At 44.4% G+C, this 72,089-nt stretch overlaps 1 pseudogene; it reads right to left on the reverse strand.

The window, feature by feature from the left end:
- Positions 1–20,233: 20,233 nt before the first annotated feature.
- LOC123426976 lies at positions 20,234–55,562 on the reverse strand (annotated as a pseudogene).
- Positions 55,563–72,089: the final 16,527 nt, after the last annotated feature.

Consider the following 72,089-nt stretch of genomic DNA (forward strand, 5'->3'; position numbering starts at 1 on the left):
TAGTTTTTTTCTTATATTATTTTCTTCTAAGTTTTTTCTTTTCTATCTATTTTTTCGGTCTACTTTATTCTACCTAATAAACTAACTATCTAATTTAACAGAAAAAAAGAAAAAAAACTAACTATCTAATTTAAAAAAACAGAAAATATGGGTACCGGAGGCACTCACCGGAGTTGGGGACGGCCGGTGAGGGGAGGGGCGTCGCTGGAAGCCGGTGAGGGGAGGGGGCGCCGCAAGGGGAGGCGCCCGGGCGGGTGAGGGGAGAGGCGACGAAGCGGGAGGCGCCGGGGGCGGGTGAGGGGCGGGGGTTGCGCCGGGGGCGGGTGAGGGGAGGGGTGGCACAGGGGGCGGGGCAGGGAGCGGGGCAGGGGAGGACACCGGGGGCGGTGGAGGGTTGACCGGCCGCCGGTGGGGCTGGAGTGAGGCGGGACGTGCTGAGGACGGTGCAGGGGTGGGTGAGGTGAGGGGAGAAAGAGAATGTGGGAGTGGGGGTTAGTGGAGCGAGGGGAGGGGGTGACGACCGTTATAGGCTCGTCCCCTTTGTCCGTCCGCCCCTGGACGGCAAAGGGCCCCATGGAGGACGTCAAAGGCCCCGGATGGCAAAGAGCCCCTTCCGTCGGACACGGCAGGCATGGGACCCATCTGTCCTCTTTTCCGTCTGCCCTAGGTCTCTTTGTCGTCCGCTGGCAGACGGCACAGGGCTGACACATGGCAAATAGTCTGTTTGCCATCAGTCAGCCCTTTACCGTCTGCTTGATGTCAGCTGACGGCAAAGAGGTTCTTTGCGATCAGCCAATAGATGGCAAAGAACTGGCTGATGGCAAAGAACTAGATTCTAGTAGTGCATGATGATGTGTGTGTAGTTCAGCCCAAACCTAGAGGGCCATAGCTAGTACCTAGACGGAAATCTCTCTCTCTTGATCTTCAATACAACGATCATCACATCTTCACTTTGATCCACATGATGTAATTCCTTTTGTGTGGTGCGTTTGTTGGGATCCGATGAATTTTGGGCATATTTTCAGATTATTCATGATAAATATTTGAGTCTTCTCTGAATACGAATATTATTCTATGTGCATGATTATGATAGCTTCTTTAATTCTCTCCGATCTATTGAACTAGTTTGGCGAACTAGATTGGTATTTCTTTAGTGAGAGAGGTGTGTGGCAGTTGGTTCAACCTGGCGAATTTTTATATCCCATTGACAGAAGGGAACAAGATGCGTCTTTGTTTTGCTGTTACTAAGGATAACACCATGGGGTTTATTCATATTGCTTGAGAACACTTTTTTTACATCATGTCATCATTCTCCATGCATTACTTTGTTTTATTTAATACTCTAGATGCATGCTGGATAGCGGTCGATGAGTGGAGTAATAGTAATAGGTGCAGACTGGATTCGGCCTATTTGTTGATGGACGTAATGACTATATACACATGAACATTGCCCAACAATAATTTGTTTACCCATTGTATGTTGTTTTCATGAGAGATGTCATTAGGGAAAACTATGGCCCCCGGGTCTATTCACCATATATTTACAAAACCTTCAATACCTTGCTGCCATTTACTTTTTCATTTTATTTTGCAATTTACAATTATCTACACACCTCACTTCCTTGCAAATAACAAGCCCAAGGGGATTGACAACCCTCTTGCCCGCGTTGGGTGCAAGTTGTTCGTTCTTCTGTGTGCAGCCTATGAAGACGGTTGTGGTTGATATTCCTATTGGTTCGATAAACCTTGGTTTCATAAGTGAGGGGAATACTTACAAACATTGTGTTGCAATCATGTTCCTGTTCATCGAAAACCCAACGAAGATCACACGTATCATGCTTCAAAAGATAGTCTCCTCAACACTCAATCACTCTCTAACAGATTTGGCTTCGGTAGAAGAGATTGATTGGGTGGAAAGCAACTTCGGGAGGCTAGAAATCAAGATTCAAATGGTAGGATTAGAATATCTTGATCTCAACACATGAGTAGTTGGCTCTCTCTCAGAAAAATGAATATGAGAAGTGTTGGGTCGTTCTCAGTGTTTCCTCTGCGAATGAGAGGTGGTTGAGGGGTATATATAGGCGTCTCCAAAAATCCAACCGTTACAATATTATTGCCCAACTTGGTGAAACCTAAGTGAAACTCACTGGCACTGACTAGTGCAAAATGTGGAAACTTTTGTCTTTCGAGTGAGACCGATAGCTGAATCTGAGTGGTACACATTTTGGCTGCCCTAGTCAGTTTCCACAACTCGGTGAGACTAATTCTCAAAACTAAAAAATTCTAATTTTAAGAAGAACAAGTGGGGTTGCCACTTTTACATAAACCTTTTGATGTGTTCACACCTTGTGAGATGCTTTGGCTCAAGTCTTAGAGTAAATCTCCCCCTTGATGTGACATCCCCCCTAAGAGGGATAAACTAACCTTGGGTTTCTCGTTAAAGAATTCATGTAGGTGTTGTAGTGGTGGATGCTCATAGTTAATGAAGATCATCTTGAGTTGGGAGCTATCCATGTTGTTTGTACTCTTCTCACCTACATGGCTTAACCCAAAACAAGGAACAAATACAAGGATATCTATGGACATGGACTGAAGTACATATGATATGATGACCATTTATGCATTAATTACCTTGTCCCTTGCTTACCTTTGAGGTAATATGTGACTCCTTTAACTAATGTATAGAGTTGTTGTTGATTGAAAATAGTTCTTGCCAAAATGAAGAAGAGTGAATTTCATTGGCGGAGTCACCCCTCAATAACTTCTCTAGTTCTTCTTCTTAGGGACCCACGTCAACTTGATGGGGATCCTTGGAGTTGAGGTAGCGCTTGATGAATTAGATCTAGGGTGGCCTTGGGAATCCACTTGACCATGGCTTGTGATTCATCTTCAAATGAGTCAATCACCTCTTGAAGCTTGTCCTTGCCCTTGAGCTTGTGGTATTGTGGTGGAAGGTCATCTTGAGCATTTGTTCCCTTAAGGATAGTAGGATCATACTTCTCCTTTTCGGGAACAAACTTCGGGTTGGGTTATTGACCTTCTTCCCACTCAAGTCCATGGGCATTGAAGTAGACAACACCTTGCTTCTTATGATGTCCTCCTTGCTTGCACAAAATTTCCTCGAATTGCTTACTTCCGCAAGACTCTTGAAGACACCTGCCGCTATAATTCCTTTCAATAAATATATTTCTTCCTCAGGTATAACTTGGCTAAGAGAATCGTTAGTGGAACCACGAGAGCTACTAGCAACAACATCATTAGATTTAGCATTAGTGTTGTTGTTACTAGATGAAGAAACTTTCTTGCCTTTGTTACTAGTTTTCTTAGACTTAACTTGTGGAACAGAAGTAGACAAGAGTAATCGTTTGCCTATATAAGAACTCCTGGTTCGAAGATCTTTATCGATTGCATTTCGAAACTCATGCTCTTGCTCTAAATTTAGCTTCTCGAAGTATAGCTTCTCATGAGTTCTTGCAAGCTCTCAATGATCTTCTAGAGTAGATTCATGGGTTAATTTAAAAGTGTTTAATTCTTTAGTTAGACGCTCAATCTCCTTCTTATCATCATCATAGGACTTATCTTGACTAGCATGATTATCATCAAGTTCATTTTGGTTGATATCACTAGTTTTATCAAAGGACATGTCATCATCTCCAAGTAAGTCGTCCTCATCACTATTGAAGTGAAAGTACTCGGGGTGTGATACCTTGGGACCATTATCCATGAAGCAGTTTCCAATCCTTTCATTTGGTGAATCAAATATGGCATATGAGTTAGAAGATACGAGTGGAAGACCGGCAACACCTTCATCTTGACTATAATCCGAGTTGGAGTGGTAGCTTCTCTTGGATTGGTTGTCGGATACCCATTCACCAAAATGAGCTTGATATCTTCTTCTTGAGTGGCTCTTGGTGTACTTGTCGTTCTTATCTGATTCCTTGATTCTCCAGGAGGGTCTTCGTTCATAATGATCTTCTGTACTCCTTCTCTCTCTTCAAGGTGACTCATCTCTGGAGCTTCGTCTTCTAGGTGACTCTTCTCTTCTTTTGTGGGGGGCGAGCACTCATTTGAGTAGTTTTTGGGCCTTCCACAATTGTAGCAGTTTCGGTCGTGAATAGATGAATTCTTCTCTTCATATCTTGAGTTGGAGCTTGTATTTTTTCCTCTACTCTTGTAGAACTTGTTGAATTTCTTGGCCCTTAGACTTATCTCTTCATTGGTGACAAGGTTGTCATCTGAAGTAGCTGGAGTATCACTTGAAGCTTTGTAAGCACCGGTCGACATGTTATGAAGCTCTTCTTTGTCCTTGAGTGACATTTCATGAGCAACAATCTTTCCAATGACTTCCATTGGCTTGAGATCTTTGTAATTTGGCATCGTTTGGATCAATGTGCACATAGTTTCATACTTTCCATTCAAGGCTGTCATGATCTTCTTGATGATGAATTTGTCGGTCATTTATGCGCTTCCTAAGCCGACAATCTCATTTGTGATGAGAGAAAGCCTATAGTACATCTGAGCGACTCTTCACCATCCTTCATCTTGAACTTGTCAAGCTGACTTTGTAGCACATCCAACTTGGATTCCCTAGCGGATTTGGTACCTGCGTGCATATCAACCAAAGTATCCCAAATTTCCTTTGCATTCTCAAGATGGCTAATCTTGTTGAACTCTTCGGGGCATAAGTAGTTGAATAGAATGTCGCATGCTTGAGCGTTGTATTACAACATCTTCAATTCTTCCATGGTCGCTTTACGATCGAGTTCCCTTCCGCAGCAACGCATTAACCTTGCAAACCAACATTAATAATAGCTCAAACTGCAGGGTTATGACCAAGAATATGCATTTTCATCTTATGCTTCCAACTAGCAAAAGTTTGTACCATAAAGTATGGACCTCTATGGTGGTAATTTCCTTTACTAGACACCATACTCTCCTAGGTTGTGAAACCAATGCAGTGGAGACCAAAGCTCTGATACCACTTGTAGGATCTGAAGTATGTCTAGTGGGGTGATTAGACTACTTGACCAAATAAAAACTTAACATTTTCCTGTTATAGTTGTGGGCAAGTTTTAGCAATTATAGCAAGTCAAGCACACCCTACACATGCAAGTCTAAGAGTATAGCAGTGGAGAGTAAATACATGCATATGTAAATAGAGGGTAGGTATAGGAAGATCAAACACAAAGATTGACACAACGATTTTTGGCGTGCTTCCAATAGGGGTTGCTATCGTACGTCCACGTTGATGGAGACTTCAACCCATGGAGGGTAATGGCCGCGCGAGTCAGGGAGGGCTCTACCCACAAACAGTCTACAGAGAAGAAACCTTGTCTTTTCCATCACGGCTTACGTCCACAATGGACTAGCCTCACTCGGGTTAGATCTTCACGAAGTAGGCGATCTCCTTGCCCTTCCAAACTTCCTTGTTCAACTACACAAGAGGAAGTAGGAGGCTCCCAAGACACACCTAACCTATCAAGGAGACACCACTCTCCAAAAGGTAATAGATGCGGTAGTACGATGAACTCCTTGCGCTTGTGCTTCAAAATATAGTCCCATCAACACTCAATTACTCTCGCACACATTTGGCTTAGTAGAAGATATTTATTGCATGGAAAGAAATTTGGGGAGGCTAGAAATCAAGATTCAAATGCTAGGGTTGGAATATCCTGATCTCAACACATGAGTAGGTGGCTCTCTCTCAGAAAAAAAATAGATATGAAAAGTGTTGGGTCGTTCGGAGTGCTTCCTCTAGGAATGAGAGGTGGTGGAGGCGTATATATAGGTGATACGTCTCCATCGTATCTACTTTTACAAACTCTTTTGCCCATGTTTTGGACTCTAATTTGCATGATTTGAATGGAACTAACCCAGACTAACGTTGTTTTCAGCAGAATTGCCATGGTGTTGTTTTTGTGCACAAATGAAAGTTCTCGGAACGTCTTGAAAATTTATGGAGAATTTTTCTGGAAAATATGAAAAATACCTGCGCAAAGATCCACCGTAGGGGATGGGCCAGTGGGCCACAAGCCCTGTTGTCGCGGCCACCCCCTGGTCACGACAACCAAGCTTGTCGGGCCCACGTGGCTCTGCCGCCCCCAAACTCAGCTCTATAAATTCACTTTCGCCCAGAAAAAAAATCAAAAGAGAAGATTTCGTCGCGTTTGCCATACGGAGGCGCCGCCACATCCTGTTCTTCATCTGGAGGACAGATCTAGAGTCCGTTTTGGGCTCCGGAGAGGGGAAATCGTCACCATCGTCATCATCAACCTTCTTCCCTCTCCAATTCCAGGAAGCTCTTCATCGTTCGTGAGTAATCTATTCCTAGGCTCGGTGGGCGCTGATGAGTAGGATGAGATCTATCATGTAATCCAGTTAGTTTTGACGGGGATTGATCCCTAGTATCCACTATGTTCTGAGATTGATGTTGCTACTACTTGCCATGCTTAATGCTTGTCACTAGGGCCCGAGTGCCATTAAGTTGTAGTTACCTACTATGTGTTACGACCCGGCAACCCCGGAGTGACAATAACCGGAACCACTCCCGGTGATGACCATAGTTTGAGGAGTTCAGGTGTACACCAAGTGCTAATGCGTTGTTCCGGTTCTTTATTAAAAGGAGAACCTTATTATCCTGTAGTATCCTTTTGGACCCTGCTGCCACGGGAGGGATGGACAATAGATGTCATGCAAGTTCTTTGCCCTAAGCACGTATGACTACACACGGAATGCATGCCTACATCACATTGACGAACGGGAGCTAGCCACATATCTCTCCGTGTTATAACTGTTGCATGATGAATATCATCGAAACGAATCACCGACCCATTGCTTACGAGTTTGTCCCACTGCTACTGTTACTTGTTTTGCTCTACTGTTGTTACCATTGTTACTTGCTACTGCTGCTACTTGCTACTGTTGCTACTTGCTACCGCTGTCACTACTGATGTTCCTTGCTACTGTTGTTACTCGTTACACTGCTGCTACCTACTACAATTCTGGTTCGCTTGACGTTGATGGGAAAAGACAATTTCCGTCAACGGGCAAATTCTGGCGCCATTGATACGACAGTTAGGAATAGTCTGCCGTCAATAGATCGTTTCTGACATCGTTGTTATCATCATACTTTGCTGCTGATACTTTGCTTGCAGATACTAATCTTTCAGGTGTGGTTGAATCTAACACATTCAGCTGCTAATACTCGAGAGTATTCTCTCACTTCCTTACTGGCGTACCAACAAATTTGGGTCGAATACTCTGCCCTCGAAAACTGCCGCGAACCCACGCACTGGTGGGCCATTGCAAGACAATTGCTAATTGTTGAGAAACTGGGAGCAGTTCTGTCTCTGTTGTCGTGAAGGCATCAAGTCACGGACTCGTCAACAACATTCTTCTAGTGTCGTTGTCGGGGACTGTCGTTAGCAGCATTTTTCTGGCGCCGTTGCCGGGGAGGTATTGCTATATTCTCTGAGTCACTCGGGATTTATATCTGCTGATCACTATGATGAATCTGAAAGATCCAAAAACCAAAGTCTTGCCCTCAACTACGAGGGGAGGTAAGGAACTGCCATCTAGCTCTGCACTCGATTCACCTTCAGTTATGAGTAAGTTTGCGACACCACCTCCTGCTAGAAATCTTGATATGTCGCATGTGTTAGATTATGCTAGAGATGCTACTGCTATTGATGATGCTTATGATGCTACTATGCCTGATACTGCTAGAGATGTTATGCCTGATACTGCTATCCATGATGTTATGATTGATACTGCTTTGCCTGATGATGCTAGAGATGCTATTTTGCCTGATGATGCTATGCTTGATACTGCTAGAGATACTACTTTTCCTGATGTGCCACTAGGGGCATTCCTTGATGCTCATATTGCTAGAGTTACTGCCAATGCTCGTGATGCTTCTGAAACTGCCGATATTATTGAGATAGAACCTGCTTTAGCTCCTGCTAGATCTAGCTCTCCTAGATATGAATTGCGTGATATACCTGAGGGTTACGTTATGGAGGGAGAGATAGCTGAGGATTTTCTTGCGTGTAAGGATGGCTATGACACTGATAAATTACTTCTCAAGTGGAAGGAAAAAATCTTTGAAAGCTAGGATGAAATAAGACTCGAAGTTTGCCACTTCACCTATCTTTATCACCGATAAGGATTATGAATTCTCTATCGATCCTGAGATAATCTCTCTAGTCGAATCTGATCCTTTCCGCGGTTATGAGTCTGAGACGGTCGTAGCCCATCTTACCAAACTACATGATATAGCCACCCTTTTCACGAGTGAGGAGAAGATACGCCACTACTACATCCTTAAGTCCTTTCCTTTCTCTCTAAAGGATGACGCTAAAGCCTGGTTCACTTCTCTTGCTCCTGGATGTGTGAGTAGTCCCCAGGATATGGTCTATTACTTATGTGCGAAATATTTCCCTGCCCATAAGAAGCAAGCTGCCTTGCAGGAAATATACAACTTTGCTCGACTCCTAGAAGAGAGTCTCCCACAAGCTTGGGGGAGGCTTGTCCAGCTATAGAATGCTTTGCCTGATCACCCTCTTAAGAAGAACGAGATACTTGATATCTTCTATAACAGACTTACCGATGCCTCTAGAGACCACCTAGATAGTTGTGCCGGTTGTGTTTTTAGGGAACGAACTGTAGAACAAGCTGAGACTCTACTGAATAACATCTTGATAAACGATAATGCTTGGACTATTCCTGAACCACCTCCTAAGCCAACTCCGAAGAAAACAGGTATTCTATTCTGCAGTCCCGAAGATATGCAAGAAGCCAAGAAATATATGCAAGAGAAAGGCATTAGATCTGAAGGTGTCAAAAATCTACCACCTATCGAAGAGATCCATGGTGTCAATAACCCAATACAGGTAGTGGAAGTAAATTCTCTGCATAGGTTTGATGAGAGTGATATTCCTTTTGATAAACCTGCTAGCCTATGAGTTGATGAATTTGACAACTTTGTTGCCAAACAACAGAGTTTCAATGATTATGTTAGCAGACATTTGGAACAAAGTACTCGTATGCTTAGTCATTTAAGTGCTTGTGTAGACAGAAATGTCAATGATCTGAAGCTTCTGAGTAAACATGCCTCTATGATTACTACTCAGGTAGAACAGGTACTTAAAGCTCGGAATGACCTGCTCAATGAACTAAATGACAACTCTGTCAGAGTCATTACTAGAGGAGGCAAAATGACTCAGGAACCTTTGTATCCTGAAGGTCATCCTAAGAGAATCGATCAAGATTCTCAAGGAATTAATGCAGATGCACCCAGTCATCCTAAGGAGAAGAAGAAGGAAGATAGGAACCTGCATGTTGGTTCACCAAATCCTGTCACACCTGAAGAACCAAATGATATTTCTGCGTCTGATACAGAAACACAATCTGGTGATGAACATGAACCTGGTGACAATGTGGACAGCGATGTTCATAATACTGCTCAACCTAGCAATGATAAGGATGTGGATATTGAACCTACGGTTAATCCTGATAATCCACAACCTAAGAGATACGATAAGAATGACTTCACTGCTAGGAAGCATGGTAAAGAAAGGGAGCCATGGGTTCAGAGACCTATGCCCTTTCCTCCTAAGCCATCCAAGAAAAAGGATGATGAGGATTTTGAGCGCTTTATTGAAATGATAACACCCGTCTTTCTGCAGATGCGGTTAGTTGATATGCTCAAAATGTCTCCGTATGCCAAGTACATGAAAGATATCTTGACCAATAAACGGAAGATACCAGATCTTGAGATCTCCACCATGCTTGCCAATTACACTTTCAAAGGTGGAACTCCAATGAAACTTGGTGATCTGGGAGTGCCCACTATACCTTGCTCCATTAAAGGAAACTACGTAAGAACTGCCTTATGTGACCTCGGAGCCGGAGTTACTGTTATGCCTCTCTCTCTTTATCGTAGACTTGAACTGATAAGTTGAAACCCACTGAAATTGCTCTGCAAATGGCCGACAAATCAACTGCTTTCCCTGTCGGCATTTGCGAGGATGTGCCTGTTGTCGTTGCTAACACCACTATCTTAACAGACTTTGTTATCTTGGATATTCCCGAGGACGATGCCATGGCTGTCATCCTCAGAAGACCCTTTTTAAACACTTCAGGGCCTGTTATAGATTGCAACAAAGGCAATGTCACTTTCCATGTCAATGGTAATGAGCATACCGTGCACTTTCCGAAGAAACGATATCAAGTACATTGCATCAATGCTATCGAAAAAACTTCATCAATTCTTATTGGGAGCTTTGAATGCCCTATTCCTCGTGTCAAGATGAAGTATGATTTGCTTGTTGGGGAGATACATATCCCCATTGAGGTAACTTAGTCGCTATTCGAAAATTCTCCGTTCTCTTTTGCGATTCGAGAAAGTTTTGTCATAAGGATTTGATCAACCCCATTGACGGATTTCCTTCGATGACCATGAAATGGATGAATCAAGGAGTCACATACCTCTGTTTTAAGCTTTCACTTTCTTTTGCTTAGAAGAAAAATGATAGGTATAGTTTAGTTTTTCCTGTTTTCTGTTTTAGCGTCCCGGAGAAAAATACCCCGAAAATAAAAGTTCTCCGATCGTCCTGAAAATCTAGTATAATTTTTTCTGGAATATTTGAAAAATACTGGGACAGAGAGATGACCTGGGGGCCACCCCAGTGGGCCACAAGCCCTGTCACGGCGGCCTACCCCCCTGGCCACGGCAAGCAAGCTTGTGGGGCCCAGAGGGACCCCCTCCACTCATTCCAGCTCCCATCCTCATCTTCTTCCTCCAGAAAAAAAAATTCGCAGCTCAAACACGTGTTCTTGCTCATTAGGCTGTGATTTTCGATCTCCTCGCTCAAAGCATCATTCTCCGAACCATTTTGGGGAAATTACTCCTTGGTAAGTGACTCCTCCATTGGTCCAATTAGTTTTTTCTCTAGTGCTTTGTCCTTCGCGTATTCTTGCTACCTTGGTGACCGTGTTCTTGAGCTTGAAATGTTGATTTTAGATAGTCCCAAGTAGTTTTAGCGCGTGATACGGTCTCTAGGCACTAGTAGGAGTAGTTGCTACGAGTTGGGATAATCTTTATTCACTTTTCTTTCGAAGTCTCTAAAAATTTCAGAATTTTTTAGAGCTAAAAAAGGAAAAAGATGAGGAGGTTCTTCAAGCCGTAACCCCAAGGAGGATGAGAAGAACCACCCCAAGTATGTGGTTCCTTGAGTCACAGAAGTTCGAGCGTGCGAGTGCCCAAGTGATGAATTTTTGCGTGCCGCCGGGCTTTATGAAGACTTTTATTACTTGGTGGAGAACGCGGGCCTTACCGTGTTCATTGAAGATAAGTGCTTACAATACCTCCTCCTCACCATTATTTTCGTTCAAAGCTTCAACTTTTATCCGAGGAAGAAAACTCCCATGGTTGAGTTCATGTTGTACGATATCCCCCAGTGCATGACACTACAGGATTTTTGCAATGCATGCAAATACCTTATGTTGGGGGGACTTGGAGGATTTCATAAGTACTATTGCTCTTGGAGAGGAGAGAGGAGTGTCTCGAGCTAGAATTGCTAGCATACATTTTCCTGTGCTTCGGTACTTCTCATTATTTGTGGGAAAATGTTTGATTGGTCGTGGGGAGGCTGGATCACTTAGCTCTCCAGACCTTGCGTTTTTGCGCGAAGGCCTTTGTAGCACTAAGACTTATAGCCTAGGTGCTATAGTAGCTCAGCGGTTGAACACAAACCGTTCCAAAGGTGTCGTCTATGGAGGTATCTATGCTACTCGTCTTGCTAGACACTTTGAGATACCTATTAGACTTCGTGAGGAAGAAGAGATGCTTCTTCCTGAGAAATATCTGGATTATGACAGCATGGTTCGCCATGATTTTATGGATAGAGATGCTAGTAGACGGATGATTTATAACCTGGTATTTAGTCAGGGTACTCGAGAGACTATTACTTTGTCTGCTCCTTCTTTGTTCGATCTTCATGCAGGCAGGTACACTATTATGCCCTCGGACATCTACGCATATTGGGGCTTAGCCCAACCACGGGTGCCCGTGCCCGAGCCGCCAGTCGAGTACCAGACGCCAGTTTATCAGTGGGAGCCAGAGGAGCTCACACAGCAGTGGCATCCATAGTCCGCTCCTGAGTATCCCGGAGCTGGTTGTTTCCCTCCTTGGGAGTAGACCAAGCTAGGCCAAAAGCCTAAGCTTGGGGGAGTGCGTGTTCCCACCGACCTTACATTCATGCTTATGCTTTCACTTTGTTCGTCGGTGTTTACACTTTGCCACTATATTATCCATGCTAGTTTATTTTTTTTTTCTTGTTTTCTAGTTTTTTGTCCTTTTGAGAAAACCCAAAAAGATTTTCGTTTCTTCTTTTGCTTGTTGGGAGCTTTCCCGTGTAAATAGTTTTATTTTTCTTTGGGTCAAGGTAGAAGATATTGGTTACAATGTTTAGTGACTCTTGCATGCATACCTGTTTAGCTTTCAAAGAGCCATATTACTTTGTCTTCTCCTTTGTGTTTTCCTGCAGATTCAGCTTATTCCAATGCACGAGCACTCTTATTATTGTTCACATCGTTCGATCGTGCAAGTGAAAGGCAATAATGATGATATATGATGAAGTGACTGAGACTGGAAAAGCTGGTATGAACTCTGTCTATTTTGTTTTTGTAAATATGACTAGCTTGTCGTCCCAGATTCAGCTTTGTTGTGAGAGAACCATGTTTGCAATGACAACTTAGAGATCATAGTTTCTGATGCCATGCTTATTTAGCTAGGAGCTTATAATGGTTTGTCTTGAATGCCAACATAGATTTTGAGATGACTATGATGTAGTATGATAGGATGGAATTCTCCTTTGAATGATTCAAGTGGCTTGACTTGGCGCATGTTCATGCATGTAGTTGAAACAAAATCAACATAGCCTCTATGATGTTCATGTTCATGGTGATTTATATCCTGTTCATGCTTGCGTTCCATGTTAGTCAAACTCATTGCATCTTGATGACTGTTGTCACTCTCTAGTTGGTCGCTTCCCAGTCTTTTGCTAGCCTTCATTTGTACTAAGCGGAATACTGCTTGTGCATCTGCTTCCATAAACCCAAAAGTTTTTCCATGACAGTCCACCATACCTACCTATTTGCAGTATTTACCTGCCGTTCCAAGTAAATTTGCCTGTGCCATTCTCTAAATCTTCAAGAAATATTCTGTTTTGCATGCCCGAACCGCTCATGTGGTGACAGGGGGCTATTGATATCTTCCATGTTAGGCGTGTTATCCTCGACATGTGTTTATTCACTGTCATTCACGAGAAAGGGGCCGGTAATTGGAATGCCCAGTTCCACGCTTAAATCGAAAACATAACTGTAAAATAAGACTCCCCTGGATTGATGTTAGTATGGACGGTACCGAGGATTCGGCTAGCCGTGGAGTGTAATTGATTGGTGGTGGGGGAGTTAAAACTTTACTTTTCTGTTTGGGAACCGCCTATAGCATGAGTAGCGTGGAAGATATTGAGAACTCTTGGTCATTGCGTTGACAATGAAAGCATGCCACCCAAAATTATTATCTCTGTTTTCAAAGCTTTAGCTCTGGCACCTCTGCACATCAATGCTTCCCTCTGCGAACGGCCTGTCTATTTATTTTCCTGTTGAGTCATCCTCTTCTTATATAAGCACCAATTAGAGAGCACCTCTGTCATTTTTATTCTTTGCTTTTGATTGATGTTGAGTACGACTATGACTGGATCTTCGTTGCTATGAATTACAATGTTTAGTCAGACCTTGATGTTTGAAAGTGCTCTGCATTTATGTTTTGCGGTCTCAGAAAGAGCTAGCGAAATACCACCTATTCATATTGCTTCATGCTTGTTTTGATTGAATTGTTGGTATCTGAAACTCATTATTATTTGCTCGCTAGCTGATTATGCCATTGATATTAGATTACCGTGAGACCTTTGTGTCACTTGCTTATGTGGTTAACTTGTGATCTTGCTGAAATCCTGGTTACGAGTTAGACATAGTTGCAACAACAAGATCAAACAGAGTTTGTCAAAGTTTTTCTTTCTCTCTCAGTTTGTCAACTGAGTTGCTTGAGGACAAGCAAGGTTTTAAGCTTTTTGGAGTTGATACGTCTCCATCGTATCTACTTTTCCAAACTCTTTTGCCCTTGTTTTGGACTCTAATTTGCCTGATTTGAATGGAACTAACCGAGACTAACGCTGTTTTCAGCAGAATTGCCATGGTGTTCTTTTTGTGTACAAATGAAAGTTCTCGGAATGTCCTGAAAATTTACGGAGAGTTTTTCTGGAAAATATGAAAAATACATGTGCAAAGATCCACCGGAGGGGATGGGCTAGTGGGCCACAAGCCCTGTTGCCGCGGCCACCCCCCTGGCCGCGGCAACCAAGCTTGTGGGGCCCACGTGGCTCTGCCGCCCCCAAATCAGCTCTATAAATTCACTTTCGCCCAGAAAAAAATCAGAAGAGAAGATTTCGTCGCGTTTGCGATACGGAGGCGTCGCCACATCCTGTTCTACATCTGGAGGACAGATCTGGAGTCCTTTTTGGGCTCCGGAGAGGGGAAATCGTCGCCATTCTCATCATCAACCTTCTTCCCTCTCCAATTCCATGAAGCTCTTCATCATTCGTGAGTAATCTATTCGTAGGCTCGCTGGGTGGTGATGAGTAGGATGAGATCTATCATGTAGTCGAGTTAGTTTTGACGAGGATTGATCCCTAGTATCTACTATGTTCTGAGATTGATGTTGCTACTACTTTGCCGTGCTTAATGCTTGTCACTAGGGCCCGAGTGCCATGATTTCAGATCTAAAATTATTATGTTGTCACCAATATATTTGTGTTTTAGATCCGATCTTGCAAGTTGTAGTTACCTACTATGTGTTTTGACCCGGCAACCCCGGAGTGGCAATAACCTGAACCACTCCAGGTGATGACCATAGTTTGAGGAGTTCATTTGTTCACCAAGTGCTAATGCGTTGTTCCGGTTCTTTATTAAAAGGAGAACCCTAATATCCTATAGTATCCTTTTCGACCCCGCTGCCACGGGAGGGATGGACAATAGATGTCATGCAAGTTCTTTTCCCTGAGCATGTATGACTACACAGAGAATGCATGCCTACATCACATTGACGAACGGGAGCTAGCCACATATCTCTCCGTGTTATAACTGTTGCATGATGAATATCATCCAAACGAATCACCGACCCATTGCCTACGAGTTTGTCCGACTGCTGTTGTTACTTGTTTTGCTCTACTGTTGTTACCACTGTTACTTGCTACGGTTGCTACTTGCTACCGCTGTCACTACTGATGTTCCTTGCTACTGTTGTTACTCGTTACACTGCTGCTACCTGCTACAATTCTGGTTCGCTCGGCGTTGATGGGAAAAGACAATTCCGTCAACGGGCAACTTCTGGCGCCATTGATACGACAGTTAGGAATAGTCTGCCGTCAACAGATCGTTTCAGACACCGTTGTTATCATCCTACTTTGCTCCAGATACTTTGCTTGTAGATACTAATCTTTCAGGTGTGGTTGAATCTGACACATTCAGCTACTAATACTCGAGAGTATTCTCTCACCTCCGGACTGGCGTACCAACAAATTTGGGTCGAATACTCTACCCTCGAAAACTGTCGCGAACCCACGCGCTGGTGGTCCATTGCAAGACAATTGCTAATTGTTGAGCAACTGGGAGCAGTTCTGGCTCTGTTGTCACGAAGGCATCAAGTCAGGGACTCGTCAACAACATTCTCCTAGTGTCGTTGTCGGGGACTGCCGTTAGCAATAGGCATCTCCAAAAATCCAACCGTAACAACATTATTTCCCAACTCAGTAAAAACGATGTGAAACTCGGTGGCACCGACTAGTGCAAAATGTGGCAAACTTTGTCTTTTTAGTGACACCAATATATGAATCTCGGGTGGTGCTTATTTTGGCTGGCCTGGTCAGTTTCCACAACTCGGTGAGACTGATTCTCAGAACTCAAAAATTCTGATTTTAAGAAGTTGGTTACTCGAGATGGGGGCACTAATTTCCGTTGCAACAAAATGAAAATTGGTTACCAAGATGGGGGCACTTATTTCGGTTGCAATGAAATGAAACTTGGTGGTACCGAGACTCTATGGTTTGGCATGAGATCTGTTTGGTGTAAAACTCGGTAGGGCCGAATTGAAAAAGTTGGTGGCATCGAATTTTGGACTTTATGGGTTTTGACAGAATATTTGTGGGTAAATTTCATGAGTATTTTTGGTGGCTGTCTCTAAGCACTCGAGCAACCAGATCATCATAGTCACCTCATCCCCTTTTAATAGTATAGCCTTTCCTGTGGACAGAAATGTGATTTCTCACAAAATATAAAATATAGAGTCTTCAAGCTTGTTACCAATAGATGTTCCTTGCATCTAGGGGTTCTACTCACAATCCTTAGCCAATGCATCATTGAAATTTTGTTGAAATATACTAAATGGAAACATTAGATAAAATGACACATATGTTATTATTAATTACAAAAACCACCTTTGGGAGAAGTTGTTATTTCATCAGGGTACCACGACCCATTTGCCGCTGGCCCTTAGGATGACGATTGGGCCGACTTGGAGAAGATGCCCTTGTTCCGGCCTCTCTCAAGGGATCCGCCTCGCGAGGGGCATGCCTCCTGATGCCCGTTTGCCATTAGGCCGCGTCCTGCTAAGGGCGCGTGCGGCAAGGCGGCCACGTGAGGCTCCTCCTAAGGGTGACCCTAGGAGGCCTGGCACGCAGCGCCTGCCACGAGGTCTCACACCCACCACATGGGTGACGCACTGGCACCAGGGACAAGAGCAGAGGTTGCACTAGCCTGCACGGACACGGAGGTTTTCCTCTTTGGTGATTAAGGTACACCGCTCGTCATTCCTCCAAAAGGAGGTTCCCAAAGTTTTCCACTTCTGTGAAAGAAGATCACGACAGATCAGCAAGGCAGGACGGTGTTCATTGCCCAGTCCACAAGCACGTCACGACTACTACTTTAGTAGGCGGGGGTTGCCTTTTGTCAGGTTTAGAGTGAGCTCCTGTCCCCCTTCGAATTGCCACCTTGTGGCCACCCTTTCCCGCTCATGTTTTCGGGGAAGAGGACCAATGCACTCCAAGAGGGGACAAGTGGCCAACATGTAAAGGGATCGAGTCATTATATCCCCGACACCTCGTCTACATGAGCACAAATATCCATTATAGATAAATCCAACATAGGAAGGAGTAGGGTATTACACCACATAGTTTCCCGAACCTGGGTACCACGTGCGTCCTCTTAGTCTGTGGAAAGAAAGAGTGAGCTTTATGTAGATCTTGTTGTGTTTGTAGTTGTGTTGCGGGTAGCCGAGCCAAGACCCTCGTGTTCGAAGCCCGGTTCTTGGAGTAGTCCTTGGATGTAGATCCGGCAATCCCACAGGTATGGCAGGTGCAGGGAGATGTGCTTGCAATAGAAGAGTCCAGTGGTAGCAAGAACTCTCACAGTTGTCCATGTGTTGGACAGAATCTATGCCGAAGTGTGGTGGCAGAAGGAGAAGGAAGAGAAATCGCGTGACAGGTGGGAGTGGACCCCACCTGTCAGTGAGAGGAGAGAGAGTGTGTGGCAAGTCGGATCAAGTGGACGTGTATTTGGTATGTTTAGACTTTCAGCGCGGGAAGTGTATTACTCCGAAGGAACCACCAGTTGTTGCTCGGTCTAGTGACCTAGTTGGAATTGTATGCCTTATGTGATATGAAGGAGGCAACATATGAGATTTGTTGTCATTTATATTGCAGATTCCAAGGACCCAATTTTTTCGTATTGTAGTCAATGCACCTATTATAGCCCTATAAATGACTGCGATCAATTAAATACGTGTGTCGTACCTCCACTATATATAGGCATTTGTTGCAGCTCAACTCTTGGGCCTCGCACGAATCCTAAAGCCCAAAGTCTACTCACACACGATCCAAGTCTAGCTCGGATCACATTCGACTAGTGTCCGTGGATCCGACCTCGTAGGTTCCTTCCCTTAAGCGGGTGATCCCTTAGGTTCTCGTTCACTTGGTCGTGAGTCAGATCACATCTGGCTCGGCTTATGCGTAGCGGCCTCTAGCAAAGTGTGTCGACTCCAAGTGTCCAATGAAGTTGGTTAGGCACACATGTACATCATAGTTATATTCCCTTAATCACATGATATATGTGATCGAGCTCAAGGGGACATGGTTATCCTTGTTCCAGCCCAACCACTTTCGTTCGAGTGAATCCAACCTATACTTTGGAATATATCATAATCCTTATCGTGTGGCCATGCTTATGCATATCTCATGACCCGAGGACCCAAAGTATATCTCTTCGGATCGTAGGGGCAAATCCCATCTTACCCGACCACGTCTCGCAGCATGGGACTAGACAAGTCCAAAACTTACATTTATAACTACCCAATTACGGAGTGGTGTTTGGTCGGCCCAAAGAAGGTATGTCCCATCCCGAGTTCATGAGTCAGCATAGGTCTTAGGACACAAAACGTATGTCGTACTAGAGACTCACAAATGAGATCATCTCGTTGTGTCTCATAGTTGGGTATGTACGACTCGGACCTTATAAGGATTCAAATCCGACCAGATCTTTTTGAGTCCATATTATCTGGCTATCATTTAATGCTACATGGTCAGTGAGAACGGACCATCCGCCGTGTCATAGTCTAGTTAGCTGTGCAACCACATAGCCCTTTCAACTACAAACCATTTAGGCCAGTCATTATATAATGCATAATCTCACAAACAAGTCAGATACTTGTTGATGGACATAATTGATAATGTTCAAGGACTATATTTATTCATAAACACATAGAAACTATCACCAAACCGTGACTGCCACTATGGGATATCTCCAACAGCCGACACTTCTGCAGGCGTTGCCGGCTGCAAGCGCGAGTAGTGCATCATAGCTAGATCACCACCGCTCGGGTCCTAAGAAGGCCAACACTCCTTGCCTCCCATTGAATATAAGCTTTACGGTCTGATCATTGTCGGTAGATTAGCAACTCAGGCTATGAAGGTGGAGGTTTTGGAGGAAGAGTTGGAGACCATCGATGGAGAACTAAAGAAGGCGAAGGCAAGAGCTGGAGCTTCAATTCTCGGGCTCATGGTTGGACGTGGGGAGCAGGCGTCCGCGATCATTTATATTAGTTTTAGAATAGTGTGTGCTTAAAAAAGTGTCCAAAATGTAATGAAATTCGTGTGGTTTATATGAAAATAAGCCTGTTTGCAAGAATTTCGTCTGTTTAGTTGAAAATCAGCTTGAAATATGTGCGGATAATGTTTGATGGTCGACTTCGTGTGTATGTGGATGGCTTTAGAGCATCTACACCCAAACTTGTTAAATCATTCCCCTATAAATCCACGGAGGGGTCCGGGCGCATTCACGGAAAGTGATCGGACACACCTCAAATTTGCTACTTTGCATCCGAGTCTCTCATATTTCAAGCACTAGATCCATACAAAGCATGCAGAAGAAATCATGCGTACTACATACTGCGTACTCTTCTAGCTATCATTGTCGGAGATGTCAACGATGTTGATACCGGGCGTCGGGTAGATACTCCCGTACGAGGGCTCAGGCTCCTCATCCTCCTCGACCTCATCCATGTAGGCGTCTAACCTACGCATCCTACTCCGAGCGTATAGAATCGAGGATGGCATGTTGCTTCACCCGCAGATCGATCAAAAAAAAGCATCTACAACAAGATCTTTGAGACGGGTTTAAGAGATCTTGTAGATGCTTTTACATTTTTTAACAAATATGATCTTACATTGTGATCCCAAGGCAAACAATGACACGATGAAACAGATTCTATCTATATTATCCCATGGCAATGCAAAAGGAGGAGAAAGAGACAATGTCAGGCTGGCCATAGTTGGAGTAACTTAGGTAGTATCATATACTTGGGACTAGCAAACATGCTGATGTGGCAGACAATTAAAGAAGAGAGAGAGAGGTTTAGAGTAACATAGCTAGATACCGTATCATGTTAAATGCTATACTACTATGTGTATTGCATGTCAATAAATGAGGTCATCTATGATAGTAGTTTATGCTACTATGCATTATGTAGGTAGTATCATACAATAGTATCATATGCATGATACTACTATATAATACCCCATGTTGAAGAGTTGAGGAAAACGGCGAAGGCGATGGAACGGGTCTAGTCGAAGTGTCAGTAGGTGTTGATGAAGCGCTTGAGCGCGCGCATGAGCTCCACGGATGAGGCGGACCATGGGTCGATGGTGAAGAAGTCGTGTTGCTACCCCTCAAACTCCCTCACCCCCACCGGTTTCCCCATCACGCGCAACCTGGCCGCGTAATCCATGACACTCTCAATGAGGATCTCACGGCCCCGGACCACCACGAGCGTCGGGGCCAGCTCCACCGCTTTCAGCGTCGGGCTGTCCGATCCGAGCGGTTGGGGACCATGTAAGATACAACTCGATTAGGAAATGAGCTAGGATTTGTGGCAATGGGTATAGCGTGTGATTCCTACCAACCACCCTCACAACGAGTTCACGATAGAATTCTAATTACAAAGCATTGGCCGAAGCCGCCGTGCAATTCGCCAAATGCTAACAGAACACTAACGTGGGTATTTAACTACAAACCCATTCTGGGCCGATATTCCACTTGGGTCTGGTCATGCTGCGAGAGGGTCGTCGTCCTCGGCCTCTAGCAATTTCAAGTCTTGCTGCGCCTCTTACCTAGATCGATTCAGGGGAGGTTTTGTCAGTCATCTGTGCTATCCTCGTCATCTTTAGAGCTTCGCTGCTTGACCCCCGAGTATCCGCGTTGCTGACATTCCTCCCTCCTTGAGAATAGGCTTGACCCCAATCCGGTGCACGGGGAAATTGTTGCTGAAAGACCTCCAAATCTTCCCACGAATCATCCTCTGAAGATGAATCAGACTAGCGAACTAAGACTTGAGTTACTGTTTTATTGCCCATGCATCACATCTGCCACTGCCGAATTTGAACAGGAACTCGTGAAGCAACATGGTGAGATGGCAAACTTGACTGCACATTTGTTTCAGGAGGAAGGAAACGTTTGAGCTTAGACACATGAGAAACTGGGTGGATACGGCTGCCCTCTGGAAGATCCAACCTCTAAGCTACTTCACCAATTCTTTCAACAATTGGAAATGGGCCAAACAATTGAAGGCTAACTTTTGATACTACGTGGAGTAAACATAGTTTGAGAATATGGTTGCAGTTTGAGAAAAACTGAATCACCAACCTGAAAGGATATATCAGTCCTGTTTTTATGTGCTTGGATCTTCATACCTTGTTGAGCCCTCAACAAATGATGTCTAACTATCTCAGTTACTAGCTTCCTTCCTTGCATCCACTCTTGCATTTCGTCTGGAGCAATAGTATATGATTCACTGATGCCAAAGTATCTAGGTGTATATCCATGTAATACTTCAAAAGGAGATTTACCTAAAGCAGAATGCCAATTTGAATTGTACAAAAATTCACAAAGACTCAACCATTTACTCCATTTAATAGGCTAGGCACTTATGAAACACCTTAGATATCATTCAGTTTGATGATTCACCCTTTCTGTTTGATAATTAGTTTGAGGATGGTTCGTTGTGCACATATTTAATCGAGTACTAGTTCTATGGATCAACATCTTCCAAAATTGACTAGTGAAAAGTAGATATTTGTCACATATAATCACCTTGGACAACCCATGTAATTTATACACATTATCCAAAAAGACTTCAGCAACTTTCTAAGCATTAAAAGGATGCTTCATAGCTATAAAATATCCATATTTTGTGAATTTATCTATCACCACCAGGATGCCGTTATACTGGGAAGAATGAGTAAGTCCGCTCATAAAATCCATAGAAATAGTCTCCCATGCATTGCTTGGAACTTACAATGGAAATAACAACCCAGGATATGCCACTCTTTCTGGTTTAGCCTTGTGACAAATTCGATAGGATTGTACTTGAAGTAATTTAAACTTCTTCATACCAACCCGAGAAAAAAGTGCATGAATTCTTTTATAAGTAACAAGAAATCCAAAATGACCACCCATAGGACTATCATGAAAGGCTGCCAATATATTCTGATGTAATGCAGGTGCAGGTCCTACCCGAATACTCTGCTTATATTTCAACAATACATTAACCAAAGTATATGGTGGCTTGGAAGGTGGTGGAATGGCTAACTCCTAAAGAATAACTAAGGCTTTCTCATCTTCTTCATAGCTAGCCACAATCTCAGCCATCCAAGTTGGTGGATTACTTGAAATGGAAAACAACTGATATTCATGAGGAGGTCTTCTAGATAAGGCATCAAGTGCACTGTTCTCCTTCCCTTGTTTATATTGAATTTGGTAATTCAATCCCAGCAACTTAGTAAGACATAGCTGTTGCTAGATTGTATTCAACCTTTGTTCCTGCAGATGAGGCAAACTTCTTTGATGTGTTCTAATAACAAATTGATGCACATGCAAATAAGGTCTCCACTTATCCACTGCCAATAAAATAGCCAAATATTCCTCCTCATATACTGATAAACCTCTGTTTTTGGGACCCAATGTCTTGTTGACAAAAGTTAGTGGATGTCCTTGTTGCATCAAAACTGCACGAGTACCATACCCACAAGCATCAGTCCCTATCATGAAAGGCTTAGTGAAATCAGGTAAAGCCAAAACACGAGTTGATACTAAGGCTTGTTTAAGTGTCACAAAGGCCTCCTATGTGATGCTAGTCCAAACAAAAGGAATTCCTTTCTTAAGCAGTTCAGTCAAAGGTATAGCAATAATGCCATAATGCTCGATACAGTTTCTGAAATATCCACTTAATCCATGGAATCCCCTGACTTGCTTAACATTCTTTGGAACAGGTCAATGCTGAACAGCTAAAATCTTGTCAGGATTAGTGGAAACCCGTTCAGCAGAGATAACATGCCCCAAATAAGCAATTAGAGGTTGAGCAAAATCACATTTGGACATTTTCACCTTCCATTTCGCCTTGTGTAAAATAGACAAAACCTCATAAAAGTGATCCCAATGTTCTTCCAGAGTTTTACTAAATACCAATATATCATCAAAGAAAACCACTGCACATCTTCTTAGCACAGGAGCAAGATCAAAATCCATAGTTCCTTGAAATGTACCTGGTGCTCCTGTCAAGCCCATGCCCATCACATTGCATTCATAATGGCCATTATGGGTTTGGAATGTTGTTTTATACTCTTCTCAGGGGCCAACCAGATTTGATGATATCGAGCTTTGAGATCCAATTTGGAAAACCAACGAGCTCCTACCAATTAATCCAAGCGTTCATCTATGATAAGTACTGGATATTTTCCTTCCAGTGTGATAGAATTGAGTTGTCTATAGTCAATGACCATTCTCCAAGTTCCCTCTTCTTTCTTCTTAACCAACAGGACAGGTGAAGAAAAGGCACTCTTACTATGTCCGATCATCCCTGAGGCCAACATTTCCCTGATCTGTTTTTATAATTCATCCTTCAAATGGGGAGCAATCCTGGAGAATCTAACAGAAACTGGTCTTGCACCTGGAATTAAAGGAATAGTAGGATCTTTGCATCTTCCAGGAGGTAAAGTAGTTGGAGTTTCAAACACCACATAATGCTTATCCAATAACACTTGCAATTCTGGATGTTGAACTTGCTTCTTAACAGGTCTTAACAAAGAAATGGAAAACACTGTAACAACCACATCTTCAGGTAATAATCTTTGCAAATTAACCAATTCACCTTGATAAGGAATGGACATCCACTTATGAACCCAATCAACCTGCATTGGACTGTATTGAGCAAGCCAATCCAACCAAATTATATCACATAGCTTGCTAGTGGTAACAACCTGAAGTCACTTGTGAATTGAACTGATCCACATTTCCACAAGCTCTTGGATAACACTACATTACATTGCAATTTACCTCCACGAGCTATAGCTACTCACACAAGAGAAGCCTGTTGGACCTTGTTCGGTCTATGTTGCAGGGCACTGTCTATAAAAGAATGTGTTCTACCAGAATCCACCAGGAAAATCAATTACATTCCTTGCACCTCAACAAACAATTGTACAATTGGTACATTAGACTGTTTTCCCACATCAACAGCATAGAGATGTATACTACAAACAGACATGTGTTCTGGATCAGTTGTGGAGGATGTTTCTACTGCTTCTTCTGCTTGAATGTGATCAATCAACTCTTGCACCAGATGTAACTGAACTGACGATTTACACATATGATCCTTAGACCATCTTTCACCACACACAAAGCAGGGGCCTTTGGACTTGCGATAAGCACGCAAAGCAGATCATTTATCCTCAGATTAAACAGTTTCATAGGTTCGGTGGATCTTTTGGTATCAATAAAATAGCCTTGGATGTAAGGGAAAGGGGAAATGCACCTGAACACTGTGTTGTCATATTATTCACAGATGTGAGACCACCACCAAGTTTTTCTTGTGAAAGCGCCATACCATAGGCAGAATCCAAATAATTGGGCTTATGCAGAGCAACAGACACACAAACAACACGCTTGAAACCGTCGAGGAAACGTGTGGTGTAATGTAGATGATTAGGGGCTTCCTCATAAGCAGATAATTGATCGTACAAATCAGCGAATCTATCCACATAATCAATAACAATGCTGGTTTGTGAAATACAGAACAACTAGCGTAGTAGAGTCTGATGCTGATTACGACCAAATCGGTTGTGCAAACTTGAACAGAATTCAGACCGGGAAGCTTGAGGACAATGGCGTTGCATCGATTCAAGCCAACGAACAGCTGCACCATCAAATTGAGATGTTTCTAGCGAAACCCATCGATGCTGGGGAGTACACCAGAGCCGGAACTGATCCTCATACCGAGTTCGTCATAGTCGTGGATTCGCACCATCAAAACGAGGGAGATCCACCCAAACACGAAACGGGACCGCATCAGCAATATCAGGGTAAGGCGCATCATGCGTAGTAGCGGAAGGGAGAACAGGGAAAACTGAATCTCGCGCACCTCTGACCGGAGGAGGAAAATACGGAGCATGTGCCTTCCCTCGGTGATCCTAGTCGAAGCCAAGGGAGTTAGCGACATAATTGTGTCCACTCCAAGCAACTTGAGTCTCCGAAGCTTCACCTTGTCCAGGCGGTTCCTTCTTCCACTCAGCGCGGACGGCCTCGAGCTCGAGGACAAGCTCCTCCCACAACCCGTCGACGTGAGACATCAATAGCCCGTCGAGCATGGTTGTGTTGGCCTAGGTAAGCTTGTCAACTACTTGGAGAAGATTCACGTCGTGCTCCCGAAAGCACTAATCCAGATCAGCGGTGAAATCCGCCTGCAGCAGCGAGTACACGCCGCGCCCCTCGTCCGAGAGCTTGTCCATCGCCACCGCTCACCGCCGATCACACCACCACGTCGTGTACAGATGTTGTGGTAGCTCCAGGACCACCGAATTTGACACAAAGTGTAAGATACCTCTCATTGCTAAATGAGATAGGGTTTGTGCCAATGGCGAAAACGTGTGATTCCTCCCAAGCACCCTCACAGCGAGTTCATGATAGAATTCGATTTACAAAGCATCGGCCGAAGCCTCTATCCAATTCACAAAACGCTAACAGAACACTAATGCAAGTATTTAACTACAAACCCATTCCGGGCTGGTATTCCACTCAGGTTGGGTCGCGTTGCGAGAGGGTCGTCGTCCTAGGCCTCTAGCAGGTTCAAGTCATGGCGGGCCTCTTCCCTGGCTCGATGCAGAGAAGGTTTCATCAGTCATCTCTGATGTCATCACCGTCTTCAGAGCTTTGCTGCCTCACCCCCGAGTACCCGCATTGCTGACAAACCAGGTGGTTGACTATGGCATCGGGAGGCAGCGAGAGGCCCCATTAGCGGTCATTGAGAGGGCGGTTGAGGAATCCGTCAGCGGGGCACTCCGCCTCAGACCTCGTCTTTTTCGTTCCACCGAAGAAGGGCATGAGTTGGACGTAGCCCCTGACGCGGACGTTGCCCAGCTCAGAGCGCTCGGCCGCGGAGCCGAAACGCACGGCGAATTTGTGGGCGATGGTGCGTGTCAGCTGATGGGGTTATAGTCCCAGGGTAGGGTCATAGGTCTGCCCTATAGGTCCTACCCAAGGACTACCCTTCATAGGGGACAAGGCCCTTAGCCAGTTCCGACTGAACTAAGGACGCCCCCATCATCCAGTCGGCGACGATCCACTCGGAGCATATCTAACGTACCGACTGGAATCCACTCTGTACATCGTAGCGTCCCAGGAGGGCAACGGTCATACGTTTTCATACACCATAACTAGCATTTAAGGCTTACGTTACCAGTAACGCCAGCGTTTACTCGCCACTACTTCACCCCTGTCCACCGGACCATTATGAAGGGCAGCACACTCTATATAAGCCGCCCTTCACCACTGGTACAGGGGTTGGCAGTTGTTGTAATCCCTAATACACTCGACCCAAAGCTCCCAAGAGCACTGAGACGTAGGGCTTTTACCTCCACCATAGAGGGGCCTGAACTCATACATCCTCGTCGTAGCTAAGGCTCTTCCCATATACTTTTGTACCCTGTACTTCTATTGTCAAACTTATACCCACGACATCAGCAATACGGTTACTCGGGCGTCAAGCAACGAAGCTTTGAAGATGGTGACGACAGCAGAGATGATCGATGAAGCCTTCTCTCGATCGAGCCAGGGAAGAGGCGTGCCAAGACTTGAACCTGCCGGAGGCCCAGGACGATGACCCTCTCACAACGCGACCCGGCCAAAGTGGAATACCAACCCAGAATAGGTTTGCAGTTAAATACTCGTGTTAGTGTTCTATTAGCGTTTGGCGAATTGGAAGAAGGCTTCGGCTGAAACTTTCTAATTCGAATTCTACCGTGAACTAACTGTGAGGGTGGTTGGGAGGAATCAAACGCTATCACCATTGCCACAAACCCTAGCTCATTCCCCAACCGAGAGGCATCTTACACTTGGTATCATACTTGGTGGTCCTGGAGCTGCTACAACATCCGTACGCGACGTGGTGGCATAATCGGCGGCGATGGAAAAGCTCTAGAACGAGGGTCACGGAGTGTAATCGCTGTTGTGGGTGGATTTCACCGCCGATCTGGATCAACACTTCAGGGAGCACGTCAAGAATCTTCTCCAAGCAGTTGACAAGCTCATCAAGGTCAAGTTTGCCATCTCAACATGTTGCTTTGCTAGTTCACGTTGAGATTCTAGTGTAGTGCATGCGACGAATGGGCAATAAAACAGTAACTCAAGTCTTAGTTTGTTGGTCGGACTAATCTTCAGAGGATGATTCGTGGAAAGATTTGGAGTTCTTGCAGCAACAATTTCCTCATGTACCAGCTTGGGGTCAAGCCGATTCTCAAGGAGGGAGGAATGTCAGCAATGTGAGTATCGGGCATCAAGCAACGAAGCTCTGAAGACTGCAACGACAGCAGAGATGACTGAAGAAGCCTTCTGTGAAATGATCCACGGAAGAGGTGCGCCAAGACTTGAACCTGCCGAAGGCCCAGGACGACGGCCCTCTCGCAACGCGACCCGGCCCAAGTGGAATACCCGCCCAAAATGGGTTTGTATTTAAATACTCGTGTTAGTGTTTTGTTAGCGTTTGGCGAATCGGACGACGGCTTCGGCCGAAGCTTTGTAATTCAAATTCTACCTTGGACTAGGTGTGAGGGTGATTGGGAGGAATCACACGCTATCGCCATTGCTACAAACCCTATCTCTTTCCCCAACCGAGAGGCATCTTACGGTCCCCCCCGCAGAGTCGCCGGAGATAAACACCCAAGTGAAGTCGGCGGCCTCGGTCAGCCATGTGTCGCCAGTAGGGCAGGCCTACGAGGCGAGCCAAAAGAGAGTCGTGGCGCCGTTGTCGATGGTTGTGGGGAGGCGGTTCTTGGGGGCGAGGAAGTAGTCCGGGGTGACACGACGGCGCCGAGCTCGGCGGCGAGGCGGAGAAATTAGTCCAGGCAGTTGGGCTAGGTGAGCGAGACGATGCACAACTCGTCGCCGTGGTAATAAAAGAACACCTGCATGAGCTAGTTCCGCTGGCGCAGCTTGTAGAGCCGGAGTCCCAGCCCGCGGAGCGCGTCGAACTTGGCGTCATTCCAGTCCATAGTGTCGTCGTCCCGCACTGGCGTGACGAAGCCCGCCCCGTCTGTCGTGGTTTTGTCAAGGCAGATGTCCTCGTGAAAGGACTTAGTGTTGGAGCCATCGCACCTTGGTGGCGACTCAAAGGGGTTGATCGGAAGCAGACAAAGATTTACCCAGGTTCGGCCCCTCGTAAGGAGGTAAAGGCCTATGTCCTGCTTGGTGTTTGTATTGATGGTGTTTCGATTACAAGGAGGGCGTAACTCGCCTGACCTAGCACTCGAAGATTTCTAACCTGCCCTACCCTTCCCCGGGACTCGCCTTTATATACAGGCCGAGTCCTTAGGGTTACAAGAGTCCTTATCATTACACTTGTCATGATTCTTTCTATCTCTAAGTCGTCGTGCCTTCCAAGACGGGAGAACTCCCCCAGGATCTTGAACCACCATCCAGCTCCTGGGCTTACTGGGCCAAAGCTTGAATCGCCTGAAGGATGAGTCGCCCACTTGGTGACCCGGCCCAACTAGGGCGGGTCACACCACCGATAATATCCCCAACATTACGCCCATATTGACTTGAACCTGTTCACGCCAACACTTACCTAGTTAGGGGCGACTCATTTTGCTCCCTTTATGCATCATATGCTTAAACCGCCATCTATTAGAGAAATACCCAAGTCACTGAACCAATTTCTGTTGGCATCTTCTTATCCCTTTAATCTCGGAAGAGATAATGACGTAATCCCCAACGGATCCTTCGGCATTGACATCCCGAAATTTTCGGGCGCCATCACGGCGAATCCTTATCATTTGGCAGTTCCCGCTCGTGGCGCCCCGATTCCAGTGCCTGACTTAATAAATAGGCGGGGGGACAAGACAGGACGCATTTCCACCTACCCGTCCTGTTGCCTTCTTCTTCCTCGCCATCACACCGAGAGCTCCGTCGCTGCCCGAGAGCTTCGTCGTCGCCCGAAGACCTCCGTCTCGGACCGCCGCATCCGACGCACTCCGACGCCCGCCGAACACGCGAAACTCGCCGCGTATCTTTCCGCGGTCGCCTCCAACCGCCATTACCAGGTCAGTCTCCCGCCATTAGAGGCAGGTCTTAGTTTCTCGAGGTCCATGTCCGCCATTTCCTTAGAACACCTTGAATGGCTCCGTAATCGTTGGTTAGTTCATAATGACGACAATAAGCACAACATCATCTTCCATACCCCCAGTTGACTAGCCTTGGTCTGAAGATCAAGAAGGGTTTTCGTCAGATGAACTGTACTGTTTTCACCCTAGCAATAGGCTCTTTTATCCAAGTTTTTCTCATTCACTTTTGCATGCTCCATAGATCCATATTTTACCACCTGTCGTATGAAAGCTGTTTGTAGATCCAGACTTCTCCATTTTAATGAACACCTCTGAAGCCCTGAACCATCTCTCTTAAATAGTGAGAGATTCATAAATCGCCCTCGCACTCTGACCCGACCCTTTGTTTGGTGAGTCAACAAACTCCCTTGATCACCTCACAAACGTTTGGCGAATCAATGGATCTTTAACCATTTAGTAGACGCTTGGCGAGTTAATTTACCCGTAATTTCTCCCTTTGTAGCATGGGTGCCGTTTTCAAAGGCAATTGGCTCCCAACCAATGTTGATGAAACTCTCCTCAACAACTGTGTGAAGACGGGGAATCTTGATCCCAAAGAGGTTATCGATTGGCATTCCAGGTTGGGAGAAGAGATTCCCAACCCGAAGGAAGGAGAAATAGTTGTTTTTGTTGAACACCTCAACGGGGTTTTAAGCCGCTTGGCTCAAAATTCCTCAAAGACGCCATGACCTTTATGAATGTCCACCTCCAAGACCTAGGGCCTAACTCGATGAGCAACCTATGTCAGTTCCAAGTGTTCTGTGAGGCCTATTTGCGGATGGGACCTTCGGTTCCTTTATCTTGGTACTTCTTTCATTTGAATCGCCAGACAGAATTTTCCAACGGCCCTAGCTTGGAACTTGGAGGTGTCAATGTTCAACGCCGTAGAGACGGTCCATTCCCGTCACTCGCCATGCCAAGCCATCCCAAAGGCTGGGGCGGGTCTTGGTTTTACTGCCAGGAAACTTCTCCTGAGGGTGAGAACAAGCTTCTTGGCTATGGGGAGGAGAGCCTTCCAACAAATTTCAAACTCCCAGAAAAGCTTACCAAAGAAGAGGAGTCAGATATTATCCTAGTACTGTCCGAGTTAAGATCTCTGACAAACAACGGCCTTACTGGGGTCGACTTAATCCGCTGCTGGGTCGAATGGCGCATCCTCCCCTTAAGTCGCAGGGATGGATTAATGTGTGAGTTCGATGGCACTTTGGACCATCCCCAGTGTTACTTCCCTACAGCACTGACGGAGAACAACATCATCACCATCATCAAGAAATTGACCGGCGAACCCTCGGCCAAGTGTGGCCCAATAGGCCTTAAGCCGTTTTGCAAGATCAACCCGGCACCAAAGGTAAATAACTTAACCCGCCTTTGCTTTATTCCTTCCGACTTATTTGAGCCATGATTCGCATAATAAAAATGCCATTTCAGAAGGGCGACAAATTCTGGTCCATGAGGCCGAAAAAGATGGCCCTGAAGCAAGCCAGGCCGCCCCCAAAGAAGAAATCTAAGGGTAAAGGCAAAGCCGTCGTTGCCGAGCCGTGTGACGCCGACGAATCCCAAGTCGGTGACGTACTTTCAGAGGTAAAAATCCACCTTCTTTAACTCGCCATTCATTTTTATAATTTTGTGTTTACACCTTCGTATCTCTTGTGTAGAACGAGGACAATGAAATCCAGGAAGACTCCGTAGAGGTAATTTCTGTTTCCTCCAACTCATCTTCTCCTCCACCTAAGCCGGCCAGGCGGATTTGTGGGAAAGTTCCCTTCACTCACCAAAACGCTTGTTTGGATCCTAATTTCCTTTTGAAGAAAGCGCAACATCCCTCCAATTGGAAAACTCGGAGTCATTCTGGGGACTTGGTGTCCGGGTTTTCCAATTAGGCAAAATGAGGTACCTTTTCAATAGCATCTTTTTACATTTCCTTTTGGATCATATTTATAACTCGCTCATATCTTGAGGTGTTTACTTTTGCAGAATTCTCCTCCTTCATCAGGCGACTCAGTGATGTTAGCGCTTCCGCCAATGATCCGTGTTCCAGGGTAAGTCCTTTATAATACTTACATTGTCCTGATGATAATAATGTATGTTTTTAAGCGCACACCCTTTTCCTTTTAGGGCACAAGCGAAGAAGAGGAAAACTGGCGGGTCAGCTCCCATTATAACTTCAGAGCCTATTGAAAAATCTGTGCCGATTCAGGATAACCCGGCCAAAGATAAGCCTGAAGATCACGTGGATCTCCCGAACTCGCCCAAGGAAACCATGGAAACGCCTAATCCGACAAGTCCATTGAAAACGGCCGAAGATCCCGATGCTGTGGTAATCACTAGCACTCGCTTTTCTAAGCCGGCCTCAGCAATTCTGTCGAAGCATGTATCATCATCGACTCAACCTTCTATTGAGTATGAACTTTCCAAGGCTAAGCTCTCCGAGTATGAGAGTCTTGAATTCAGAGAACTTTGCTCCGGCTTTGCAAGTCGCCTGGAGGCGAGTTACGAAATGGAAAAGACTCTGCTCCTCATGATGACAAACAGACATGAGGTACGCCTTACTGCATACTGTATTATCCTCATTAACCCCCAAAGGCCGGGTCATCTGTAAAAAGATGAGTCGGGTCTTTGATAGTAAAAGAACTTTTCAACTTGTATTCCCCGAGGGCCGGGTCATCTGTAAAAAGATGAACTGGGTCTTTGATAGCTTGAAGGAAAAGTTTCGACCTGTAACCCCCAATGGCCGGGTCATCTGTGAAAAGATGAGCCGGGTCTTGACAATTAAAGAAGACTTTGGACCTGTAACCCCCAAGGGCCGGGTCATCTGTAAAAAGATGAGCCGGGTCTTGATAATTAAAGAAAACTTTCGGCCTGTAACCCCCAAGGGCCGGGTCATCTGTAAAAAGATGAGTCAGGTCTTGATAATTAAAGAAAACTTTTGACCTGTAACCCCCAAGGGCCGGGTCATCTGTAAAAAGATGAGCGGAGTCTTGTTACTATATAATTTTGTCCAAAAAATTATACATTAGCCCCCAAGTGTCAGGGATGTTGCTTGCAATAATTCTGAGACTTGCCCCTTGATAATATATTTCGACAGGAATCACTTACCCAAGCTGAATCAGCATTTGGCGGTTTAAAGAAAAATTTAGCCGATCAGCAGGATGCCCGGGCAAAATCAGAAGAGAAGTGTCAAATGATCTTATCTGAGATGGAGAAGCTGAAAGCCGATTTAAAAAAGGCTCAAGCTGATAAAGATGCCCTAGTAAAGCGAGCATAAAAAGCTGAAGCTAAGCTGGATACCGTGCAACAAGAGTTGACCGGCTTAAAGCTTCATATCTCCAACATGGCACAAGCTGTCTTCGGTAAAAAACGAAATCCTGACCTTGCACTCTTGTAAATAAATAACTTAGTATGAAGAACTTGCTGACCATCATTTATCCCTTATGTAGGTCTGAGAGCCGCCAATCTTCAGAACGACTGTGTCCTGATGCTGAAAGCGATTTACACGTTAACACAGCAGCTGTATACAGGGAGTGTGCTAACCGTGAAAGCAGTGATGGGTGCCAAGGAATCCATAACTTCAATAAAGAAGATGATTGGCTTCTTATCTACTCTTCCTCCTTAGATTGGTGAGCCAACCCGGTAAGCTGTCCGAAAAGGGGCACTGACTACGCTGAGTCGGTGTCTGGCGTATGCTCCAGAATTAAAACCTGAAGAAGTAGCAGCAGGCTTTCCCCAGCTCAAGGATGACGGGTCAGAATTTGCTGAAGAGGATTACCAGCATGTTGTCAAAGAATCCCGTTTGGCAGCGACTCAGCTTGCATCAAGCTTGGATTTATCAAAATATCAAGCCGCCTATGACAACAAGAACAAGAAAGTTAATCTGCCAACCTTTGTGACAACCAGCTTAACTCAGCGGCGACCCAAGAACCCTTTTGACTTGGAGGTGGATCTCTCATCAGTTTTGAACGATGAAGATGAGTTCGCCGCTTTATCCAAGTGTAAGTGGGTACTGGGCGACTTGCAAATTGAAGTCAGCAAGAGCTCGCAGCACGCTGACCCGAGGACATCAATAGAATAATCTTTCATGGATTTGGCCATAAGTGCCATGTAATAAGTCTTTTATATAGGTCAAACTGCTTCTGTGATGTCTTAAAAACCATTATGTCACCCTTAAGGCGCCTTTAGAATGCTTGACCCGCCCTCAAGGCGTTTTTATGATGCTTGACCCGCCGTGGCTATAATGATTGTGATCATCAACCTGTTAGGCTTAAAAACATATATCAACTCATCTCAGTGAGTAATGGATGATAATAAACAATAACCGACCCAAGATATTTTATGGCGAGTCAGAAAAAATCTGAAAAACCTTGTGGCAGTGCCAGGAAGGTAAAAAATAACAATTTCTTCAGCTCATCAGGTCGCGACAGGATAGGACGAGTTATATAAACTCAAGTGCTACCCGAGGGAGACTTTTTGTATAAAAAGCTCAAGTATTTAGACCGGCTGATCAGGCACGAGTCAAGCTTCAGTGAAGCGGGTTCAGTGAACCAAAGGTTTCTCAATTTTCCATGTGGGGCGCTAGCCTGTACCAGACATGTTTTAACCAAGGCGAGTTCAGGGCCCATAAAGCGGAGTAACTCACCAAGAGTTCATGGGTCCATATGGCGATTCGGCCGACACACAGTCCAGTATAACCATTTGTAATGCGGTAATTTTTCGCAGGCCAAATGGGTAGTAAGGCTGATCTCAGTGAGAGGAAGCCCCCAAGTGACCTATGACTAAGGGAAAGACTGGTCATAGGATTGTAGAAGCGTATACGCTATTACCACAAAATGACTTGAGAACAAAACTGTTCCCAAAGTAAGCCGTCCTAATCCACAGAATCATATAAGGCGCCCATGTTTGAATATCGCGCCTTGTAGCGACTTCGATCCTCTTTGGCTTATCGATACCCAGTTTTGTAATAAGCGCATCATGGCGACTTATGCTCTTTGGTATGGATAGCGTCCATGCTTGGGCGACTTGTTGAAGAACAAAGCAAAGATCCATACTTCGAATAAGATGAAAAAGCAGGAAAGCCCCCATGCTTGGAAGCATCAATTTTATTGCTTCATAAAAAATGAAAAACTTACAAAAAGCAGAGCAAATAGCTCAAGTGTAATAAGGCCACAAGTGGGCTATGTTCCAGGGGCGAGTTGACTCAGCCTCCGTGGTTGGCCGATCAGGCCGTAGATCCACCATATAGTAGGACCCGTTGTGAAGGCTTTTGCTGACGACGAACTGTCCTTCCCATGGTGGTGATAACTTATGCATGCCAGTACGATCTTGTATCAATCGAAGCACTAAGTTGCCCTCCTGAAAGGTTCGGCTCTTGACCCGGCGGCTGTGATAACGCCGCAAGTCCTTGTGATAGATTGCCGATCGGGCAGCAGCCAAATCGCGTGCTTCCTCCAAAGCGTCCAAAGAATCTTGGCGCGCCAACTCGTTGTCCTGTTCCACATAAGCGGCAACCCTGGGCGAGTCATGCCTAATGTCAGTGGGAAGAACAGCTTCTGCTCCATATACCAGGAAAAAGGGAGTAAAACCCCTAGAACGGTCCGGGGTGGTCCGGATGCTCCATAGTACTGAAGGCAACTCCTCAACCCAACACCCTGGGGTGCGTTCCAGGGGAATCATGAGTCGGGGTTTGATTCCTCGCAACACTTCCTGATTCGCCCGTTTGGCCTGCCCATTAGATTGTGGATGAGCCACTTCAGAGACATCAAGCCGGATGTGCTCACGATGGCAAAACTCCTGCATCGCCCCTTGTGATAGATTAGTGCCATTGTTAGTAATAATGTTGTGTGGATATACGAACCGGAAGATCAAGTTTTTCAAGAATTTGACCATCGTCTCCACATCACAAGCACCAACATGTTCTGCTTCGACCCTCTTGGTAAATTTATCAACCGCCACCAGCAGATGAGTTTTTTTGTTGGACGACATCTTAAAGGGGCCAACCATGTCTAAACCCCAGACAGCGAAAGGCCAAGTGATAGGTATCATCCTTAGTTCTTGAGCCGGCACATGAGCCTGTCGTCCATAATGCTGGCAACCGTCACATCGGCGAACTATCTCCTCTGCATCTGCATGAGCCGTCAACCAGAAAAAACCATGACGGAATGCCTTCGAAACCAAGGAGCGTGAACCGGCATGATGCCCACAATCTCCGGAATACATGTCGTTCAAAATCACGCATCCTTCTTCAGAAGAAACGCATCGTTGGAATACCCCAGAAGTGCTTCGCTTATATAATTCGCCATTGATGATGACCATGGATTTACTTCGCCGAACGATTTGGCTCGGGCGAGATATGCTAGATACGGAAGAACCCAATTCGAAGTAACACGGAGAGTCGCCACGAACTGAGACTCAGGGTCTGGTATTGCCAGCTCCTCTTATGAGGGTAACCTTACGGAAGGATTGTGCAAAGTATCCAAAAAGACATTGGGAGGAACCGGCTTACGCTGCGAGCCGAGACGTGAAAGGGCATCAGCTGCTTCGTTAAGGCGCCGATCGATATGATCAACTTGATAGCCATGGAAATGACACGCCACATCATACACAACACTCCTGTAAGCCGCCATCAGGGGGTCCCGAGAATCCCAAGTACCTGAAACTTGCTGAGCCACCAGATCAGAGTCGCCAAAACATCTAACCCGCGTGAGGTTCATCTCCTTGGCGAGTCGCAAACCATGAAGCAAGGCTTCATATTCCGCAGCGTTGTTGGTACATGGAAACATGAGTCGGAGGACATAGCATAATTTGTCTCCCTGGGGCGATATCAGTACCACGCCAGCCCCCGAGTCGTCCAATTGCCTGGATCCATAAAAAAAAATAGTCCAGTACGTAAGGTCAGGCCTATCTTCCGGGATGTATAACTCGGTCCAATCGTTAACAAAATCAACCAAGGCCCGAGACTTGCTAGCCGTGCGAGGGGTGTATCGCACGTGGTGCGGCCCAAGTTCGATCGCCCACTTGGCGATTCGCCCTATCGCTTCCCGGTTCTGGATGATGTCTCCGAGGGGAGCAGAGCTAACCACCGTGATAGGATGCTCTTGGAAATAGTGTTTGAGTTTTCGAATCGCCATAAAGACCCCATAGACCAACTTCTGCGAGTGTGGGTATCGTTGCTTGGAGAGAGTTAGCACCTCACTGATGAAATATACCGGGCGCTGAACCGGATACTCCTTCCCTTCTTCCTTCCTTTCGACGACCATTGCCACGCTCACTGCTTTGGAGTTTGCCGCAACATACAGAAGCATAGGCTCTTTTTCAGTCGGGGCGGCCAAAGCTGGCGGGTTGACCAGCTGCTGCTTCAAGGCTTCGAAAGCTTCATTGGCCTCGTCTGTCCAAACAAAATGGTCAGATTTCTTAAGCAACTGATAAAGGGGAATAGCCTTTTCACCCAGGCGGCTTATGAAACGACTTAAAGCCGCAATTCAACCCGCCATCCGTTGAACTTGATTGATATTTGCTGGTTTTCCAAGCGAAGTGACCGCTTCGATTCTGTCCGGGTTAGCTTCAATGCCGCGCTCAGATACCAGGAAACCCAACAATTTTCCAGCAGGAACACCGAAGACACACTTGGTGGGATTAAGCTTCATCTAGTATACCCGCAGATTGTCAAAAGTTTCCCTTAGATCTTCCAATAGAGTTTCCTTCATCTGAGTTTGTACCACAATGTCGTCAACATAAGCATGGACGGTGCGTCCGATTTGGCCATGGAGGCAATTTTGGATGCAGCGCTGATAAGTCGCCCGAGCACTTTTGAGCCCAAATGGCATGGACACATAGCAAAAAGCCCCGAAGGGGGTTATAAAAGTTGTCTTCTCCTGATCTTCCACAGCCATCTTGATTTGGTGATACACTTAATAAGCGTCCAGGAAGCACAAACGCTCGCAGCCCGCCACTGAATCAATAATTTGATCGATACGGGGAAGGGCGAAAGGATCCTTTGGACAGGCTCTGTTAAGATCTGTGTAATCAATGCACATGCGGAAGGTACCGTTCTTCTTGAGCACCAGGACCGGGTTAGCCAACCACTTGCGGTGGAAGACCTCTACGATGAATCCGGCGGCCAAAAGAAGGGCGACTTCTTCCCCGATTGCCTTGCATCGTTCCTCATTGAACCTACGAAGATATTGCTGAATCGGCTTTGCTTTAGGATCAACATTAAGGTGGTGCTCAACGAATTCTCTCGACACACCAGGCATGTCAGAAGGTTTCCATGCGAAGATGTCCCAATTCTCACGGATGAATTCTATGAGAGTGCTTTCCTATTTGGGGTCCAGACCCGTCCCGATAGTGAACTACTTGGTTCAGTCGCGAGGGACGAAATCCACTACCTTAGTGTCGTCTGTTGGTTTGAATTTGAGGGGCGGCTCAGCATCTGTTTTTGGCTTCTTTAGAGGTGACATGTCAGCTGGATCAACATTGGCCCGGTGATATTTGAGCTCTTCCGCAGCGCAGGTGACTTCTGTGTAAGCCGCATCCCCTTCTTCACACTCTATTGTGATCCTCCTGTCACCATCAACTGTGATGGGTCCCTTAGGACCGGGCATTTTGAGCTTAAGGTAAACATAGCAGGGGCGAGGCATGAACCGGGCGTAAGCCGGTCGCCCAAACAGCGCATGATAGGGGCTCTTTAACTTGACCACCTCAAACATAAGCGACTCAATCCTATAGTTAGACGCTGTTCCAACCGCAACTGTGGGCCTAACTCGGCTTATGGGGTATGTCGATTTACCTGGGACAATCCCATGGAATACCGTGGTTGAGGGCATTAAATCTTTCTCCAACAGGTTCATCCTTCGAAAGGTGTCGAAGTATAGTATGTTGATGCTACTACCACCATCCATTAGTACCTTCGATAAGGTATATCCCCCAACTTGAGGTGCCACGACTAACGCTAAGTCGCCGGGGTGGTCAACTCTTGGCGGGTGATCCTCCCTACTCCACGATATACTCTGCTCGGACCAGTGGAGATATCTAGGGAGTGCCGGCTCAGATACACTTTACGCTCGGTGATTCACCTTTTTATCACACCTGCAGGCATTGGTGGTGAAAATGTGGTATTCCCATTGCTTAACTGTTTGGGGTTATTGCGGAAACCGCTGTTATCATCTTGCCCCTGAGGAGCCCCCTGTGGGGGTGGCTGTTGATAAGCCCCGGGCGGGTTATACCGCTGCTGGTTATGCACTGGATACTGGCCACTGCTTGGCTGCGAGCCGCCCTCATCCCCCGGTTCGGGGAAACCGCCGAACGGGTTCTCACATTGATTAGGTGCACCAAACTGTTCCTGCCGTTGATCCGGGTCACCGCCTTGCCCTTTTTTATCGCCTCCGCCCGAAACTCCCGCATCACATAGCAGTCTTCCCAGGAATGAGTCGCCGGTCCGTCTGCCATGGCGTGGTGCGAGCAGGGGCCTTTGAGTATCTCGTTATAATTGCGCGGTTTTTTGCCACTGTAACCCCTCTTCTTCTGACGTTGGTTGCCGTTGTTGGCATTGGTATTGGCAACTAAATCCGAGGATTCTTCCTGCTGCCTTCTCTTGCCGTTTGGTCCGTGATTATGGAGGGCGTGTCCCTGGAACCGGGTATGATTTTTGGATGACTCGCCCTTCCTTGGCGAGTTAGCCTTGCCACCATCCTCTCCTTGGTCTTTGGTGTCGTCTGCCTCGGCTTACCTAGTGAGGGTGTCCATTAATTCCCCCATATCTTGGACTTTTTGCTTGAGTGGCCCCAACTTCTGCACCAAGGGCTCATATTGACAGTTTTGATCCAAGATCAACACGACCTGAGCCGCCGTGATGCCGTCCGACAAGTGAATGATTTCCGCGACCCACCGCGTCCAGTGGTGGGCCGACTCATCCGGGCGCTAAACGCAGTGTTGTAGATCGAGTATTGTCATCGGGCGCTTGCAAGTCCCCCGGAAGTTTTTGACGAAACGCTCTTTCAATTCAGCCCAAGTCTGGATGGAGTTGGGGGCAAGTTCTTCAGCCAAGTACGCGCCGTTCCCTCGAGCATCACTGTGAAGTACCTGGCGCAGACGGCTTCACTTACATCGAGCATGTCCATGGCGATTTCGTAACTTTCGACCCACGACGCCGGCTCAAGGTCCGGGGTGTAATTAGGCACCTTTCTTGGTTATTTAATGTCTTTCGGCATTCTCTCATTGTGAAGGGCGGGGGCCAAGCATGGCACTCCCACCTGTCTGCCGCCTCCAACAAGCGGTGCAGGACCAGTTTGGACGTCCGGGTGATCCCGACCTGGCGGGTCCCGGTGATCTGGCAAGTCGACCTGGGGAAAGGGTTGCGGCCCGCTGGTTATGGCGGGTTGGTCCTCTGGCCGACTCCTGGTGCGGCTTGCCTGGGGGGTAGAATGCAGCCGATCGAGGCTATTCGAGAACTGGGCGTTTTGAACCACCGTCGTTTTCAACATCTCAATGGCGTTTCTTGCTTCTATCTCAGCTGGGGGGTTACCATGAATCAGAAGGGATTCTAAATGGCGAGTCGCGGCGAGGATGTTATCCACCGGGTTGGAAAAGTGACCTCGAGGTGTCTGGAATCGAGGGACATGATCAACGGCTGGCTGAAACGGCGGGTTTGGTGGCTGGCCCGGCCCTCCTCTCGGGGCGTCTCCCGCCCCGGGAGTTCGTGGAGTATGGAATAGTCGGGTCGGGTTGAGATCAGGGGGTAAACGCCCCTGGTGCCTCCGTTGATGGACAACGTCAGATGTGCGTTGATGCCTCTCAAGCCGCCAGTTTTCGGTGTTCAAATGAGCCGTCTCAGCGGTAATTTGAACCTGTCGGGTCTCGATCCTGGTGGCTTCTACTTCAGCGTCTCGCTCAGCCTTTGCCACCCCATCTCTTAGCTTTGTCAATTCTGCGTTTATCGCGTCCTGGTTTTCTGACTTTATGGGAGTCGCCATGAGCCTTGTTATCTCCGCCGCCAACTCCACCAAGATCGCAGCTGGGCTTCTGGATGTTTCGCCAGTCCCGTCGTTGTCTATTGAGTTTGGTGGGGGCTGAGTCTCCCCTGCCATGTAAACGGCAATCTGACGGCGGGTCCGGTCGAGAACCTCGGGGTCCATGGCTAGCGACAAACCTCCAAGGCAGCCCCCATGTAGAGGCTGAATTGAATCTGAGTCGCCCATGGATGATTCGTCATCAGTGTTGACCGGCGTGGTCTCCTGGGTCGCCGATCATTCTAGTTCCTCAGACCCATGTATGAACCCAACAAAAACCGGACGGGTTAGGTTTGGTGTTGCGACATGGCGGACATACCTGGCCGGCTCGACGATGTCGGAGGAGATGTCCGGCTCAGGCATGGGTGATCCAACCATGCCGACGAAGATGTTGATCCTGCCGAAGGGGATTCTGTAGCCGGATTCGATTGAATCGGCCTCGGGCCCCCACAACGAGTTATTGATGTAGTACTTCCCACGGTGGCTCCGAGTCATGAGCCCTGCCGCGTAGCTCCCGGACCCTACTAGGGCTCCCTTTGAGAACTCAAATCCACCGTGCGCAGGCCCCACGGTGGGCGCCAACTGTCGTGGTTTTGTCACGGCAGATGTCCTCGTGAAAGGACTTAGTGTTGGAGCCATCGCACCTTGGTGGCGACTCAAAGGGGTTGATCGGAAGCGAGATAGAGATTTACCCAGGTTCGGCCCCTCGTAAGGAGGTAAAGGCCTATGTCCTGCTTGGTGTTTGTATTGATGGTGTTTCGATTACAAGGAGGGCGTAACTCGCCTGTCCTAGCACTCGAAGTTTTCTAACCTACCTTATCCTTCCCCGAGACTCGCCTTTATATACAGGCCGAACCCTTAGGGTTACAAGAGTCCTTGTCATTAGACAAGTCATGATTCTTTCTATCTTTAAGTCGTCGTGCTTTTCAAGACGGGAGAACTCCCCCAGGATCTTGAACCGCCATCCAGCTCCTGGGCTTACTGGGCCAAAGCTTCAATCGCCTCAAGGATGAGTCTCCCACTTGGTGACCTGGCCCAACTAGGGCGGGTCACACCCAGATAATATCCCCAACACCGTCCCTGTGCACCATGCTACCTCTTGAGCTTGCATTGGTTTTCCCTTGAAGAGGAAAGGTTGATGCAGCAAAGTAGGTAAGTATTTCCCTCAGTTTGTTGAGAACCAAGGTATCAATCCAGTAGGAGGAACAAGCAAGGCCCCAATGGTAGTACCTACACAAAGAATCAAACACTTGAACCCAATGCAATAAAGGGGTTGTCAATCCCTTCAAAGTTATTTGCAAGGATGAGATATGATAGAGATAGATACAAAATAATGCGGAAGCAAAAGTAAATAAATTGCTGGAAAGTATTTTGGGTATTTTTGGTTTATAGATCTGAAAATATAATATGGAAAATAGACCCGGGGGCCATAGGTTTCACTAGAGGCTTCTCTCAAAAAGGAAAATATTACGGTGGGTGAACAAATTACTGTCGAGCAATTTATAGAAAAGAAAATAATTATGAAGATATCTAAGGCAATGATTATGCATATAGGCATCACGTCCATTTCAAGTAGACCGAAGCGATTCTGCATCTACTAATATTACTCCATACATCGACCGACTCCTGCCTGCATCTAGAGTATTAAGTTCATGAAGAACAAAGTAATGCCTTAATTAAGATGACATGATGTAGAGGGATAAACTCAATCAATATGATGAAAACCCCATCTTTTTACCCTTGATGGCAACAATACAACATATGCCTTGCTACCCCTACTGTCACTTGGTGAGGACACGGCAAGATTGAACCGAAAACTAAGCACTTCTTTCATTGCAAGAATTACCAATCTAGTTGGCCAAACCAAACCAATAATTCGAAGAGACTTGCAAAGATATGATATCATGCATATAAGAATTCAGAAGAGACTCAAATAATATTCATAGATAATCTGAACATAAACTCAGAATTCATTGAATCTCGACAAACACACTGCAAAAGAGTGTTACATCAGATAGATCTCCATGAAGATCATGAACAACATGGTATTGAAGATCAAAGAGAGAGAAGAAGCCATCTAGCTACTAGCTATGGACACGTAGGTCTATGGTGAACTACTCATACATCATCGGAGGATCAATTCCCTCTCTCGCAGATTACCGAAAAAGGCTCCCAGATTGGATCTCTGGAGAACAGAGGCTCCCGGTGGCATCAAAGTATTTTCGTGGCTCTTTTTGGCGATATGGGAATACTCGGGAATATATAGGCCAAGAAATAGGGTTAGGAGACCTGCAAGGGCCCACAAGCCAGGGGGCGCGGCCCCCCCCCCCTAGGGCGCACCCTACAGGCTTATGGCCTCCCGGCTAGTGCATTGCCCCCTACTTGAAGTCTCCTGGGTGACTTCTGGTCCAAGAAAAATATTTCCGGAGATTTTGTTCCGTTTGGACTCTCTTTAATATTCCTTTCCTTCAATATTCAAAAACGTGGAAAAACAGAAACTGGCACTAGGCTCTAGATTAATAGGTTAGTCCCATAAATAATATAAAACAACATATTAATGCATATAAAACATCCAAAACAGATAATATAATAGCATGGAACAATAAAAAATTATGGATTCGTTGGAGATGTAACACATCACGGCCCCATTGTTGTACACCAACGGCACGCCCTGGCAGTTGTCCACGATGACGGGAGCGTCGGAGCCCTCAGAAGCTATTGTGGTAGTGAAAGGTGGCGAGATGGGATGGACTGATCAAAGGCACCACCACGCTAACTTGCCAGGTGTGAGGTGATGATATAGTCCTAGTTCAGTGGGGTACGTGGCGTGTGCGCTACACAAGATGGTGGTGTCTTTTGTCCTCGTCATCTTGGCCTGCCGTGCTGCTACAGGCCCTCAACAGGGGTCATCGTCCAGCACTAGGGTACAAGGCTTTACGGTCACTAAGTAAATACTTTTTTGAAATAGGCTTTCGTCCCGCTTTATATATAAAACAACATCATAAAATACACGACCAAATGATACAAGATGACGTAGCTCCCTTACAAAATCGATCTTTTTTTTCGTGATAGCAAAAGACCTACGTATCATTGCATTCATAGGGAGAAAGAGTAGCAAGAAGCAATTATAGATTAAGACTCTCACAAGGATGCACACGCGGTGTGGGGTGAGTCGGGAAGGTAGGGCATACAAGTAGAAATAAAATACGGGGTGTACACTCCACTCAACAGAAGTCCCGCGTCTTAGGCATATGAGGACATGAAAACTATTGAACACTTAGAGTAGAGGATGACTCATTTTCAAGAGGGGGAGGATGATAAGAACATGACATGCATTGATACACCACCTCTCATCAAAGGAGAAACCATAATAATTTGTGTCAAAGAAATATATTACCATGTGAACACTAACTTAAATCCATACTATTATCTTGAACACATGACTGCACTTTCATCTCCTTTATTGTTGGTTGAAAATGGATGCAATATGAAGAAGGCCAAAAATATTTTACTCCAAGAAAAACAATGTTCTATGATGAAGAAATAAAGTTAGAAGTTCATGAGGAAATAAGTTGTCTACTCAAGAGACATTGTTCTGTTTCTGACAGAGTAATGTTTTGGACGAGTTTGACTACCCCAACTTGCGAAAGGTTTCCAAAACTTGAGTTTGGTGCTAAAGGAAACATTGTTCGACTCGAGTGAACAATCTTTAGTCAACAACTGTCAACCACCTCCTACTAGAGATTTCTGGAAACTACCTCATTAAGTCTTGAAGCCATTTAGTCACCCAAAGCTGGTTTTGTTTCACACCTAAGGTGGTTCCCAAAGCTGGTTTGCTTTCATAGCTATCCAGGGGGTTGTCCCAAATATAAATAGGCTAGCTCTTCCCTTCTTTGAGGAATTTTGACATTACTATCAAGACCAAAGACACAGAATCCTCGTGAAACTGGAGAGCTCTTGGTATCCTTATTCTCGAGATTCCTTGAGAAATTGCTCCTGATTCTTGTCCACGACTAGATCATGTTGTGTGGGTTGGAGTTTGTGATTTATTTGCGGACTGCACCAAACTCGTGCTCCACAACTTGAGTGTGATTGTGTGGGTAGTATTGTGGGTTGTGGATCTCCGAATGTTTGAATTGCGGGCTTCAGTGAGCATCCTCCTCGTCGGGTCATAATCTCTTATTTTTTGTTTTTTGGGTGCTTACAACTAGTTATCCCCATTCATTTACCGATCCCATGTCGTGAAGGTCGGACTTCCCCTTGTACACCCTCTGCTCCGTAGAAAGTGCCATATCATGTGGTATTCAGAGCAAGATACACAACGTAAGATCTTTATCCTTTGTTGCTAGATCTAACATTTTTAGTTTGGGTTTTCCCCGTCCTAGAGTCCAGAGCTAAAAGCCACAAAAAAATCCAAGCCTTTTTTGCTTAGATATAGTTGTTTGTTTTCCTCTTTTTGTTTGCACCAAGTTCTATCCGAAGTTGTCGCTATTTTTTTATTTCATTCTTGTTGATGGGTCTATTGTGTTGCAAAGAGAGAGAGAGAGAGAGAGAGGTTCGAAAAAAGAAAAAAAGAGCAAAAAAAAGAGAAGAGGAAGTGTTGATAAAGTGTGCAATCATATTCAGTTTGGTGAGAAATTTGAGAAGTTGTATTGGCAAGTGTTGTAGCTCAAACATAATGCAAGGATCTACAAACAAATTCCTGTTTCATTTGGTTTGCATCGATTGGATATCAGCACTAGCCTCCTCATTTTACACCACCAAGCTCCACCCAAAAACCATCAGCTTCTTCCCTTTCATTTGCTCATCCACTCATGATTTGCTGCCACCGCATAGCCGCCAAGGACTCACTGGAATTTGGGTAAGCAAGAAGGTGAGCTGAGGGAGGGATTCCCTCATATATATATATATATATATATATATATATATACATATATATATTACATATATATATATATATACACATATATATATATATATACATATACATATACATCTACATATATATACATATACATATATATATATACATATACATATATATATATACATACATATATATATATTTATATATATATATTGTCTACTTTTCTAGGAGTTAACATGCCAAGCTCCAACTCGAGTGGATGTCGACTTCAAAATGTGGAAGATGGTTTCCCAAGGACTCGAGTGGCGCTTGGTGATGTGATTGAAGAAAGTATAGTTGCAGCTTTGCAAAGGGTGTTCGGATGTCTTCTTCCTATCACGGGTAATGAGGATGAATACCGACACAGCCCCGCCACCTCATTGACAATCAAGAACCAGCGAAGCCCCATCCAAAATGCCCACATGATGGTCGTGGATGGGATGGCCCTACAAATGGTGCCCCGACCATGTGAGTTGTACGTGGCCATGGAGACTTCACCAAGCATAGTTCCTGTGGGTATGCTACTTCCCACAAGGAGTTTCCCTACCATGGTGACACGTTTGAGGGATCCACTCCCATTACAATGGGTCCTTTTCGGCCTATGGAAGACAAACTTTTACCGCACCCATGAGAATGTACGTCCCAAAATCCCACAACCCAAGAATGACAAGGGAGACTAGTGTAATTTCCAAGATGCGACACTATCCATATTTAGGGACGAGACCTTAATATGGATAGAGACGCATCTTGGCATTTCGCAAGTTTAGAAATCATTCCAGATACATTTAAAGAGGAGATGACTATATGAGTTGGCTTACACTCGCAACACGTTAAATTACTAGTCATACAACAATTATTCAAACAACTAAAAGATAGGATTAGACTATGGATGAAATCAAATGGTAAAAGCTATGAAGTCTATCTCGCTATCCCACGAGACGACAAAGGCCCTTCTACTCGTCTGGGTAGGTAACGTACATGCGTCGGCAATCCTCATCATACTCCCACTGGAGCTGTGGAGCATCATATGCGTCAAGATCTACGGTACATGAACCTGTGGTCTTGTAGTAATCTATGAGCCACGGGGACTCAATAATCCCGTGACCAAGATATCGGGACTAATTAAGTTAGTTGGGTAAGGCATGGTTATGTGGTGAGGTTGCAGCAACACTAAGCATTATTTGGTCGCTAACTTATGATTCAAGATTAAGAATAGAATCTATGCAACTCGGTCGCAAATTAATTATGATCAAGAAGTGATACTGAAAAACTACTTACGTCAAACATAACCCCACCGTGTTCTCCTTTTGAACTCCCTCCAAAAGAGACGATCATGGTTACCCACAGAGATAATTAATTTTAGTTAAATTTACTTCAAATTTGCTATAACTTGATGTTAAACAAATTTCAAAGTTGCCACATAAACGCGGGCATAGCATTCCAAAAGATTTAAACCTGAAGGGGTGCTCCAACTAGTCCATCACAAACTATGAAAAGCTGACCTGGAGAGAAAACCTTAACCTCGAGATAGCCCGAGGTATCCTCGATATCCCAGTGCACAAGATATTTCGAGAAGGATAAAACAAATCCAGCAAGACCGTCCGACATGTCGACGAACCGGGTAAGAGCCGTGTATCTCATTCTCATGACATGACCGGATGAGCTAGTGTATAGGGCCTGATAGACATCTCCTCAGTTTCCCCGGGTAGGCCTCGCATAGTGATCTATTTGGACCTACACTCATGAGGAGCACTGGCCCGGGGGTTGATTAATTATCCACGGGGTAGCTATTCCCTATGCATTTTTATTAAGTTTTTTAGCAAATGGAGTACCAATGTTGGGTCTTGCGAGACAAGTTAAACCAAAATGATTTATCAAGGGGGTCCCCATATCAACCCCACGCGTGTTAGGAGTGCTCAATATGGAACATATCATCGGTAACCGGAAACTAGGGCAGCAAAAGCTGAACAAAATACCGAGAAAAAGGCCAAGCCTTCCACCTTTTACCAATTATATATGTGCATTAAATTAAATAGAAATAATAAGATAATATCCCAAATATCCATGTCAACACATGGATCACCCTGCACCTGCAACAAATAATGCTATAAGAAGAGCTGAGCAAGCGCTAACTTAGCCAAACAATGTTTGCTAGGATGTGGAGGGGTTAGAGGCTTATCATGGCATTTTTGGGAGGCTTGATATTCAGGTAGTAGGCAACGATATTTAACAAAAGAAATGAGACGGCTAAGCATAACAAAAATTAGAAACGATATAAAGGTCAACGATCATCTTACATGGCACTTCTTCTAGGGAATAGAACTCTTGCTATCCAGGAACGTTCTCAATAGGATCCTCGTACTAGTACTCAGCACCCGACGCTACCCAAAAGGAAATACAACATCCAATAAACACACAGCCAAGACACAATGCTCAAACAATATGATGCATGAATATGATGTGAATGAAGCATGGCAATGCAGCACTAATCATCTTTCCCATGCAATTATTTATTCATTATCACAACCTCAAGACTAATTTTTTGTACATTCATGAACATGACAAAAATGAATGCATCACGAGAAAACAATACAAATGCATATAAAGAACGTCGCAAACCGAGTTGCGGACTTCTCGGGATTCCCTCGACAAGGTACGAATGGAAACAATGATAAAACAGAATTTGAGAGATGCTATGGGCAATTCCTTGGCATCCCAAGTATGCCACTAGATTGGGCACGAAATTCTAGGTGAAATGGACCTAAAGATCATGCAAAACAAATGGATTCAACTCCCACAAGGCACAAAACAATTCTACAAGAAATTTGTCCAAAAACAGCAACATGTCACATTGCACATACTAAAACTAACACCTACAGCAAGCTATCATGCTCAACAAAGGCATGGAGATGAAGTAAACATGATGCACAACAACTCATTTAAACAGCAACATGGATAGTAGCATGGATCAATGGGAATCTGGCTCACAAGATGGCATAAAACATAACAGGTTATGACTTGGTGAAAATACCAGTTTTTCACAAGCAAAGTTAACATGATGGCATATTGACACCAATGAAACACTATGCTAGAGGGACTTTTAGGGCATGAAATATAACATGGTGATATAGGGCAATAAGTACTACAATTAACACCTTCTAGCAATCAGCAAATACTCAGATTCATTGATAGCATCCTCTCAACATGGCATGGTGAAAGGAAGTGAGCCTAACTCACTTGGCTAGTGGAGTGGATGTACAACCCATCCACCCAAGTTCAATTTGGGTTCTTATTATTTCAAAAAAAACTCGTTGTGGGGGGTTTCCCTTACAGATTTCCTTCAAAAAAACATGGCATGGTGAAGTTAGCAAATTCTCAGACTTACCAAAATTCACAAGGTGAAATTTACAGCAGTTTACATCAGCATGGCATATTTGACACGAAGAATAGCTACGATGCAAAACCTATTTTGCAAAGTATTGGCACAATTTAAGAAAGGGCAATATGCTCTATCATTCACTCCATTGCACCAGCCCAAAGAACCTATAGATACTTAGCAATCCCCATGGAAACACGGCTACTTAATAACAAATTTCAGACCTAGTCATATTTCACCCTACCAAATCGGCAGCAATGACATAGCATGTTGACAGCAAGAATTCCACCTCTATACAAGGTTTTTCATGGCAACCTAAATAACACGGCCTAGTACACTAAACACGTTACAACTTTCATGTTGACAAGTTTAAGAACGGTTGCAAGGATTGCTTTATACAAAATTAACAAAATGCCATCATTGTGAAAATATCATGCACATTAACTTTCTCAAAAGACAAAACTAATTCTTCACATGAATTCCTTGGATTTTTCTACCCCAAATTCATATATCATAAGCCTATGTTACAATATAAAAACAAGCCAAAATCCAGAATCAAAACTACATCAACTAGGTATAACCTAGTATATGCCAGATTTGGCATATGCCCAGATTGGACATTTCCTGAATTGGAAACCTACCATTTATGGCATATTAGCATTCAGGGAAGTAAAAAATAAACTAAAACAATAAATCACAAGGGGTGCACATAAACTTTCTCAAAAGACAAAACTAATTCTACACATGAATTCCTTAGATTTTTCTACCCCAAATTCATAGTATATCATAAGCCTAGGTTACAATATAAAAACAAGCCAAAATCCAGAATCAAAACTACATCAACTAGGTATAACCTAGTATATGCCAGATTGGACATATGCCCAAATTGGACATTTACTGAATTGGAAACCTACCATTTATGGCATATTAGCATCAGGGAAGTAAAAAAATAAACTAAAACAATAAATCACAGGGGTCCCACTAGCGGTCTCACCACGGAAGTAAAAAACAAACAAAAACAATAAATCACACGGGTCCCACTAGCGGTCTCACCAGGGCCCGTGAGACGATGACAGCTGGGTCCAAGGGGCCACTATCATCCACTCACAAATAAAACACACAAATCACACGGGTCCCGCTAGCGGTCTCACCAGGAAAGTAAAAAATAAACTAAAACAATAAATCACACGGGATCCCACTAGCGGTCTCACCAGGGCCCGTGAGACGATGACAGCTGGGTCCAAGGGGCCGCAATCATTCACTCACAAATAAAACACACAAAGAAATAAGAAGAGGTCTTGAGGGATAGAACCAGAGACCCCCTGCTTTTCAGTGGCGCAGCTTGCCAGCTGGGCTAGTATGTCTGGCTTGACCAGTGGGGTGGCTCGACTCTTTTGACTCCATCCTACGCTGGGCTGGGCCCACGAAACAGGGACACACACACGCACACACTGCACAACCACCGGCAGCGACGACAGAGGGCACAAAGCCACGACGACGCTACACTGGTGACCCAAAAGCGCCGCGAAAGGCACACAACTACCGCAACATCCTTTTGCATAAACGCACGCACTCCTGGCACATAACGCTCAAGGGATCGACGCCGGCGACATGAAATAGAGGTGGCGACGACGAGCTTGACTAGCTGGCCACGGCGGGGCAAACTACTAGATGACGGTGAAAATGGAACCACGTGCCAAAGGGAAAACCCTACGTGATTCTACTCTCGAATGGTAGGGACGAAACACTCGCTGGAGACGAGGTTCGATGGCGGCGCGCTCAGGCTTGAAGACGACGACCAACAGAGAGCGTAATCGAGGGGGAAAAGCTACTTGGGACGCACAGATTCTCACGAGGAGGGGCTGGGTGTAGGAGATCAGGATCCAGGAAACCAGGACGACGCGCTACGGTGAATTGTTGGACGGAGACGAGCTCCTGTCGAGGAAGAAGAACAACAATTGCTTCTGGCCTTGACGCCCCTCGAAGAAGCAGAGGACGTCGTGGAAGCAGCATGAATGGGTGCATCTCCTGGATGCTCTACTCCTTCTTGGGGTCGCCGGAGGTATTGCTGGCGATGACGAGCTCGCTGGCACTCTCTAGACAGGGCGAAGCGGGTGGATCTACAGGGGCTAGCTCACCTGGTGGCGGCAGAGAGGGGAAGATGGAACCCTAGGAGGCCCGAACACCGAGGGGGTTAAATAGGGGAGCTAGGCTCCTCGCTGGCTGCCACGGTGACTCGGCAATGCCGGTGTGGTGTTTTTACCATGAGAGAGGCGGGGGCGAAGAAGATGAAAGAGATGGCTTCGGTCGCCGGCATGTGGGCCACTCACCCTGTCCACGCTGGAAAGGTACATGCGCAGGAGAGGCTGGATGCAGGCTGCGCGCGAGATGGACCCCTGGCACTGCTGCTACTGGGTTGCATTGCTACTGCTGCTATTGGGCTGCACTATCGCTTCTGCTACTCGGCTGCACTGCCAGTTACTCAACAGAAAACCTCTCATCTTTTATTTAAAATAAAACATTTTGAGCAAGAAAAAGTACTAGAGAAAAAGAGAGGATTTAAGTATGAAGTAAAAAATATATTTGGGCTCCCAAAATCATGCCCTATTTTATAATCACATTGGGCATTTTTTATAAATAAGAAAAATAATGCACTTAATTTAAGATAGCAAGGCGTTTGGGGTTTTTACAAATTGGCACACACACGTTCACAAGGACAACCTTAGTTTTTTTAATTCCATTCATAACATTTACAATCATAGCAACATTTTTAAAGAAGGTGATGGCAAGGTAGAAAATTACCACAGTGCATAACTGAATAAAAGAGAGAGGGGGGTATTTCCAAAGAGTTTGTAGGGAGGTGTTTCACTCATGAACAAACTACTTGTTGCAAGCACATCATCACAACATCAACTCCACTCCACCACAACATGAGCAACAAGGAGAAATGAATGCCAGGATGATATGATGCTATGATGCAAGTGAAAGTCATGAAACACCAAATCTTAATAAGAGAAAGCAAGGTTGACATGACATACAAGGTTAAACATGCAATTAATTCAGGGATTGCACTTGGGTTATTACAGCTCTCCCGCACTACAAGAGGATCTTGCCCCGAGATCTAGGATTGAAAGAACTCGGGATATTCGGAGCGGAGAAGGTCCTTGCATTCCCATGTGGCTTCTTTATCGAAATGGTGTGACCAATTAACTATGAGGACTTTGATAGACTTGTCGTAAGTCTTGCGCTCGTCCTCTTCAAGAATAGCAGCTCGATGCTCATGATAAGAAAGGTCTTCTTTAAGATCACTGTCTTGGAAATCAACGGTGCTCTCAGGAGTCTTGAAACACTTCCGGAGCTGAGATACATGAAAGACAACATGCACATTGGTGAAATTTGAAGGGATCTCGAGTTGATAGGCAAGGTTGCACCTTTTGGCAACAATCTTTAAAGGACCCACAAAACATCATGCATGCTTCCCTTTGATGCCAAATCGCCGAGTCCCCTTCATGGGAGATACCCGAAGATAGACAAATTCATCGATGTGGAATACCAAGTCCCGTTGCCTGCTATCATAGTAACTCTTCTGACGAGACTGAGCAGCTTTGAGATATTCATGAATGACACGACACATTTCTTCTACTTTAGTGATCATGTCATTCGGAAGGATTTGACGCTCACCGGTTTCACACCAATTCAGCGGGATCCAGCACTTCCTACCATAATCTCAAATGGGGCCTTGCCTGAAATTTCTTGGAAACTATTGTTGTAGGAGAATTCAGCAAACGGGACGCACACTTCCCACTTCATGCCGAAAGACATAACACATGCTCTAAGCATGTCTTCGGGAATTTGATTCACTCTCTCCATGTGACCACTTGTGTGAGGATGGAAGGTTGTACTAAAACGAACCTTAGTGTCCATTGCAGTTTGGAAGGAATCCCAGAACTTGGAAGTGAAGATGCTTCCTCGGTCTCAAGATATAAGCTTAGGAACCATGTGCAAAGAAACTATCCTTGAAGTGTACAGCTTTGCCAGCTGAGCTGCCAAAATAGATTCTTTGCCCAGAAGGAAGTGGGCAACTTGAGTCAGGTTGTCGATGACCACAAATATGGCATCGTTGCCTCTCTTGGACTTAGGAAACCCAGTGAAAAAATACAACTAAATATGATCGAATTTCCACTCGGATATAGGCAAAGGATGAAGAAGACTTGTTGGACGTTGTTGTTCCACCTTCACTCTCCGACACAAATCACACTCGTTCACAAACTGAGCAATCTCACGTTTCATGCAAGTCCACCAGAAGGTTTGCTTGAGATCCTGACACATCTCAGAACTGTCTGGATGTATCGAGAGGAGAGAATTGTGGGCTTCGTCCATGATAACTTTTCTAAGCTCTCCTTTTGGAACCACAAGACGATCCTCGAAGAACAAATTGTCTTTGTCAACAACACGGAAGCACTTATACTTGGAATGCTCTTTGCCAAGCCTATCTTCACTTTCCTAACCATAGTATAAAGAAGTTGAGCTTGGTGGACTTGGTATTCCAAGGTTGGAGACATTTGAAGGTTGGAAAGAAATCCTTGAGAAACTACTTGAAGGTTAAGATTCTGTTGAGTGAATATATATTTCAAACACTTGTGGTCGGTGTAGACTTCAACTTGTCTTCCAAACAAGAGGTGTCTCCAAGTAACCAAAGCATGGATAATTGTCGCCAACTCAAGATCGTGAGTGGGGTAGTTCTTCTCACTTGGCTTCAACTAACGAGAGGTATAAGCTACCACTTTTTGTCTTGTATAATAACACCACCAAGACCTTACAAAGATGCATCACAGAAAACTTGGAATGGCTTGGAATCACCGGGAGGAGTTAGAACTGGAGCTGAGGTGAGCTTCTCCTTGAGTGTATTGAAAGTCAAATCACACTCGGGAGTCCAAACATATTTTATGCTCTTCTGAAGAAGGTTTGACACATGCTTAGCAATCTTGGAGAACTTCTGCATGAATATTTTGCAATAGCTTGCAAGCCCGAGAAAGCTTCGAAGCTGCTTGACATTCTGAGGAGTCTCCCACTTACAATGGCTTGAACCTTTTGAGGTTCCACCTTGATGCCCTCTGAAAAGATGATATGCCCAAGGTACACCACTTGATTGAGCCAAAATTCACATTTAGAGAACTTTGCGTAGAACCGATGCTCTTTTAGCTCGTCAAGCACAAGTCGGAGATGTTCCGCATGTTCTTCCTCAGTCTTTGAGAAGACTGGAGTATCATAAAGATACACCAAGACGAAATCATTCTTGAATGGAGAGAAGACATAGTTTATCATGTGAGATAAAGTTGGAGGAGCATTTGCAAGATCAAAGGACATCACCGTGTACTCATAAGATCCAAAGCTTGTCGTGAATGCAGTCTTGGGAATATCTTTTCCACGAATACAGATTTGATGATAGCCCATCCGAAGGTCGAGCTTTGAGAAAACATTGGCCCCTTTCAATTGCTCACACAACTTGTTGATGTTGGGAAGTGGATACTTTTCCAATTTGTCTTCTTGTTCAATGGACGGTAATCGATGCAAATCCGGTTCGCGTCATCTTTCTTCTTGACAAAAAGAACACCACAACCCCAAGGTGAAGAACTTGGTCTGATCAAACCCAAATGTTCTTGTCCATCTAGTTGCTTCTTCAACTCCTTCAGCTCTTCTAGGCTAAGTTTATAAAGACACTTGGAAATCAGTTCAGTTCTAGGCTCGAGTTCAATCACAGAGTCTACTAGTCAGTGAGGAGGAATTCCTGGCAATTCTTCTGGAAAGACATATTCATACTCACAAACGACATGAACTTGAGATATGGCTGAGATTTCACCCTTCTCATTGAGAGAAAATAAACGAATCGTGTCATAGCGAGCCGCAAAACTGATCACATCTTGAGAAGGATGAGTCAATTTGACTTCTTTGTCTACACAATCAATGTACGCCTTGTTCATCACAAGAAAATCCATGCCAAGAATTAGATCAATATCGGAATTGTCGAGCACATAAGGAGAAGCCAGGAAGGAATGATTGCCCAACTTGATAGACACATCTAGAATCACTAATGTAGTCTTCATTACCAAACCCATAGAAACCACACCCAGTGGTCTGCCCAACATTTCGGAATTGAAATCATGCTTAAGGGAAAATGGTCTAGACATGAAACAGTGCGATGCACCTGAATCGAACAAAACTCTTTCAGGAAAAGAATTAACCAAAAGATTACCCATGATCACTTATGGAGACTCTTCTGCTTGAGCTGAGTTAACCATGTTCACTCTTGATGTCTTGGGACTATGCTTCACCATTGGATTGCCTTCAGGCTTGATTGGGGGAGGAGGAGGAAGACACCGTTGGTTGGTACACTTGTTGGAGTAGTGACCCTTTTGACCACACTTGTGACAAGTAACCTCTAAGAGGGGGCGGAAGTGAGCTGGAGGAGCTCCTGACTTAGGCACTTGAGGCTTCTGCTAGAATACTGGGTTGGGTGGGTGGGAAGATCCACGACCACCGTTTTGCTTGAGCTGCTGAGGAGGAAGAGGTGGAGGGGGGGAAGGAACCCAACACTTCTGCTGCTTAGGAACAATCTCAGACGAGGATGAAGACGGATGTGAGTCTCTGAACCGCTTCCTTGAATTCTCGACCCTGAGTAGATCTCACTCAGCCTTAAGAGCCAAGTTACATAACTCATCAAACTCAGGGGGCTCATGCAGGTCAAGAGCAAGCTGAAGATCTTCCTTGAGACCACCTCTGAACTGATAAATCTTGCTCTTGTCATCAGGAACATCCAACTCCGCATAGCAGGGAAGGTTCTGGAAGTCGATGTTATACAGATAGATAGGCGAGCTTCCTTTGCTTGATATTCCTGAACTTCTCACGCATACCCTCGGCAAAGCTTGAAGGAATATGATGAGCTCTGAAGTCACGGCGAAAGACATCCCAACTGATCCAATAGCCACCACTGGAATCCTTGAGCTTCTGCCACCACTTTGTTGTCTGGCTTTTCAGCTGGAAAGTGGCAAATCTTACATAGTCCTCAGGCCTGACATTGCTCCACTCGAGATGCTTGTTCATGTCATGGAGCCAATCGTCCGCATCAAAAGGCTCACTACAACATGTGAAGGACTTGGGCTAATTTGCAAGGAACTGATTTAGAGAAGCTAACTATGACTGGTTCTTGAAATTCCCATGTTGGCCTTGATTCCTTTCTTGCATCATCTAAAGCACCATCTGAGTGTTTGCATTGGCCGCGGCCATCATAGCTTGCCACGCCACTTGCGAAGGAGGAAGGGTGTTTGAGGGTCTGACTACTCCCCATCACGACCCGGATTCTCGCAAGTTGCTGGAGCCATCCTGGAGATGGACATGGATATTAGATCATATATGAAAATATGAAGCTGGTAAGCTGAATCAAAGGCTTGAAATATTGCAACACATAGTCTTAGCAATTTGCATTCGAACTAAAATTAGTAAGAACACTTCCACAGATTAGTGATGACATCATTAGATTCGAAAGTCACTTGCAATTGACAAGTTTTTAGCTAATAATTGCTCAGAACAAATGTATATCCCTACAAACATCTGATGAAATAATTTCCTAACTAACTACTTGAATTCCCAACTAAGAATTTCAAAAATCTTTCTTGGTTATGATATCAGGTTGCGGGTCCAAGAACCTACTCAATGTAATCAGCTACATGACCTTTCCCGTGACTGTCAACCCATATCTGAGAAGTTCCGCAAATTCATCTACCTCACACCTTTAGAGCAACAATGATACTGGACCCCGTAGATTATCCGAGCTATCCCCACCGGTACTGGGAAAAGTTAGGACACTATTTGCCACTAAGCAAAATACTGAAGTGTTTCGATGTCTGCATCCTGAGATACTAAGGAAGCTGAATGATGACGACGTGTCCAAAACCCGTTGGAGCTCTACTCCTCAGAAACATGAGGCACCAAGTACACAACTCAATCACATCGGCATTATATAGATTGCAAACTACTCGTGTGATCCTAAACAAATTGAATGAGAAGAGGTATAGAATTTAAATTCCTAAGTCGTAATACCTCACTAGAGCAGGGAATAGGAGTAAAAAGAATCCTACTCTCTGACATAAGTAGACTCAAATTAGTTTTACACTAGACTCCTCTCGGCAAAGTTCGATCAACCAAATGGATCCTATGGCCGTATGGCTCTGATTACCAACTTGTACCGTCCAAGATGCGACACTATCTGTATTCGGGGACGAGGCCTTAATATGGCAAAGACGCATCTCAACATTTCGGTATAGAAATCATTGCAGATACATTTGAAGAGGAGATGAGTATATGAGTTGGCTTACACTGGACACATGCTAAATTACAAGTCATACAACATTTATTCAAACATCAAAAAGAGAGGGTCCGACTACAAACGAAATCAAACGGTAAAAGCAATGAAGTCTATTTCACTATCCCAGGAGATGACCAAGGCCCTTCTACTCGTCTGGGTAGGTAACGTACATGCGCCCACTCTCCTCGTCAAACTCCCACTAGAGGTGTGGAGCATCATCTATGTCAGGATCTGCGATACCCGAACCTGTGGTGATGTAGTAATGTGTGAGCCACGGGGACTCAGCAATCTCGTGACCAAGATATCTGTACTAATTAAGTTATTTGGGTAAATTAAGGTTAAGTTGTGAGGTTGTACCAGCACTAAGCAGTATTTGATATTTATGATTCAAGATTAAGAAGAGAATCTACACAAGTTGGTCAAAAATTAAATTATGATCAAGAAGTGATCCTGCACACCTACTTATGTCAAACATAACCCCACCGTGTTCTTCTTCGGAACTCCCTCGAAAAGAGACGGTCACGGTTACACACACAGTTGGATCATTTTAGTTAAATTTACTTATAGTTTTCTATAACCAGATGTTAAACAAATTTCAAAGTTGCCACATAGCCGCGGGCATGACATTTCAAAATATTTAAACCTGCAGGGGTGCTCCAACTAGACCATCACAAATTATCACTAGCTGCCCTGGAGAGAAAATTTTAACCTCGAGATAGCCCGAGGTATCCTCGATATCTGAGTGCACAAGATATTTTGAGAAGGATAAAACAATCCAGCAAGACCCACCGACGTGTTGACGAACCTGATAAGAGTCATGTACCTCATTCTCAGGACATGACCAGATGATTGTAGTGTACAAGGCCTGATAGACATCTCCCGTGTTGCCCTGGGTTGGCCCCGCACAGTGCTCTATTTGGACCAACAATCATAAGGAGCGCTCACCCGGGGGTTGATTAATTATCCACAGGCTAGCTATTCCCTCCGCAATTTTTTTAGTAAATGGGGTACCAGTGTTTGTTCTTTGGAGACGAGTTTTAAACCAAAACGATTTATCAAGGGGGTCCCCATAACAACCCCAAGCATGTTAGGAGCACTCAATATGAACCATAACATCGATAAGCGGAAACTAGGGTGGCAAAAGTGGAACAAAACACCGAGCAAAAGGCCAAGCCTTCCGCCTCTACCAAGTATATATGTGTATAAAAATAAATAGGAATAATAAGATGATATCCCAAATATCCATGTCTATACATGGACCACCATGGACCTGACACTAGCAACGCTATAATAAGAGTTGAGCAGCCAAACAATGTTTGCTAGCATGTGCAGGGGGTTAGAGGCTTATCGTGCCATTTTAGGGAGGCTTGATATTCAGGTGGTTGACAGCGATATTTAACTGGAGAAATAGGACCGCTAAGCATAACAAAATTAAAAACGATATCAAGATCAACGATCATCTTGCATGGCACTTCTTCTCGGGAATAGAACCCTTGCTCTCCAGGAAACATCTCAACAGGATCCTCGCACTCGTACTTGACACCTGGCACTACCCAAAATAAAATACAACATCCAATGAGAACACATCCACGACATGATGCTCAAACAATATGATGCATGAATATGATGTGAATGAAGCATGGCAATGATATACTAGTCATCTTTCTCATGCAATTATTTAGTTATTATCATTCTGCACAAAACCTCAAGACTAATTATTTGTAAATTCATGAACATGGAAAAAATAAATGCATCACGACAAAACAATACAAAAGCATATAAATAATGTCGCAAACCGAGTTACACACCTCTCGCGACTCTCACAACAAGGTACGGAAGGCAACAATGGTAAAACATAATTTGAGAGGGGCTATGGGCAATTCCTTGGCATCGCAAGTATGACACTAGATTGGGCACGATATTCTAGGTGAAATGGACCTAAAGATCATGCAAAAGAAATGGATACAACTCCCACAAGACACAAAACAATTCTACAAGAAATCTGTCAAAAAACAGCAACATGTCACATTGCACATACCAAAACTAAGAGCTATAGCAAGCTATCATGCCTAACAAAGGCATGGAGATGAAGTAAACATGATGCACAATTTCTCATTCAATGAATAGCAGCATGTATCAATGGCAATCAGGCTCATAACATGGCATAAAACATAATAGATTATGACTTAGTGAAAATACTAGTTTTTCACAAGCAAAGTTAAGATGATGGCATATTGATAGCAATGAAACACTATGCTGTGGGGACTATCAGGGCATGAAATTTAACGGGGTGATAGATGGAAACTTGTACAGCAATTAACACCAACTAACAATGACCAAATACTACACACATTCATTCACGGCATCCTCTCAACATGGCATGGTGAACTTAGCAGATTATCAGACTTGCCAAAATTCACAAGGTGAAATTCACAACAGTTTACATCAGCATGGCATATTTGATAGGAAAAATAACTCTGACGCAAAATCTATTTTGCAAAGTATTGTCACAATTTAACAAAGGGCAACACGCTCTATCATTCACTCCATCACACCAGCACAAAGAACCTATAAATACATAGCAATCCACATGGAAACACAGCTATTTAATAACATATTTCAGTCTTAGCCATTATTTCAGAAAATTTCTTCATACTCAGCTTTTAGCTTTCGTTCTCAAATTCTTCTCAATTGTTCTTTCTTCCTTCATATTTCAGTCATTCCGGTGCCTTGTTGAAATTTTTTGCTAGGCGGATTGTGATCTCTTTGTTCTCATGTATTTTCATTCATTCGTAGTATCCTCATTCATTTCAAATTCCTACCAGTGTTTTGTTGAAGAGTTCTTCAAGTTTGTGCTCTTATCTCCCTGCAATCTTTTCAAGAAGAACAAATAGTACGCAAAATCTGTTGCTTGTGATCAATTTAACTTGATGAAGGATAGGCATAAATTAGTTCTTGTTATTCTTTCTTCTAAGTGATTGTATTCCTTCTTCCAGAGTTGTTCATGATATCAAATTCTTGATTTTAAGTTGTTCATCTTTCTTTATCGGATTTCTTCCAAGAGGTTCTTCAAGATATTGTTGGAGAAGCACATGTTTTTCTCTTGCATTTCAAAGTGCAGTTCTTTCTCCGTTGTCGTTTGAGATGGTGTTATATCATTCTTGATTCATAAGGAGTCTTGAAGAGAATTTGTTAAGAATGATACATTCAAACCCATTTGTCTTCCTTGGAGCTATCTTGGATTGGTTTTCACCTAAAGCGTTTCCTTCAGATTTTTTTTATCATAGTGCTTATCACTGATCCAAGTTCTGAATATATCCTCTTGGTGAAAGAAGTTTTTCATAGCTTGTTGCTCTCAAGTAATCAAATGTTTTTATTAGTGGAAGGTTGTCACCTCATAATTTTGAGATGTTTTTCATAAGCACACAACAAGCTATTCTTTTCGTTTTTGTTTTTCCAACAACTCTGTTCAATCCTCCATTCTAAGTATTCTTTTCAAGTTCAATTGTGGTAGAAGTTGGCATTTTACTTTCCATTCTTTTCTTCCAGACAATCTAGCTTCTATTCTTGTTCTAAAGGCATTGTGATGTTTCTCTCTTCGAACCATCGTCTCATTTTGTCAAGATCATGATCTTTCTGTACATATCCATTCAACGGAGTGTGGTGAAATGTATTTGAGTCTTTCCATTCTACCAAGTTATGCTTCTATTTCATGTTCCTTGTCTATCTCGTTTCAACTGGAGAGGTTTCAATTCTTTCTTGCCACTTATGTTCTTTTCTTCTCTTTCCAACCTTCAAGATTTGTTGGTTTCACTCGTTTGTCAAGAAGCAACTAAGTTTTACATCTACCTTTCCTCTTGCTCTTGTCATTCTAAGATCTCGGGTCGAGAACTCTTGTTAGTGGAGGGAGTTGTAACAGCCCGGAACAAACGCTCTAGATGCCTTCTAGTTATTTTGAGTTTTCCTATGTGATTTATTTGTTTGTCACATTGGTCATCACATCATGAGAATCATGAGCATCGCATCGGCCCTTTGTTGCCATCATTCTAAAAAAACTCATATCCTTTTGTAGTTGCCGGTTCTCTCTATTTTCGTCGTTGACCATTTCATGACCAACCACAAACGCATGCGCCCGCGACATTGTTAAAATAATGTTTTTAAAAGTGTGTATGGAACATTCTCGGAATGGGTTAAAGTTGGTGTGCGGTCTTGTTTATTGTAGGTAGACCACCTGCCAAATTTCATCGCATTTGGAGGTCGTTTGATACCCCAACCGTTAAACATATAGCGTCACTATAGCTGGTTAAATATTAGTCGTGTTCGATTTCAAAATAGTTGTCGAGCTACTCTTTTCCCTCTCTTCTCTCAACCAACCACCCCTACAAAGCCCACCAAGCCCAGCAAACCCACCTCTCCAATTTAACCGTCCGATCACGATTAGAGAGTATAATCCTAGTCTTTTTCGTATATATAGACCCCTAGACCGAGACCTAATACCATAAAATCCTCCTCAATCACCACGCCGCAACCTCCACTCTCTTCCTCCTCGTTTTCCCCCAATAGGCCAACCACACCGCAACAACCATTCATCCACTCGATCCAGCGCCGTCGCTGAAAATCCTGCCTCCGATCGTCGCGTGCGCTTGGACATCTCCGCTCGCCCGTAGGAAGAACTGCTCGTACCCGTACCCACAGTCTCCCTCGGGATCGGGAGGATCCTAAGATTGAGCTTTCCTCCTCGTTTTGAAGCATTTGTTGCCCCTAGCAGCAACAACCAGCACCTAGCCGGCGACCTCGACCCGACAGTCGGCCTCGCCAGACCTGCACGTCGCCTCCTTCCTCACCTCTCTCACTCTCTCTCTCTCTCTCTCTTTGTGTGCATCTCTTCCTCTCCCGCACCCCGGTCTTCTGCTTTCTCTAGAGGAGGCTCCATGGACACCCCTCCATGGCCGCACCAGATCATAGTCGCGCCGGTGACATCGCTGTCGACCAGATCTAGCTGACCCTCATCTCCATTCCGCCGGATCCCTCCATTCTCGGCCTTGCCGGTCCCCATGATCGCCTCCTCGCGGACCCACGATGTCACTGCTCTACTCTTTGTCGAGTATAGGACGACGCTCCCATAACCTCACGGCCTCCTCCTCACGCACCCAACTCCCTCCGTCCGCTTCTTGTTGTCCCCGTTGTTGCCTCTAGCTGCACACCAGGATGCCCATGCCCATGGTTGAGCCCGCCTGTGGTCGCTCATTTGTTGGTCATTGCACGTGCCATGCCAAATTTTTTGCCACCGCTTCTGTTGTAGCGCTACTTTCCTTGGTCGAGAAGTGCGGTTGTTCCTCCCGTAAACCACCGACATAGCCCCGTGAGTTGCCTCTACTTTGTCCATTGGATTACCTTCCATAGACAATCGCGATACCAAGTTTAGAGAGGTGACTTCCCCAAACCCACATTTGTACAACTACTTCCCGTGTACCACAACATCAACAACTCCAAGCATTTACAAATGTGTATGACAACCTGATGAACCGCCAAGACCGACTAGAACCCATGTACCACTACCATTGCCGAAGTTCGCGAGTACCCCCTGCTTCCACGATGACCCGTGGACCTCTACACTGCATTCATCCCAATCCACTTTGGGAGGCACACTTCAAAGGTATAACACCGAGACGACCCCCCGGGGATGAATGCATTGTTGTACGAGATGCGGCGTTGGATGTTTCGAAAATGTCATGTTAGTTGTTGGTACCTTGTTCGATTTTCACTTGCACGTGGGACACCTCGTAATCGGGATCATTCCCCATCACATTCACGCACTCACACCCACACTTGATCTTTGCACCGGTATATCAACAAGTTACCGGAAGCGAAACATTATTGTGGCACCGTTTTCGTTTCCATCGTCGTGGCACTCATTTCTTTCCATCATGGCAGCAAATTCCCATATCATATTATATGTTCTTAATTTATTAAAATTGCATCGATCAGATCCTGTCATCCTCATGCATGTTAAACACATTAAAAAATGATGTTGCATTAAAAATTGCCTAATGACTTGCTATGCAGTTTGCATCATAAGTAAATAATTGTAGCTTGGGACTTATGTTTTCTACATATTTATTTTCCTTGTGCACTTTATTTTCCTATTTAATTAATATAAAATATGTTTAGTTCAGATCTGGAACAATTTCAAAAATTGCATATGAGGTCGCTTTGGAAATATTATATATTGTTTTCGACCTTATTTAAAATGCCTAAGTAGATATTTAATTATGCTCACCTCTTGCCATGTCAACAACATTTAAACTTGTCGTGTAGACAAACGAGAGTGAACGAGATGATTTAAACATGGAGTTTCGTCAATATGCAACTCGTTGCATATTGCACTTCACTTAATTTGTAGTGTTTGATTGTTGCATCTTACCATGTCATGCATATCGAAATCGTACATGCATCATACCATGAATGTGTTGTGTTGTTTACTGTGTTCTTTTTATGTTTCCAGATTGCTTCCTTGCTAGAGTTCTGATCCGTTTCGGAGTGTGAGGATTCATTCGACTATGCCCATTCGTCCGCATCACAGATTCGCTCTTCTTCCAAGCGTGATCTCAGGAAAGATGACCATTTCCATGAATACCACAACTATCATTGCTATGCTAGTTGTCTCACATCTATCGTTATGTCTTATTACCTACCACTTGAATGTCAAGCCTCCCAACATTGCCATGAAAAGCCTCTAACCCCTCCACGTCCTAGCAACCATTGTTTGGTTATGTTACCGCTTGCTCAACCCTTATTATAGCGTTGCTAGTTGCACGTGGAGCTTGTTCCATGTGACAACATGGATATCTTGGCTATCACAATATTATTGCTATTTAATTTAATAATGCACATATATACTTGGTAAAAGGTGGAAGTCTTGGTCTTTTGCTCAGTGTTTTGCTCCACCTTTGCCGCCCTAGTTACTTGTGTACCGGTGTTATGTTCCATATTGAGTGCTCCTAACATGCTTGCGATTGTTACGGGGACCCCTTGATTTCTGTTTTGGGATAAAACACTTGTGGAAAGGCCCGCCATTGGAACTATATTTGCTTAACTACTAATAAAATTTTTATAGAGCATTGATCACCCTGTGGATAATTAATCAACCCTTGGGCCAGTGCTCCTCATGAGTGTTGGTCCAAACTAGAGTCGTGTGCGGGGCCAACCTGAGGCATCTCGGGAGATTTCTATTAGGCCATTATATGTTGTGCTCATCCGGTCTTGTCCAGAGAACAAGATATGCGTTCCTATCGGGTTCGTCGACACGTCAGGTGGCCTTGCAGGATTTGTTTTGCCTTTCTCAAACGCCTTGTGCACGGGATTTCGAGGATACTTTGTGCTATATCAAGGTTGAGGTTTTCCATCGGATTCCAAGCAGACTATGGGCTATTCCGTGGTTGAGGTTTTCCACGTAGCTTGTGGCTAGTTTGTGATGGATGAGTTCGAGCACCACTGCGGTGTTAAATCTTTCGGATAGCCATTCATACGGTTCTGTGGCAACTTAGGAATTTGTTTAACATCCAGTCATAGCAAATTTCAAGTAAACTCAAAAAAATACACCAGCTATGTGTGTAACCATGTCCGTCTCTTTTTGTGAGGTTTGAACCAAGAAGGGAACACAGTGGGGTTATGTCACGCCCAAGATGCGACCCTATCCTCAATTTGGCACGAGGGCCTCGTCAGGGATAGACGCGCATCTCGTCGTGTCACAAGAATGGATATAGTTACAAGTACATGTACTGAAAAGAAGACATATATATACAGAATTGGCTTACACTCGCCACAAGCTACATCAGAGTCACATCAGTACAATACATCAACATGATGAATAAGAGCAGGGTCCGACTACGGACGAAAACAAACAAGAAAAATAAGAACAACGTCCATCCTTGCTATCACAGGCTGCCGACCTCGAACCCATCTGATACGGCTCAAACGTATCTATAATTTTTGATGATTTCACGCTGTTATCTTGTCTTCTTTGGTTTTTTTATGTACCTTTTTATCTTTTTTCGGACTAACTTATTAATTCAGTGCCAAGTGTCAGTTCCTGTTTTTTCCGTGTTTCTGACTCTTTTCAGATATGATTTTGGAATGGAGTCCAAACGGAAGAAAAACCCCGAATTGATTTTTTTCCCGAATGGAAGAAGGCCAGGGGGCTTTTTGGCCAAGCCAGGTGGGCTCCAGGGAGCCCACAAGCCCGCACTCCGCCACTAGGGGGAGGCGGCGGTGGGCAGGCTTGTGGCCTCCTTGGCCGCCCCCTGGCCTAGGTCTTTGGCCTATAAATTCCCAAATATTCCGCAAAAAATGAGGGGATCCTCGAAAATACTTTTCCGTCGCCGCAAGCTTCCGTTTCCGCGAGATCTCATCTGGAGACCCTTCCCGGCGCCCTGCCGGAGGGGAATTTGGAGTTGGAGGGCTTCTTCATCATCATCATCGCCCGTCCAATGACTCGTGAGTAGTTCACTTTAGACCTACGGGTCCGTAGTTAGTAGCTAGATGGCTTCTTCTCTCTCTTGGATCTTCAATACAAAATTCTACATGATCTTCCTGGAGATCTATCCGATGTAATCTTCTTTGGCGGTGTGTTTGTCGAGATCCCATGAATTGTGGATTTGTGATCAGATTATCTATGATATATATTTGAGTCTTTGCTGATTTCTTATATGCATGATTTGATGTCCTTATAAGTCTATCCGAGTCTTGGGTCTTGTTCGGCCAACTAGATCTATGATTCTTGCAATGGGAGAAGTGCTTGGTTTTGGGTTCTGCCATGTGGTGACCTTTCACAGTGACAGTAGTGGCAGCAAGGCACACATCACGTAGTTGCCATCAAGGGTAAAAATATGGGGTTTTTATCATTGGTTTGAGATTATCCCTCTACATCATGTCATCTTGCTTAAGGCGTTACTCTGTTCTTATGGACTTAATACACGAGATGCATGCTGGATAGCGGTCGACGTGTGGAGTAATAGTAGTAGATGCAGACAATATCGGTCTACTTGTTTTGGACGTGATGCCTATAGATATAATCATAGCATAGATATCGTAACGACTTTGCGCGGTTCTATCAATTTCTCGAGAGTAATTTGTTCACCCACCGTCTACTTGCTTTCATGAGAGAAGCCACTAGTAAACACTACGGTCCCCGGGTCTATTCACATCCATCGTTTGCACCTCCGCTTTTACTTTGCTTTGGTACTTTGTTGCTTTCAGTTCTCACTTGGCAAACAATCTATAAGGGATTGACAACCCCTTCATAGCGTTGGGTGCAAGCTTTTGTGTTTGTCCAGGATCTTGAGATACTCTTCCGCTGGATTGATACCTTGGTTCTCAAACTGAGGGAAATACTTACCGTCGCTGTGCTACATAACCCTTTCCGCTTCGAGGGAACACCAACGCAAGGCTCCAAGGCCACAGGGGAAATTCTTTGCATACTTGCCTAGGAAGTCCCTTAAGGCGTAGCCACAGCTGAAGGATTCCTGGTGCCGTCGACACAACTATTTCTGGCGCCGTTCCAAGGGATACATAGCAAACATCAGAAGTATTTCTGGCGCCGTCACCGGGGAGGAGAAAACAATATCTATCCAAGTAGGTTGCACAAACTCTTCTCTTGCATTTACTTTTGTTGCCAGTTGCCTCTCGTTTTCCTCTCCCCCACTTCACATTTGCCGTTTTCATTCGCCTTTCGCCTTCCCCGTTTTCTTTTGCCTTTGCCGGTTTTCTTGCTTGCCTGTGTGCTTGTTTGGTTGTTGAAGTCATCATGTCTAAAAACACCAAACTTTGCGACTTCTCGAGCACTAATAGTAATGATTTTATTAGTACTCCGATCGCTCCCGCCACTAGTGCGGAATTGTATGAAATCAACGCAGCTTCGCTGAATCTTGTTATGAAAGAGCAATTCTCTGGCCTTCCTAGTGAAGATGTCGCATCCCATCTAAATACCTTCATTGAAATTTGCGATATGCAAAAGAAAAGAGATGTGGATAATGATGTGATTAAGTTGAAACTTTTTCCTTTCTCGTTGCGAGATCGCGCAAAATCTTGGTTTTCATCTTTGCCTAAAAATAGTATCAATTCTTGGGATAAGTGCAAAGATGCTTACATATCCAAGTATTTTCTGCCAGTTAAGATCATCTCCTTACGTAACGATATCATCAATTTCAAGCAACTTGATCATGAACACGTTGCACAATCTTGGGAGAGGATGAAGCTTATGATTAGAAATTGTTCCGCTCATGGCTTGAGTTTGTGGATGATTATACAAATCTTTTACGCTGGCTTGAATTTCGCTTCATGCAATATCTTGGACTCCGCCTCAGGTGGAACGTTCATGGAAATCACGTTAGGACACGCTAGAAAACTCCTAGACAATATCATGACCAACTACTCACAGTGGCACACTAAAAGGTCGCCTGCTAGCAAAAAGGTGCACGCTATAGAAGAGATTAACTCGCTTAGTGCTAAGATGGACGATTTTATGAATTTGGTTCCTAGTAGAAATGCTACCGTATATCCTAATGACATGCCACTATCTTCTTTGATTGAGAGTAGCAACACTAGTTTTGACGTGAATTTTGTTGGTAGGAACAATTTTGGCAACAATAATGCTTTTAGAGGAAACTATGTTCCTAGGCCTTTTCCTAGTAAGTCCTCTAACAATTATGGCAATTCCTACAGCAACGCTTATGGAAATCACAAAAAATTACCCTCTCATCTAGAGATTAATATCAAAGAGTTCATCAACTCTCAAAAGATTTTCAATGCGTCCATAGAGGAAAAACTACTCAAAATAGACGATTTGGCTAAGAGAGTTGATAGGATGTCTTGTGATATTGATGCTTTGAAAGTTAGATGCGCTCCTCCCAAGGTCAAATTGGATGAAACTTTGAAAGCTATGCGTATCTCAATGAATGAGAGCAAAGAAAGAACCGCCCAAATTCGCGCTAGAGATGAATGGTTTAAAAGGGTGCGTTCTAGTGATGCAAATCTCGAAGATCTTAAAGTGCTAGGTGTATCTCCTCTTCAATCTTTGTTTTCGCGTGTCAAACCTACTTATGGAGCGGCTGGATATGAATCCACTTTGGTTGACAAACGTGCCAAAGATTCGGAGTCCACCTATCTTGATGATAAAGGCGTGGAGAGTGGAGTAGAAGAAGTCAAAATTTTGGGTAGTAATGAAACTCCCACTTTGGATTTCAGGGAATTCAATTATTATAATTTCTCCTTGTTTGAATGCATTTCTTTGATGCAATCCATTGCAAACTCTCCACATGCTTATAGCCAAAGCAAAGCCTTTACCGCGCATATCGTAGATGCTATGATGAAATCTCTTGAAGCGAAGCTCGAACTAGAAGTCTCTGTACCTAGAAAACTTCATGATGAGTGGGAACCTACTATCAAAATCAAGATAAAAAACTATGAGTGCAATGCTTTGTGTGATTTGGGTGCTAGTGTTTCCGCGATTCCAAAGTCTTTATGTGATATTCTTGGTTTTCATGAGATTGAAGAGTGTTCTCTTAATTTGCATCTTGCGGATTCTACTGTCAAGAAACCCATGGGGAGGATCGATTATGTTCTTATTGTTGCAAATAAGAACTATGTACCCGTGGATTTCATTGTACTTGACATAGATTGCAATCCTTCATGTCCCATTATTCTTGGTAGACCTTTCCTAAGGACTATTGGTGCTATCATCGATATGAAGGAAGGTAATATTAGATTTCAATTTCCTTTAAAGAAGGGCATGGATCACTTTCCTAGAAAGAAAATAAGATTGCCTTATGAATCTATGATGAGGGCTACCTATGGTTTGAGCACCAAAGATGACTATCCGTGATTCCATCACTTTCGCCTAGCTAAGGGCGTTAAACAAAAGCGCTTGTTCGGAGGCAACCCAACGAATCTATCCTTTTTCTTTCTGTTTTGTGTTTTCCACACTTTCAGAATTCTGTTATGATTGTGTTTTTTGTGTTTAATTTTGCGTTTGTGCCAAGCAAAACCGTTATGATTAGTCTTGAGCATGATCGTTTGGTCATGCTGGAAAAGACGAAAACTTTCTGCTCACGAAAAGAATTTTCATTTTTTTTCTGTAAGAGATTTTGAGTTGATTTTTTTGCTTCTGATTGCTAAGCAAATTCTTCAGACTGTCGTAATTTGTCACAAGTTTTGAAGTATCATAGGTATACGAAATATATAGATTTCTACAGACTGGTCTGCTGTTAACAAATTCTGTTTTTGTTGTGTTGGTTGCTTATTTTGATGAAACTATGGATAATATCGGGGGGTATTAGACATGGAAGATTGAAAGTACAGTAACCCAACATCAGCACAAGTATAATTTAAGTTTGCTACAGTACCTAAGGAAGTGGTGGTTTGCTTTCTTGTACTAATGTTATCACGAGTTTCTGTTTAAGTTTCGTGTTGTGAAGTTTTCAAGTTTTGGGTGAAGTTCTTATGGAAAAAGAGATAAAGAGTGGCAAGAGCTCAAGCTTGGGGATGACCAAGGCACCCCAAGAGATTCAAGGATGCCGTAAAAGCCTAAGCTTGGGGATGCCCCGGGAAGGCATCCCCACTCTCGTCTTCAATCCATCGGTAACGTTACTTCGGGCTATATTTTTATTCACCACATATTATGTGTTTTTGCTTGGAGCGTCTTGTATCGTAGGAGTCTTTTATTTTGTTGTGTCACAATCATCCTTGCTGCACAACTAGAGAGAGAGACATGCACACACCGTGATTTTGTCGAGCTTCACTTATATCTTTTGGTAGACAATTCAGCTCACATGTGCTTCACTTACATCTTTTAGAGCGCAGCGGTGCGTGGCTTGGTATTTGATCTATGCTTTGAAAGTAGTCTCAAAAGGGGTAGTTATCCATAGGGATACGAAAACTCCCACCTTCATGTGCATTGAATAGTTAGAGAAGTTTGATTCATCTCAATTAGTTTTGAGTTGTGGTTATGGTAATATTGAAGTCATGCTAGTAAGGTGTTGTGGATCTAGAAATACTTGTGTTGAAGTTAGTGATTCCCGTAGCATACACGATGGTGAACCCTTATGTGATGAAATCTGAGCATGATTAGTATATTGATTGTCATCCTTTGCGTGGCGGTCGGGATCGCACGATGGTTTATACCTACCAACCCTTCCCCTAGGAGTATGCGTTGAATGCTTTGTTTCGATTACTAATAAAACTTTTGCAACAAGTATATGAGTTCTTCATGACTAATGTTGAGTCCATGGTTTAGATGCACTTTCACCTTCCACCATCAATATCTTCTTAGTGCCGTGCAACTTTGGCCGGTGCACAAAACCCACCATTAGCCTCCCTCAAAATAGCCACCATACCTACCTATTATGGTTTTTTCAAAGTCATTCCGAGATATATTGCCATGCAACTACCACCATGACATGTGCCACCACGTCTACTTTGCCTTTGCATGATCGTAAGATAGCTAGCATGATGTTTCCATTGATGTCTATGCCATGCTAGATCATTGCCACGGTACACTACCGAAGGCATTGCATATAGAGTCATCGTTACCATGTGAGGAAATAAAAGAGGCCAAATAATCATTACCATGTTTTGAGTTAAAAGTGTGATGATCATCATTAATGGAGCATTGTCCCATGTGAGGAAATAAAAGAGGCCAAATAAGCCCACAAAAAAGAGAGGCCAAAGAGCCCACCAAATAAATAAAAATGAGAGAAAAAGAGAGAAGGGACAATGCTACCACTTTTTCCACACTTGTGCATATTAAGCACCATGATCTTCATGATTGAGAGTCTCTCGTTTTGTCACCACCATATAGCTAGTGGGAAATTTTCATTATATAACTTGTCTTGTATATTCCAATGATAGGCTTCCTCAAAATTGCCTCAGGTCTTCGTGAGCAAGCAAGTTGGATGCACACCCACTAGTTTTCTTTAAGAGCTTTCACATACTCGTAGCTCTAGTGCATCATTTGTATGGCAATTCCTACTCATTCACATTGATATCTATTGATGAGCATCTCCACAGCTCATTGATATGCCTAGTTAATGTGACTATCTTCTCCTTTTTTGTCTTGCAACCTCCACCACATTCCACACCATCTATAGTGCTATAACCATGGCTCACGCTCATGTATTGCGTGAGAGTTGGAAAGATTTCAGAAAGTCAAGGTGTGAAACAATTACTTGGCCAATACCGGGGCTGTGCATGATTTAAATTCGTTGTGCAATGATGATAGAGCATAGCCAAACTATATGATTTTGTAGGGATAACTTTCTTTTGGCCTTGTTATTTTGAAAGTTCATGATTACTTTGCTAGTTTGCTTGAATTATTATTCTTTCCAAGTCAATAGCAAACTATTGTTTTGAATCTAATGGATCTGAACATTCACGTCACATAAGAGGAATTACAAAGGACACCTATGCTAGGTAGCATGAAAACATCAAAAATTCATTCTTATCACTTCCCTACTCGAGGACGAGGAGGAGTTAAGCTTGGGGATGCTTGATACGTCTCAAACGTATCTATACTTTTTGATCATTTCACGCTGTTATCTTGTCTTCTTTGGTTGTTTTCTGTACCTTGAATATCTTTTTTGGGACTAACTTATTAATTCAGTGCCAAGTGCCAGTTCTTGTTTTTTCCGTGTTTTTGACTCTTTTCAGATCTGACTTTGGAACGGAGTCCAAACGGCAGAAAAACCCCGAAATGATTTTTTCCCGAATGGAAGAAGACCAGGGGGCTTTTGGGCGAAGCCAGGTGGGCTCCAGGGAGCCCACAAGCCCCCACTCCGCCACCAGGGGAGGCGGCGGTGGGCAGGCTCATGGCCTTCCTGGTCGCCTCCTGACCTAGGTGTTTGGCCTATAAATTCCCAAATATTCCGCAAAAAATGAGGGGAGCCTCGAAAATACTTTTTCGCCGCCGCAAGCTTCCATTTCCGCGAGATCTCATCTGGAGACCCTTCCCGGTGCCCTGCCGGAGGGGACTTTGGAGTTGGAGGGCTTCTTCATCATCATCATCGCCCCTCCAATGACTCGTGAGTAGTTCACTTCAGACCTACGGGTCCGTAGTTAGTAGCTAGATGGCTTCTTC

The sequence above is a fragment of the Hordeum vulgare genome, chromosome 2H, assembly GCF_904849725.1.
Source record: "Hordeum vulgare subsp. vulgare chromosome 2H, MorexV3_pseudomolecules_assembly, whole genome shotgun sequence".
Taxonomy (NCBI): Eukaryota; Viridiplantae; Streptophyta; class Magnoliopsida; order Poales; family Poaceae; genus Hordeum; species Hordeum vulgare.